Here is a 72,089-nt window from a genome sequence, read left to right on the forward strand (position 1 = left end):
ACATTTAAATACACTGTCTGCCCACATACTGTGGACAGGACATGGTATGAATGGAATGAAGCTGTGTGAGAGGAAGTTCAGGTTGGACATTAAGAAAAGGTTCTTCATCTTCAGTGAGAGAGTGATTGGTCACTGGAACAGGCTCCCCAAGGAAGTAGTCATGACACCAGGTCTGTCAGAATTCAAGGAACATCTGGATAATGCTCTCGGTCATATGGGTTTTAGGTGGTACTGTTACAGGAGCAGGGGCTGGACTCTATGATCCTTCTGAGTCTCTTCCAACTTGAGATATTCTATAATTCTAGGACTATCTCCTTCTTTTACCCTCAAATCCATTTTCCCTTGTCAACACAGTGCAAATCAGATGGTTGTTATCCTCCATCATGAAACCCAGTCACATGTATGGATCAGTGTATCACTTGCAAAGGGAAAGGATGGGACAGAGAAATACAAGTTATTACTGAATATTACTAACCTTACCTATGTGAAAAATATTTAATTAAAAACCCAGTGCTACGTGTATTTTGTTGCACAAATGTGCAATCCCATGCTTGTGGAGGGACAGAGGAGGTTGAAGAGCTATTCTCTTGCTATAGGACCCACTGCTTTTTTAGCATGTGCAGTGCAACATGTGTGTACAGTGATGGTGCCCTCTGCCTGCAAAACATACCTTGTCATTAATGACAGCCACAATAGCTGATCTAACTGTGCTTTGAGGCTGCAGTTCTGTCCTGCAGCCCATGGCATGGGCTGGGGGAGCAGCTTTCTCTCATTCTACTTGTTGATGATGGCAGCATTTGTAGTAAGCTTTATCTCAAAGTATCCATAACAGATTTACTTTCAGTACAAATACTTGGTTTTGCCATAATGAACTACAGTGTGAAGTGGAAGAAAGAATGAAATGATACAGGTTATTGTTATAGCATGGATTAGTATTTTTCCTTCTCATTCCTTGTGTCTTACCAGCTAGACTCTGCTCCTGTGTCACAAATTGTCATCCTGTGTTTGGTAAACACTTTAAACAATGCTGTGGTTTATGATGTTATTTGTAGGATAGCACAGGAGGGTGGCTTGCCATGCTGCCTGTTGTCCTGTCTGGGTTCCCCACGATTTTCTGCAGCAGCTTCAGAGGACATTTTCATCTTTTGACAAGCTAACTTCTCAAATAATTGTACAACCATGATCTCCCTGATAACAAACTTTGTAACACGGACGCATTAGAAAACCCTCACACTTTTTTGTTTCATGTTTGGACCTACATAAATCCAAACAATAGTATCATTTTCTATTGTGTCTACCTTGAAGTAGGACTGAGCATTGCTACCACGCTTTCACCTCCAGCCAGCGGGGGAACAGCCTGCTCTGGAACAGCAGTGCCAGCACTGCGCGGGGGGTATCCAGGGTCAGGTAGCAGCAGAAACGGAGTTAGGAAAAACAAGTAAACGGAAGATCAAACCTACGAGCACGTCCTTTCTGCGGAATGCAGAGATGAGCTGGGATCAGTTTGAACCGTCCTGGAGATGGCAGCGTTGAGCAATTTATTTTTTAGGCTTGGCTTGCAACACTTGTTTCCTACTTAAGCGGTAAGTTATGCGTACGGTACATTTCAGCCCTGTAAACAGCAGATCCCGTTGAATATTCAGTTTAATTTAGCATATAATGGTTCTGGGAAATACGGTTAACTGCCTGACACTACACGGGAGCAACTCCTCTGGGGCACTTCCCTCGGCCTCCCCGCCGCACGCCATGGGGGAGCGCCCAGTCTCCCCCCCCCACCCACCGCCAGCGCTTTATTCGGGGAGTGAGCGCGCTGGCAGGGTAGGGGACGCGCTGCTTCGGGCCACGTACTAGCCGGAAGCGGCTCCCACGGAGCGGAACGGGCCCCAGCCGGGCGGAGAAGGCGGGCGCCTACGCCCGCACTGCCGCCGCCCGGCCAGGCCCCGTCTCTCGCCGTAGGCCCCGGGCGGGGTTGGGGGGGAGGGCGATCGCGGCTCCCCTCACAGCGGCCCGCGACCGCGCGGCTGCCTCGCCCTGAGGTGGGGCGGTGACGGTGGCTCCGCAGTCAGGCCTGCCCCGCCGTGCGGGGTGGGCGCCGAGGGCTGCCGGAAAGAAGGCAGGAGGAGGCTTTCCGCCTCGCCGGGCCCGCCGCGGCCAAAGCCGCCACACTGCAGAGGCCGCCGGCCGCGGTTATAAATAACGTGCCGCTGAATGGCGTCTACGCCTCCTTACTACGCGCCGCGTCCCAGCCTGGCCGGGCGCCGCCGCCGCTGTGACGGACGGGAGGCAGCACCAATGGGGGCGCGGCCCCCGGCGGGCGGTGCAGCGGGGCCGGGCCTGGCGGTGGCGGCCCTCGCGGCCGCGCTGAATGAGGGCAGGGAGGGAGGGCGGGGAAGGCCGGGGCGGGCCGCGGGGCCGCGGCGCTGGGCTGGCCCGGAGCCTGGCGGCGGCGGCGGCGGCGGCGGCTCCGGGGATGGTCCACGCACTGGCGCCGTCACGTGTTGTTCTCCTTGGAGTGAGCCTGAGCCGCGGCGGCGGCGGGCGGAGGGGGGCGGACTGGCGAGCGCGGCCCCCGCCGCCTGCTTTGGAGCGGGGCGCCGGGAAACTCCGTGAAGAAGCCGGTGGAGAGGGAGTCGCCGCGGCGGTGCCCGTTCCCCCGCCGGCCTGGGGCACGGGAGGGGGCCGCGCCGCCGGGCGCTGAGGCGCTGCAGACTGGAATGAAGAGGAGGAGGAAGAGAGGATGTTCCTTCGGCACTCGGGCTGCCTCCCCTCCCGCCGCTGCCGGGCTGCGCCGTGTGTGGAAATGGCACTTTCTCTGCCTAACGAGATGGGACTGAATGGGGTCGCCAGCCTCCTCCGCACGCCCGAGCGGGAGAAGCCGCAGCAACCTCAGCGCTGATATTTGGGGAAGAGCGGGGTTGCGTTGTGGGCGGCCTTTTTTTTTTTTTTTTGTCTTTTTTTTTTATTCTCTTGGTTTTCGCTTTTTTGGAGGAGAGGGGAGAGGGGGAAGCAACGTGTATTTTTGGGTGCAAACCCCGGACTTTGCAAAACAGTCTCCGCCCCCAAGAGGATATTTAATCTGCAACAGAAATCGCTACTCGCGGAGGCAAACTTGAGCGGGGGAAGGGGCGCAGGGAGCGGAGGAAGGACCCCCGCCCGTTCCCGGCCCCAGCGGAGCACGACCCCCGCAGGGGAAGATGCGTTTCTCTTTCCCGGCGGCTGCTGTTGGGACGAGACTTTCGTCTGGACTGATCGGGACTGGACTTTTTAAGGACGCGCTTACCCATCTAAGGGCGATCTGGGCATAAACAGCAACGCAAACTCTGATTTGGTGCTGGAAGCTGCCTCTGCCACTGAACAGCTGCTCTCACCCTGCCTCTGTCCCTCCCCCGTCCCATTCTCAGAAGAGGATCCTGAGCTATTTTGCTGCCTTTTTTGTTGTTGTTGTTGGTTTTGTTGCATGAATTTTATTTTATTTTAGGTGGTTGCCTTTTCCAGCTGCCTTGGCTGTTCTGGGGTCTTGCAGACTGCTTAGCTGCAGTAGCAGCTCCACTGCCTCTCACCATGGCTAGCCCCACAGATAACAACGAGGGCTTCTTCTCAGATGTCAGAAAGGTGGGTTACTTGCGCAAACCCAAGAGCATGCATAAACGCTTTTTTGTGCTGAGGGCAGCCAGTGAGTCTGGACCCGCACGGCTGGAGTATTACGAGAATGAGAAGAAATGGAGACATAAGTCAGGGGCCCCCAAGCGCTCCATCCCATTAGAAAGCTGCTTCAATATCAACAAACGGGCTGACTCCAAGAACAAGCACCTGGTGGCCCTCTACACCAAGGACGAGCACTTTGCCATTGCAGCTGACAGCGAGCCTGAACAGGAAAGCTGGTACCAAGCACTGCTGCAGTTGCACAACAGGGCCAAGGGACACCACCACCTCCATCACCATCACCACCACCACCACAGCGATGTCACCTTTGGAGGCAGCAGTGCAGGGCTGGGGGAAGCAGGTGAGGACAGCTATGGTGAGGTAGCCCCTGGCCCAGCTTTTAAGGAAGTTTGGCAAGTAATTCTGAAGCCTAAGGGCCTAGGCCAGACAAAGAACCTGATTGGCATCTACCGCCTGTGCCTGACTAACAAGACTATCAGCTTTGTGAAACTGAATTCAGATGCCGCTGCTGTGGTGCTGCAGCTGCTCAATATCCGCCGCTGTGGTCACTCTGAGAACTTCTTCTTCATCGAGGTGGGGCGCTCGGCTGTCACTGGGCCCGGTGAGTTCTGGATGCAGGTGGATGACTCGGTGGTGGCACAGAACATGCATGAAACCATCCTGGAGGCCATGCGAGCCATGAGTGAGGAATTTAGGCCACGCAGCAAGAGCCAGTCCTCCTCAAACTGTTCCAACCCCATCTCTGTGCCTCTTCGCAGTAGGCACCACGTCAACAACCCTCCACCTAGCCAAGTGGGACTCAGTCGCCGGTCCAGAACTGAGAGCGTCACGGCCACCTCTCCCGCTGGTGGTGGAGGTACGGGTGGCAAACCCAGCTCTTTCCGGGTTCGAGCATCAAGTGATGGGGAAGGCACGATGTCAAGGCCTGCCTCTGTGGATGGTAGCCCGGTTAGTCCCAGTGCCAACCGTACCCATTCACACAGACACCGCGGCAACTCCAGGCTCCATCCTCCACTCAACCACAGCAGGTCCATCCCAATGCCTTCTTCACGCTGCTCTCCTTCAGCCACCAGTCCAGTCAGCCTGTCATCCAGCAGCACTAGTGGCCATGGCTCCACCTCAGACTGCCTGTTTCCACGAAGGTCTAGTGCTTCGGTTTCCGGCTCCCCTAGTGATGGTGGATTTATTTCTTCTGATGAGTATGGTTCCAGCCCGTGTGACTTCCGCAGCTCTTTTCGCAGTGTGACCCCAGATTCACTGGGACACACCCCACCAGCTCGGGGTGACGAAGAGCTCAACTACATCTGCATGGGGGGGAAGGCCACCTCCTCCTGCTGCAGCCTTGCAGCCCCCAATGGCCACTTCATCCCCCGCACATGCCACCCGCAGCAGCAGCCCCGCTACCCTAGCACGCCATGCTGTCCTCGAGGTGGCAGCGAGGAGGTTGCTGACTTGGAGAAGGCATTCAGGAAGCGCACTCATTCTGCAGGCACGTCACCCACCATCTCCCATCAGAAGACACCCTCACAGTCTTCTGTTGCCTCCATTGAGGAGTACACAGAGATGCTGCCTTCTTACCCCTGTGGTAGCAGCCGGCTGCCCTCCTACCGTCACTCAGCCTTTGTACCCACTCATTCCTACCCAGAGGAGTGTCTGGAGATGCACCACCTGGATAGCAGCCATCATCGGACCAACTCTGCCCCGCACACGGATGATGGGTACATGCCCATGTCACCCGGTGTAGCCCCTGTGCCCAGCGGCGGGGGGCCCCCCAAGGGCGGAGACTACATGCCCATGAGTCCTAAGAGTGTATCGGCGCCACAGCAGATCATCAACCCCGGCAGGGGGGGCCGCCACCCTCCAGCCACGGTGGACTCCAATGGCTACATGATGATGTCCCCCAGCGGCAGCTACTCCCCTGAGAGCGGCTCTGCGGGCTATGGCAAGATCTGGGCGAATGGCGCCGGCCACCACCCAAAACTCTCAGTGGAGAGCAACGAAGGGAAGCTCCCCTGTGGTGGCAGCGACTATATCAACATGTCCCCAGCCAGCGGCTCCACCACTAGCACCCCGCCTGACTGCTACTTCGGGGGCGTGGGGCAGCCGGGTGTCGAGGAGGTCGCCGCCACAGCCCACCACAAGCCCATCTACTCCTACTTCTCGCTGCCGCGCTCCTTCAAGCACGTGCACCGGCGGGGCGGCAGCGGGCCGGCGGTGGCGGGCGAGGAGGGCAGCCCTCAGCCCCGCATCGCTCTCGGCTCCGGCCGCCTCCTCTACGCCGCCGAGGACTCATCCTCCTCCACCAGCAGCGACAGCCTGGGTGGCGGTGGCGGTGGCACAGAGGGCGGCCCCCCGCTGCAAGCGCAGTCCCCGCGCAAGGTGGACACGGCCGTGCAGACCAAGGGCCGCCTGGCGCGACCCACGCGACTGTCGCTGGGCGGCCCGAAGGCCAGCACCCTGCCGCGGGCCCGGGAGCAGCCCCCGCTCCTCCTGCCCCCGGAGCCCAAGAGCCCCGGCGAGTACGTCAACATCGAGTTCATCGCCGGCGACAAGCCGGCCTTCCCCTCAGCCGTCCTGGGGCTGGGCTTGCCGCCGCCGCCGGGCAGCGAGGAGTACATGAACATGGAGCTGGGGCCGCCGCGGGCCCCCTACACGCCCGGCTTCGCTGCCGCACGGGCAGCAGCCGCGGCCCGGCCCGGCCGAGGAGCGGCCCCCGGCGGCCGGGACTATGTAATAATGCAGCTGGGGGGCGCCGCCGGGGGCTCCTGCTCGGACTGCGCTGACAGCCCTTCCCCTTGCTCGCCCGCCCGCCTGCTCAGCTACGCCGACGTGCGGGCGGGTCGCTCCGCCGCCGAGAAGCCCCCGCCGGCGGCGGCTTCGACTGCATCCCCGGAGCTGCCGCGGCCACCGGCCGAGCTGTCGGCGGCACCGCCGCGTTCCTCCTCCCTGCTTGGGGGCCCTGGCGCGGGCAGCGCCTTCACCCGCGTCAGCCTCAGCCCTGGCCGCAACCAGAGCGCCAAGGTGATCCGCGCCGACCCACAGGGCGGCCGGCGGCGGCACAGCTCTGAGACCTTCTCCTCCACGCCGAGCGCTGCCCGCGGAGCGGCGGGCGGCGGGCTCGGGGCGCCCTTCCCCTGCGGCGGCGCGGGGGGCTCCGAGGAGGTGAAGCGGCACAGCTCGGCCTCCTTCGAGAACGTATGGCTGCGGCCCGCAGCGGGGGAGGCGGCCGGAGCCCCCGCGGGCCGCCGGGAGCCGGGGGCAGCGCCCGCTCAAGAGAACGGGCTCAACTACATCGACCTGGACTTGGTGAAGGACTTCAGCCACCGCCGGCACCACCTCCACCACCCCGCCGAGGGCGCCGCTCTGCCGGGCGGGAAGCAGCCGCCGCCGCCGAAGCCCCCGGGTCAACCTCGCGGGAGCGGCCACTCCAGCGACGACTTGAGCGCGTACGCCAGCATCAGCTTCCAGAAGCGAGAAGAGAAGTAGGAGCTGGGCGCCAGCCGGGGAAGGTGAGCCGGGGGGAGCCGCGGCTCTGCTCCGGGAGTTGAACAGAGAGGGCCGAGGTGGGGCGGCCGCGCGTTGTGGTTTTTTCACGTGGGGAAAGCCGGCTGGCGGCGGGCACTGTCCTCCCATGGGGAGGCCAGGGGAGCGGCCCGAGTGGCAGGGCCGTGACACGTCAGGTTGGTTTCGTGGTGTGTTTTGGCCTTAATATCTGCGGTATGTGTTAGTAGCAAGAGCATCCTGGAGCACAGCATCCCTGCAAATGGCCCTCACCTGCCCTGCGTGGGCTGGGGTGGGTTGCTTCTTGGATGCACCTGTTCAGGTGGGGATGAGATACTGTGCTTACTGTGTTGCTGCATTTCTTTACTTTTCAGAATTGGGTGTGCTTCAGACGTGTGTGTAGAGGGAAGAGAAAGAACTGAGTTAGCTATAGCATAGGGCTGGAAACAGGAAACTCGCATTGTAATCCTGGTTTGGTCAGTAATCACTGCTGTGGCCAACCATGCCAGTTTTTGCTTTCCCATGTGCAAAACATGGCTGATGGCATCTACTTCACAGGGCTGTGATGAGTGTTAATTCAGTTTTGTTTGGAAGGTGCTTTGAACTTGAAAATGGACTTCAAAGCCTGGGGAGCATTATATGTATCGCTTGTGTTTCAGCTGATACTGAGTGTGGCTGTCCGGTGCTCACAACAGTGTTACAAACTCCGTAAGGAGCAGGTTGTACGAACTGTGTCTGTGGCACTTGCTTATGTTTTCTGTTTTTACTTATAGCTTTTAATTTGGGAAAACAAACTTCAGTCAAGCTGTTACACGTTGATTACAGGCATGTAAGATGAGTAGGAGCATGTTACAAGTAATGTGATGTTTCTGCTATGTGGGAACTTCATTCAGTGCATAACAAATGCATCTTGTTTAGAGCGCACAAAGTATAGTGCACCTCTGTGAGTTCTTTCCTGAAAGGTGAAGACTGTTTCGGTGCAGACAAGCACTGGTAGACAGCTACACAGTTAATCTTGCTGCAATACTTGACTTCAGTAGTTTTCTACATACTTGAGCAGCAGCAATCACAGTTGTGGAAGCAGTTGTTATGAATATACGCAAGAACATGAGGGGATGAATCTCATGCCACTGTTTACATCCTAAGTGTAATAAACTTACTGTGTTGCTTGTTAGCTCTGCTCAAGGGAACACTGAGGGCTGGTCATGGTACAATGCCTGGGATTGTATGTTCACAAATTTTATATGTATTCCATCGTTATAACCTGAACAAAGCCAAAACAGTCTCTGAGCATTGCTACTTGGCCCTTGCTGCTGTTGCCTGTTAGAACAATGCAATATTAGGTGTTAGTCTTAACGTGACCTATGAATGCCAGGTTAATTTCAAAGTTCAAGGTAAGATTTAAGATCAGTGCAGATCTTGGTGGTCTGGTTGAAATGGTATATGGTAGGAAATGATTATTTCTGTGAATACTGACAGGGGTGTGCTGGCTGTCACAGCACATTGTGACCAGCCTCATGCTGCCACACCCTTCTCCTGCTCCGGGATGTGCTTGCAAGAGCCTGTCTAGACTGTCTTTCAGACGCCTCTCGCTATCCTGGGAATCGCTATCTGCCTAGGGTAGCATTGGTGTTACGAACTCTTCAGGAGGGAATTTTTGCCAGAGGATACAGCATGTTGTGCTGTAAGTCGCACTGCTTGGAGCATCAGCTTTTTCCCCCTCTGTTGTGTGCTAAGATTGGGGGAGCAAGTGTGAGAGAAAAGTCTTCTGTCCGCACGTAGATAAATAATAAATGTGTGCAAGAGTATGAGAATGCAGGCCTGGGGGAGAGCAGTGTCATAACTGTTTACTTACACAAGCTTTTTCCAAGTGTAAACAACTTCAGTTGATCCTGTGTGTCATCTTTAACATGAAAGCTGTGGCAGTGTTTTCCATCATGGTGGTAGGTAGATACCGGCTGTGATTATCCTGTTCAGTGGAGCATCAGGATGTAGAAGACCTGATGCAAGAACCTGCTGAAAAATATGCAGAAGTTTTTTAGAGCGGTGTTGTGAAAAGTAGTGTCTAATAGAGTAATTGCTGTTTGAAGTTGGTTCTTATTTCCCCAAATTAGGATTGGACTGAGCAAGCACAGCTTCTGGGATGCAGGGGAAGAGTCAGGCTATAATTATATGGGAACTCTGTAGCCATGGTTGTTCCCTTTCCCTTCCCACTATAAAGCTGTGTTAGTTGCTTGTAGCTTTCTCAGACATTAACCCTCTAGGCTCTTATTTCCTATGCTAGGTTTCTTGCTATCAGATGAAACTTTCCTTGCAAAATTCAACCCAACTATCTCATCTGTTGTTGAGTGTGTTAAGGAGAAAAATAACCCCAACAATATTTTGTCTGTGTTAACCCACTATTACAGCTGTTTTTTTACATGCCCTCGTACCATTTTCTTTGCTTTGGAGATGGAACTTAGGTTTGGCAGGGGAATTAGCCCACGTGGGTTATACCTTATGCTGTTCTTGAGAAAATCTGCCTGGAGGTGAGTGATTTACAGGCCTGCAAACAGTCTATTTGCGCATGCTGAAAAAGTTGTTGAGCACCTTAAGCTAAACTGTGCTCCTGAAAAATCTATGTGCAGTTGCTCCTGGAGCGCCTCCTTCTTGACTTTAGCTGACCTTGGTGTCTGCAGAGTTGTTTTGTCAATTCTCACTCCTCTCTCCAGCTGCAGTTGTGCAGGTTTTTTCCTCCTTTTGTTAAATATGTTATCCCAGAGGTGACACCAACGTCACTGATGGCTTGGCCTTGGCCAGCAGTGGATCCATCCTGGAGCTGGCTAACATTGGCTCTATTGGACACAGGGGAAGCTTCTAGCAACTTTTCACTGAAACCACCTCTGTAGTCCCCCTGCTACCAAAACCTTGCCACACAAATCCAATACAGTATGAGCAGATGTTGTGGATATACTGTGGATCCTGCTTTTGGGATTGCTGTGAAAAGAGAGGGCTCCTAGAATGCACAGGGGGTTTGAAGATGAACCACTGATAGCTTGTGTTCTAAGTATATAGTAAAAAAATATTCCAAAAAGGAAACCATTAGACATTGGCTCTGGAGAAACAGGAAGGCTGTAGTAGAATAGTAGCATGAATCCAGGTATGTGGCTTTGATCTCCAGAGCTTCAAAGCAAAGTCATTATTCCCCTGCCTCATTTCCATTTTGTTCATGAGTCTGAGAACTCATGAAAGTGAGTGTTAATAACACCAAATAGAGTATGCTTAGCATGAGCAAGTGGTAACTTGGCTCTTTTGCAGCTTTAATGATTCTATTTTACCCAGTGCATGGGTGGTTTGGTTTTTTTTGGTGATGTAAGAAAACGGAATATAGTACAATGGGAATATAGTACAATGGGAATAAATTGCAGCGGCATCTATATGATTGTTATGCCTTTTTTCTGGGTGCAGTTAAAGAAAAACACTACTGAGGGGAAGAGCTAAACATTTGTTTGGGTCTCATGAAAATATGCTTAATGGTAAACAGGAAGCTACTCATTTAATCCTTGTATAATATGCCGTTTTTTTTGTTGTTGTTGTATTTCTTTAATACTTTTTAATAGTTGGTTTTGTTTCCTCAAGTTAAAAACTTAAGGTGAAACAACAGAAACACAGAAAATACCAAAACAAGACATGTACAATTAAATTACACTTTTTGGGGGAGGGTGTTTCCAAAACTGAAAGAAGTTTCTTCAGTTTTGTGTCAGCACCAAAGTAAATACCAGTAAGTTATGAATGTTTTCCATGTTTTATGAGTATTAGTGTAGACAAAACAGTGCATTTCTTAGTGTACGCACACACCAGCTTTTCGCTATACCTATTTGCCAAAATTGAGCCTGTCTCCACATAGCTGTGTATGTGCAACTCTTCTGTTTAACAAGATGACCAGGTTATAGTTAATGTTTTTTGAGGGTTTGTTGGATTTTTTTGTAATTTAGACAGTAGATCAGTTCCTTTAAACTAGCTATATTACACTGTAGTATTGATTATCCCCCCCCATCCCCCCCCTTGATTTTAGTAACAAGTTTCTTGGGACTTTTTTGTTTTCCTGGCTTAAAAATTGGAACTGTATGATTTATAAACCAAATCAATTGATTATGAAGTACTATCTGGACTTCTTTAGCACACAGGTTTCATGTTTAGTCAGTGTTTAAACTGGTTTCTGAATGTGGTTTAAATTTGAAATTGAAGCAGGACATTGCAGGGGAAGGCTGTCTCTCATTTTTAACTAGCAACTGTGGAGGGATCACATGTTTCCTTAGATGACACTCGCAAATAGAGAATTACAACTCTTAAATAAAATGCAGCAAGCAGCTGTGCCATGGGAATGCTATTTAACCAATATCTTCAGTCTGTTGTGTTGTTTCAAGAGTGCTTTACAGTAGCTGAAATTTTGATGTTCCTTAGGACTATACAGTTTTCATGACTTTATAAATGCATGAGTGCAAGTACTGAAAGTAAAGTGTACTTGAATATTCTTTTGAACAAGTTGCAGCAACTGTATAATAGGTTGTTTGTGAAGAAAGTGGGTGTTTTCTTCCAGTTTATTGAAGCTCTGAAAGTGGGTTTGTTCAGTGCTAATTTTTGTATAAATAAAGTCACAAGTGAACATAAGCTTAAAAAAAATATTTTGGTGTCCAGTGTTACGGAAGAGAAATAGATACTCTTTTCCAAAGCTATTTTGATACTAGATTTAACCTCTGTGCCAGGTTTCAATGAAAACTAATTGACAGAATTACAAAGTACAGTACTCTTAAGAGAGGGGGGAAAAAGAGGGGGAAATGCTGTTCACAGGACACATGCTGTGGCTGGTAGAGAGACTGTGGGATACTGACATAAGATAATGGGGAATTAGAGGTACAGGCTGGGGAATAGTTGTAGAAACTGGTATTGGAGAGAGATGGAAATGAGCAATGGGAATTACTTAGGGGACACAGAGAAACTGTGGCATGATGATGTGGGTGGAGAGAACTGCAAGGTATTCGTGATCTGGAGGGAATTGGGAGGATGTTATATGAAAGTTTGAGCATGAGTACAGAGAAATGTGGAGAGCCTGGATATGTACACAGAGTGTTCTAGAAGCGCTCATTTTGCATGGACTTGAATTTTCCTGAAGGTGTTTTTACTTCTCTATTTTCCTTTTGATCTTTATTACTAGGATAGGTGCTGTGTTACAAACTGTGTGTGTTCCTTACTTGTGATTAGACTATTTTTTTTAATTTTTTTTACTATTATTTGGATATTCTGCTGACCTTAACAGGGTGATGTGCATAGTAAGGAAAGCCGATTTTGCCTCTGGCTCTTCTTCCCTGAGTTCTTTGTCTTGTAGCATCACTGTCACAACTACAGCAGTAAACCACAGGTAGAAGTCTGAATTAAGTACAAGATAAATAAGGATGAGTGAATTTTACCATTAAAGCCCATTGATTTCATCAAATACATACAATGAAAGGAGAACTATAGTCACACTTGTGGTTTGGGTTTTTGTTTTTTTTTTTTTCAACTGCAGTATTGGTTCTTTATACGCTGTTACTTGGACAGTTATAAATTTGATTAAAACCAGGTTCATTAGTTTCATTACTTGTCTTATGGGTTAGTAGATTCCCTTAAAATTGTTTAATTTAAGGAGTATCTTGTAAAAGGAAATTTCAAACGGCAAAATTATTTTGGCTTCTTGCAGAAGTTCTTATGCTTTTAATTTTGTGATAGGAGCTGCAACACATATATTAATGTTAACAACACATATATTAATATTAACAAATACATCTGAATTCCTAATGCTAATTCCTAATGCTAAAAGCTGGCTTTTGGTCATCTGTACATAATCTGCTATATTAGAATACTTATTCATAAAAGTGAATAGCATTATTCTATTTTTACATCTTTTTTGTTTTTTGATAAATGGTGATCATGATGATTATTATTTGAGTAAATGAGAGAGGTAGTAAAGGAAAGATTTTGGTAATTTAAAAGATTCTCAAGTTTAACAACTTTATTCTTCGCTTACAGAAATGATGGAAAATACAACAAAACCCAAGGTGTGAACAGATAAAGGAGATTTAAATAAGCCTGGCACTCTTAACTAACTAAAGATGTCTCGATATATATCTCTCTGATCATGTTTGACATATCTAGGTCATGTTCTCTGAAGACTATTATTAGGGATTTAACCTTGGGTAATTGCAAAGTGTATTTTATTCTGAGTAGTTTTTCATCAGGTAGGTCAGACAGTGAAAGTTTGTGTGTGTTCAACTGCTTGTAATAATTTGGGAGTCTAGTTAGAAGATGGGGTGTCAGCCTCCTGCGCTGAAGGTGAAACATACCAGTCCCATGGTGTATCACAAGAGACTTGCCTGTGTATATTTTGTCAACTGTTGTAAATTCAGGTTTTTTGGAAGCTGGGGATGTGGAAGAAATAACCTGTTAAATTTTCAAATAAGATATGCTTCAGGAAGAATGGAATTATGTTGTACACTTTACAGCTAGTAGAGCTGTTGAAGTGTTACTTGTACTTTTGAACTGTCTGATGATACATGTTATAAAATACAGGAAGGTAGTAGTCTGGGAACATGTACAGCTTCAACTGACTGTGTTTCTTCTCCCCCCCCGCATTATGTAGGTTGATATTTGTATCCGGCTACGGCATGTAAGCATTCTACAAGCTTTCTTTGAAGTGCAGAATGTGTGTGAATAGGAAAAAATGTGAATAATCTATCAGCCTTGGTTCTTGTCCAGTTTCAGCAGTCTGGCTTTCATTTCTGTGCACAAATATTTGTTAAGATGTAACCATGAGGCAGGAACTTCACAAACTCGGCTTTGCCAGTCAATAAAATACATGACTAGTCTGCGCACAGGAGCTTTCTTTCAGTGGCACAGTTCCATGAATGAGTGAAAAGCTCAAATGTGGAGTGGAGGAAGCTAAACCATTGGATTGTATGGGTTCCTTCTCCTCTTATTTCACTGAACTGTAGACTTTAAAACCCCCTCAAAACCCAGTCCCAGTCCGCAAGCTCCCTTCATTCTCCTTGCAAGACACCAGCCGTCTAGTAACTAACATCCATCTTCAAACGCTGTGCCCAGAGTTGTGGAGAAGACATGTCTTGGTTGAGAGAGTAAAAGAACCTCAGGAAATGTAGATGGGAGGCAGAGGATTGAGTTTGTCGCTCCTTGTACAGCGTATATCAGCTGGGGTCTTGCTGTTTATCAGTTTGTAAGTGATAGCAGAGGGAGGTGGGTAGCTTGAAACCTCATAGCTGAAGCTGTGACTTGCTTGCTTCAGTTCTGACTTGAGATTCCTGAGCCCTGTGCTGTGTATGAAAGATGCAAAAAGACATGTAGAGTGACAGCTGATGTGTATCAGTGTGGGAATCTTTAGATTAAAACACTGGATGGTAATTCATCTTAAGCGTAGCTGTCTGCTTTTTTGAAGAGAAGATTGCTGTGTTAGAAAAGGAGATTTTAACCCCTCGGTAACAGGGAACAAGTGACAGGGGAGACCTCTTGGCTTCAAACTTGGAGCTCAGAACCCCCTTCGGGAGAACTGGCTACACAGGATTTGGAGAAGGCTGAGGTTCTGAATGACTTCTTTGCCTCGGTCTTCACTGGCAAAGGCTCTGACTGCACCACCCAGGTCTTAGAAGGTAGATGCAGGGACTGTGAGAATGAAGACCTTGGGCCCACTGTAGGAGAGGATCTTGTTCGAGACCATCTTAAAAATCTGAATGCGCACAAGTCCGTGGGACCTGATGGAATCCATCCGCGGGTCCTGAAGGAGCTGGCGAATGAAGTTGCTAAGCCACTGGCCATCATATTTGAAAAATCATGGCAGTCAGGTGAAGTTCCCGATGACTGGAAAAAGGGAAATATAACCCCCATTTTCAAGAAGGGGAAAATGGAAGACCCGGGGAATTACAGACCAGTCAGTCTCACCTCTGTGCCTGGCAAAATCTTGGAGCACATTCTCCTGGACAGCATGCTAAGGCACATGAAAAACAACAAGGTGCTTGGTGACAGCCAGCATGGCTTCACCAAGGGGAAATCCTGCCTGACCAATCTGGTGGCCTTCTATGATGGGGCTACGGAACTGATGGACAAGGGTAGAGCAGTTGATGTCATCTACCTGGAATTGTGCAAAGCGTTTGACACTGTCCCACACGACATCCTTCTCTCTGAATTGGAGAGATATCAATTTGATGGATGGACCACTCGGTGGATAAAGAACTGGCTGGATGGCCACACACAAAGAGTTGTGGTCAATGGCTCAATGTCCGGCTGGAGACCGGTAACGAGTGGTGTCCCTCAGGGATCGGTGTTGGGACCGGTCTTGTTTAACATCTTAATCGCTGACATGGATAGTGGGATTGAGTGCGCCCTCAGCAAGTTTGCCGATGACACCAAGCTGTGTGGTTCGGTTGGTATGCTGGAGGGAAGGGATGCCATCCAGAGGGACCTTGACACGCTTGTGAGGTGGGCTGATGCCAAACCTATGAAGTTCAGCCATGACAAGTGCAAGGTCCTGCACCTGGGTCGGAGCAATCCCAGGCACAGCTACAGATTGGGCAAAGAAGAGATTCAGAGCGGCCCTGCGGAGAAGGACTTTGGGGTGCTGGTCGATGAGAAAATGAATATGAGCCGGCTTCAGTGTGTGCTTGCAGCCCAGAAAGCCAACCGTATCCTGGGCTGCATCAAAAGGAACGTGACCAGCAGGTAGAAGGAGGTGATCCTGCCCCTCTGCTCTTGTGAGACCTCACCTGGAGTATTGTGTGCAGTTCTGGTGTCCTCAACATAAAAAGGACATGGAACTGTTGGAACAAGTCCAGAGGAGGGCCACGAGGATGATCAGGGGACTGGAGCACCTCCCGTATGAAGACAGGCTGAGGAAGTTGGGGCTGTTCAACCTGGAGAAGAGAAGGCTGCGTGGAGACCTCATAGCAGCCTTCCAGTACCTGAAGGGGGCCTATAGGGATGCTGGGGAGGGACTCTTCGTCAGGGACTGTAGTGACAGGACAAGGGGTAATGGGTTAAAACTTAAACAGGGGATGTTTAGATTGGATATAAGGAGGAAATTCTTTCCTGTTAGGGTGGTGAGGCACTGGAATGGGTTGCCCAGGGAGGTTGTGAGTGCTCCATCCCTGGCGGTGTTCAAGGCCAGGTTGGATGAAGCCTTGGGTGACATGGTTTAGTGTGAGGTGACCCTGCCCATGGCAGGGGGGTTGGAACTAGATGATCTTGAGGTCTTTTCCAACCCTAACTATTCTATGATTCTATGATTCTGTGCCTTGCACCAGGGGAGTGCTTGTGGGCAAGCTGAAGTAACTTTGCTGAAATAGTTGAAAATTGCTAGAGCAAGAAGACTGTGGTCTTCAGTAACTTTCCAGTTTAGTCTGATGATTTCTATGCAATTGGTAAATAATTGGTACAGTGTTTGGGGGTCACTGTTTAGCAGTGATGCATGTGGTCTTTAAGAGCCTGATACTAAACAACAGGAAAAAAAGAACTCTTCTAGAGGAGATAGAGGTGCAATGTAATGTGTTTTGCTGCGTCTGTGCCTATCATGTCATAGGGCTGGTAGTCTGCTGCCTTTCCTGGCATGGTTCAGTGCACTTTTTCATGGTACTTGCTCTTTAATGGTGATACCCAGAGAAATAAAGGTTGGGCACTTGTGCTGAAATGGTGGCTGTTCCATTTCTGACTCTTGCAGGCACTGTAGGTAGATGATGGAGACATTGTCTGAATGGTCTCTGAAAGATGGGATTCATTTTCATTTCCTCAGAAAACTTTGTGCTGTCATAATTGCTAATTCCTCTCCTATAATGCCTGATCACAAATAATTAATTACTTGTTACTTCAAAATAACAAAATGTAGCATATATGGAGCAGAATGTTATGGAATAACAAGGAAATAAACTGACAATTTGTTCAGTCAGTTGTGGCTAAGAAAATGTTCTCTTACTTTTTTTTCTGCTATAGGATATAGCCAATGAGGATTTTCCTTTCATAGTACTGTTGTGTCGCATGGAAGTGACCAACGGCAGGTAGCCCAGCTGCACGGTCCTTGAAAGAGGTAGTAGGACAGCTGGGCTTGCCCAGAGGGTTTGAAACAGCATGTAGATGTCAGTAAGGTATTGCTTATTTTGGTGGGAATGAAGATCTGTGTCATAGCTGCATGAAGGAAAAAAAGAGCAATACATACATTTTTGCAGTGATGGTAAATTCACTGCAACCTTTTTCATCTGTTGAAAATGAAAGTGACTAACTGAAATCCTTAGGAGGTCTAAAATATATTTTGGACATGTAGGAACTGCTTTAAGTGAAAAAAATTGCCTCTGACCTGCTACATTTACCCTATTTGTTGCTTGCAGAGCACAGGCACAGTATACCATCCCTTCATGCTTTGCTGAGTTATGGTACTTTTAGCACTTGGTCCACTTCTGGTTTTCTGTATTGCAGAACACAGTTGATTTTTTTTATTATTTTATTTTTTTTAACTAGTGGCAACTAAACTGCAAAATACTATCCTGTGCCTTTTGAAAAACAAAGGGAAATGCACAAATAGCAAATTGCTTGATCACATACATAAAATGAAATACTGGTAAGGAAACCTGAAACCCATTACAGAGAAAACTTGCTGTTTGTCTATGACTGTATGTCGTTCAGGTATCTCATAAAGCAGGCTCGCTGTCACATCCAGGGTGTGTTCCTGTAAGACGTTTGGGCAGATTTAAGCAGCTTTGCTTTACTCTCATCTGTGTGCTCCTGCTATTTCTCTGTGCTGGTTCCATACAAGTGAATGACAGCTATAGTTAGGCTGACGTATTATTTGGCGACTGTTTATATTTCCCCCTTTTGCGCATAATGGCATTCAGATTTCTGAGAAACAGCAAAATAAAACACATAAAGAGAAATTTAGTTTGTTTAGGAAGCTGTAGGATGAAAACTCTAAATATTTCTCTCTCTGAAAGTTAATATTTGTTATAGTGTTAGTATTGTGGAAATAATCTTGTATTTTGTTGGCTGTATCATCGTCTGGTGAACATGATGCAGAATGTTCTTGAATTCCTTGGATTTCCTGATATGGGTGGATAGCCATGTGTGATTTTTTACAACTGCTGTGCACACTCCTTCCTCCATGGCTGCTTCTTGGGAACAGTTAAGTTAAAGAAGTAGTATCTTCTGCCATCAGTGCACTGCATGTGAACATAGCAGTTCAAACAGGTAAATTGTGAAAATGCATTCTAAAATGGATTAACGTAGCTGATAATTTATATGCAAGACAGTTCGGAATACTTTAAACAATTTGAGGGTTCTGAAAAATGAAACAAAACTCTTAAATACACTTAATTCTTTTCTGTGTGAAACTTCTTTCCCTTGCAAGCTCTGATACAAGGGAAAAGCCCTTCTGAAGGTGTGCAGGCATGTAGCTAGGGCATGTTTTTTCAGGCCTTTGAACTAGGTTAGGAATGTGTCTCAGGATGGAGGAATGAATAGTTACTTGGTGCTTTTAGCCTCCAGGCTTGAAACTCGCAAGAGGAATGTTATTGTGTCTTCAAAGCCTGTTTCACACAAGCCTTTGTTGAGCTGGAACTTGGAGAGTCTTTGTATTATCATGCACACAACAAAAACAGCCAGCCACCCAATTTGATCTAACTGGGCGGTTGTGCTGAGATGTTTCTTCAGTAGGAAGGCTCTGGAAAATGGGGTGCATATTTTTAATTAGGAAATACCTTTTAAAGCAAAGGAATTGCCTACATGGACATTTACCAGCTTGATAAAACTCTAATTACACTGATGCAATTGCCCATATGCACATACCCTCTTTTCCCCTCCTTTCTATGTAATGCTTTCCCAGGAAGACAGCAAATATTTACATTTCTTTTAAATTCTGTTTTGACCCTGAGGTGGTGGTAGCACATCCCTAGAGAAGGCAAACTGAGGTTGAGAAAAGTGGGGTGGCTCAGGTTGAAGTATTTGAGTAATGCTTTCTCAAAAATAAGTGTGTGCTGAGGACTAAAAATGCTGTAATATACTAATATCACCTAAATTAAGACAGACCTTTCAATCAATGTGTCTGTCAAGTGCTTAGAGAAAATAAAACCATTGATCTAGTGAATATGATTGGTGAAGTATCCAGAATCTGTTTGAAGTGCTAAAAACTTGCTTTTGAGAACAGCAGCTGCTTCAGTAGATATCCAGAGAAATTTATTTTCATTTTAGTGTATGACTAATTACATGAGTAGTTTATTCAAAGTTGGGTGAGAGAAGCTGAAAAGATCAGAAAACCGATTTCCTTTCTACAGTTTTTTAGTGAAAAACCCCCCATGAACTTTACTAAATCTGAAATGCTGAAGCTTATAGTAGGCAAACCCACTAATATTTCACCTGTTAAATAGAGGAGAGTTTTTTTTTAAATACAGGAAATGATCTTTAAATGCAAAGTTTATTTTGTTAAGCAACTTACTTGTTCAAGGTATTTTGTTAGTTTTTAGTTAACTGATAACTAAATACAGAGTATACAATTTCACAGTTTCATCCTGACTTTCATTCAAACACGGCTTGAAAAGTCGTAAATATAAAATTTAACCAGCTAGCAAATAACAACCCGTATTGGTCATTAATTTTATGTCAAGAATCTGCATAAATATACAGTAATGGTATTGTCTAATTAGGGACTATACCAAATGCTAAACTGAAAGGTTATATTGCAGATCAGTGTGATTTAGTGGTTATTGCTCTTTGAGAATGACCATTAAGAACATAAAAAGATAAGTTTCCTCATTTGCTAATCTAAATTTGATTATTTTAATCACTGTAATTTGAATTAATCCACCATGAAGACAAGTGTCAGTATATACATGATAATTAAATGTATTTGAACTAATATGATCATGCAGAAATAAAGTGTAGGCACAGAAAAGACCTGGTTACAGGACTTCATCCGATCCAGAGAAGGAGGAGCAGGCAATACATGAAATGATAGGAGGCAGGGAGGGTGAGAGGAGAGGATAAAACCACTAGTACAGAGAAATAGTGGTTAAATGTATTGAAGGAAAAGAGTGACAGGCAGGCTGTGTAAATTGGTGAGCTGGTTAGTGGGTCTCCTGCAAAAGAAGTTTCACAAGGTTATAGAAGGTAAAGGTGCGTAGGAAGGGGGTACATGGGCTGAGTGAGCAGAAGGAGAAATTGGAATAGTGCTAGGAAGCTCAGATTTCAGTTGATGTAATTGGGCTTTAATGGCTTGAATGATTCATAATCTCTTAGCTTGATAGGCTGGTATAAAATTTTAAACAGAGGTATGAATGAAGTTACACTGATAACATTATGGGATTGCAGTAGTGGAAAGCATTGATGTACCAGGAATTGTTAGAGGTGTAAGATGTTGCTAACATTTGTGTAGATGTATTTTGGAGGAAGGTTTGAATGATGATCCTTCTACATGAGTGTGCTATGAAGTATTTCTCATCTTGGTGGGGAAGGGAAGGAATCTTCAATTATGTAAATTGCTCTGCCTACTTGAAGTTGATGGGACAAGGGCAACATGGCTTAGTTTAGAATGTGTCCCTTTTTTTTCCTGTCTGTAAGCTGTTACTACACTGTTCTGTGTGAAGTAATAACAAGTCCCCATTAATTTTAATTACCTGTGGTAATGAGTTAGTTCTAAAGTGCTACAAAATGATCTGTAATTTAATGTCTAATTTATCTTCTACCTTGGGTGTTTCATCTTTTCCAAATACACTGCTCCTGAAGATTGGTGAGATGTTTGATCTGTCTTCATTCAAGCTTGTTTACTTCTATGGTTGTTAGAGTAGCTCATCAGCTTTTATTCCTTTATCAAATAACTCCTGTGATGTTAATTGTGGCTTATGGATTTGGGTCACATTTCAGCATTTGTATTTAGGTTGAAGGAACAGGTAAAAACAAAAGACTGTTAAGCAGGACTGCTATATGCTGAGAATAAACATGACTACAGAGCACTTCATGAAAGCCCTTGCATTACAGGGCTTCTATTGTTTCTAGAGCTTTGTGACCTGTTTTTAACCAATACGCTCTTATAGTGTCTTCTTACTGATCTTCACTGTAACTTTTTGAAGGTGTTTGTTTTTGTGAAGTCAGGAGTGATACAAATCTTGATTTTGTGGCTCTGGCTTTACCTCCATATCCTATAGTCAGAACTTTTACCATTGTTGTGACTTTTTTTGAGTCCTCAGGTTTGGTTTATGAAGACACATAGGACAGAATCATGGCCAGAAAGAGCTATGATAAGTATGGGTAATTGTTCCACTTTAGAAGCAAAATGCAGCGTACAGTTTTGACATCAGCTTAAAGTAATTGAAGGCCACCTTGTTGCTGCTGTCTTCTTGACCATGTAGTCCTTTGGAAAGTTGTATTTGCCATCACCTGTGGTTGCTCACAGTTGATGGTGCAGGGGAGCACTTGGAAATGTATTTAGGAGGGAATGCTGGACTATTTCTCTAGACATCAGCTTGCTCCTAGTTTGGTTAAGGCCAGCTGTGAAACCTCATCTGCTGTATTCCTTCAGGCAGCATTTAAGCTTCTTTTTTCTCCCAGTCTGGACCTGGGTTATTTAAAACTTAAAGTAGAACACCTTATGTGATTAGTGCCTTATACTCTTCTTGAAACCACAGCTGTCTTGGTCTACACTACTGCTGCTTCTGGTCTGGGTTCTCCTTTTGCCAACTGCAAAACCTGTGTTTGAAATCACCTGCCTGCATAGTTGCTGTGAAACTGTAGTTTCAGTGAGGTGTGACCCAGATCAACTGCGAGTTGGTCAGAACCAGCAGTACCAGCCGTCCCTCAGCCCCAGAAGCCTTTGCAGTTGTGCTGGGTTAGAATCAGAGAGGTTTTATCAAAATGGATTCACTGTTTCACTTGCCCTGGAAGTACTAATGTTAAGTGTGAATACAATATAAGTGTATTTATGCTGTTGAAAAACCCACACTTCTCCATTATGGCTTGCTTTGGTTCAGGTTGAAAAATAGTAAGGTATATCTGAAAAAAGACATATTTTACTGGCAAACCCGCACCTGCTGCTTTGATGTTCACAATCGTTTAGCTGTCTGTTAGTCATCGTCTCAAATAAACCTTTACCACCAAAACCAAAATCCACATTGACAAATTAGCCTTTCTAGTTTAGATAAGTTCAAACGTGTGGAAAACATTTTCAGGTGAAAATGCAAAGTACATGTAATGGCTTCAGACAGCTGTCTTTAAGACCTTCTGATATGGATACTCAAGATGTCATATGAGAAACGGGCAGGGTTCTCAACCTTCTGCCCCCAGTTCCTGTTCAAATTTAGTAGTTAAAGGAGGATTCAGTAAGTAACTGACTGATAGAAGGAAACATCAGTTTCCCTGAAACATTTCCTGCTGATCTCAGAGCAACTCAGATTAAGTCTGTGGGAGAAAATTTGTATTCTTTTATTTAAAAATCTTGTTCACATTGTCCTGTGTGGTGTGATCCAAAACTGAGCACATGTTGGCTGGCAGATGCATGACTGTAAAAGCAAAACGTAAGCTTTTAACTGTTTGTTGAACTTCTAACATGATCTACAGTAGGAAGTCACCTCTTAAAGACAGCTTTGCCTTTCTGCTGCTCCATGCAACATTTCCAGGTGAATTTGAGTACAGTTGGAGGGTTAAAATGCTCCAAGAGCTACTACAGGCATCTGTAGCTTGGCCTTTTTTTTCCTTTTTTTTTTTTTTGCCCCCTTAATTTTCTGTAGCTTTCTGTTTAAAGCTTTATTTATGAAGAAGTGTCACCCTGCTCTATTTGTGTTTCTCAAACAACCCTATCATGCATTTGGCAGGAGAAGGGAAAGGTTAAAGTTCCTCCTTACCTCCTCCCCCTCTCTCCAGTGAAATTTTTGATTGTTCTGTCTAATGAGTCATTTTCTCTACAGCTGAAGTTAATTTAGTGGCTCATCCAAACAATGAGGATTTTCTGAGCAGGAAGTGAGGGAACTTTAGCTCTTTATTGAGTTACTGTGTTCAGGTTATGTTCCTCTTCTTTACAGACTCATGGAAATCCACCGATCCAGATGGATGAGTAGTTTTCTTCCGCTTTAAGTATCTCTGGCAGTGCAAATATTTGGCATCTTTCAGTGGATGTGTTTGTCAATGCCAGGATTCCCCCAAGTTCATTCTGCTTCAGCAGCTGAAGGTCACACTTTTCAGTTGCTGTCTGGCAGTTTATTATTAGCAGTGGTATGGAAACCAGAAATAAGCTGGACCAAAACATTCAACATATTGTTTCAGATGTTCAGTGCAAGCTTAGTTCACCTACGCTGTGTGTTAGCATCTCCTTTCCAAGAGCTGTCCAGCCCAGCCATTTGGCATTTCAAGCAGCTTCACCTTCTGCTTGTGACACATCTCCCCAGGCTTTCTTCCTTCTGTCCATAGTTGCTTTAGGATCTGTTTGCAGTTTGCCATGCCTTGGAAAAATAAGCTTAGTTTTGCTTTCTCTGTACCACAGTTGAATTTTTAAGCCAGGTAGTTCTTTGTGCTATTATCCTGAAGGCAGCAGGAAGATATGACTTTGCTCATTCCTTTGCACACTCTTGGAGGCATTTTGTCATTTAAAAATTGGTAACAGAATGTCCATTGACTTCACTGGAGTGGAGTTTCCTCAGCAGTATAGACAGAGTAGCAGGAAGTAGGTAGGGTTTGCAGTGCTGTAATGCTGCTGTGTGTTCAGAAATGCTCTTTTCCAAGGGTTCTTTATGAGTATTTAAAAGCTGATAGTGAATGCCATTGAACTTTTGTTTTCTCTAGCTCTTTCTTTCCTGCGGAAGTGTATGTGAGCATTAGTTGTGTGCTTTGTGCTGTTCAAGCCAATCTGCTGAAGAGCATTGTTTTCCAGAGAAAAAGGGTAATCAAAGATTTGAAACAAAAATCACTTGTGAAATATTTCTGACATGTATGTCATAGGTTCGTAAAATCTGTTTTATACTTCCATTTGTTGAACATAGGGTGTTCTGATTTGGCTGAAAAATATCAAGTTATTGTGTGTCAGTGTCCTCACACACAAGGTTTTGATTAAGCAAGAAAAAAATGGCTGGTCTGTGTACAAACTTGCACAGAGAAACAAAAAGTGTGAATTAAGAAAGTTGGCACTTTCATACCAGGCATCGTAGTGACTGTTCTGGGTAAAATAAAATGATGGCATGAAATGATTTCTTTAGAACTTAGGGGGAGACTCAGAGACACTTCATAGCAGATCAGGGTTTTGGGGCTGGTTTTTTTTTGTTTGGTGTTGTGTTTGGGTGGGGCTTTTTTTACGACAGGCTATCATTTTAACCATGGTAAGTTCAGTGACTTTGTTTACTTATACCGACCGCAGGTATGAATGGTTATTCAGGGTTCAGTCATCAGCTCAAGTTCCATCTGACTAAACCAGATTTCCCCCCCCCCCCCCATCCCCCCGCCTCAGTAAGTACTTTACTGTTTTGATCACAGTTTATGGTATTATTTCTGTGTTGAATCAGGCTGCTGAGCTGAACATGCTGTCTGATACGGACCTCCTCTTTCCCAGGAAGAAAGGGTTACTGGAACGAGTGAGGTTCAGATGTGTCCCTGAACAGCCTACAGAGAAGGAAGAGTTTGTGCCCTGTCAGTTCAGAGCATGGATGGGGCTTGTACACGAGAACCTGCATGAGGCTTCAGGCATACTCGTACACCATCCTTTCACTGCTGCTTTCCATACTGTCATTTTGAAGAAGTATTCTTACTCCTGTTCCCATCCTGCCATCTCCTCTGTTCAAGCAGAAGCATTCCTGTAGCTGAGCAGGCAGCTACATGAGGGACCTAATCCAAGCTAAAAGTAACCTGGCTTGGAGAGGGGAGAAATCAATTTTTAATTCAGATCCAATTCATTGTGCTGCTATGCAGTCTCTTGTGCCTGGGCAGAGGAGAGGATCCTGTGTGTTGTAGGGCTGTGTAAAGCAAGTGGGAAAATTTAATGCAACAGCAGGACTGGCTTGTATTGGTTTCAAGTAGGCATGAAACTATGCTCATCTCCTTGCAACGTTTTCATTCAGTTTTCAGAGTGCTTATTTCACTGGTGCAAGATGAAAACTGCCTTGATTATACTGATAATGTGAAGCAGAAGAGGTTTTGTCATTTCCTGCATTAGGATCATAGAAACTTTCTAAGTGTAATAGCTGGAAGTGAGCCTTATGCACAAAGGTTCTTTTGTTTTGTCTTTTTATAAACCCATTTGATGTTTAGCAGCCAAACCTTGTCCTTTATGGTTACTCTAGTACATGTTTTAGAAGCTTCTGGGCTTCCTGTTTGGCTTTCAGTTTCTGCTCTAGAAGGATATGCATCTCCTTACAGTCCTGACTCAGATGTTCTGGGTCAGGTATACTGAAATGGCACTGGGCGCTTTTGGTTAGAAAGCTGAACTGCTTAGGAGTGGTAATTACTCCAGTGATTTTTGGGGTCTTTCAGCTGTGCAGAGAGACTTTCTTTTGTTGCAGTTTGTTGGTTTGTTTTTATTGTTTTGGGGTTTTTTTTTAAGAAAAACACCCTGGAATTCTTCCAGTTATTAATAGAAATGGGAGTGATTGTCCTGAATTATGTAGTGAGATAAGGGGTTTGTTGGTTTTGGTTTATTTTCTCTTGAATAGCTATCCTGAAAGGGTATCTGTCTTCTCTCTCTGTGCTTGCAGATCTGGTTCCTTGGGAAATGTGTCACACTAAACTCTCTTGTAACAGTTAGTTAGTAGAACAAATACAATGTTTGAGGCTTATTCTGGAAGCCTGTTATGATCAACAACAGATGAGCTGTTAGTTTATCTTACCCAGCATTTGACTTTTGACATGAAGGGAATAGATCAAGTAATTTACTTTGCTGTTAAGCACTAGAAGGGGGGATGGGAGTGGTGCACTTTTTTGTGCCATAGGTAGATTATAGGTTTTGTTTCTCACATCTACAAGCAATTATTTTGATTTGGGCTTTTTACCATTTTACATTTTATTCGAGAGTGAGGAACAGATGTGGGCTTAATTGTTTTTGTAACAAGGATTAAATGATTAAAACTCAAGGCCTTTCAAAGAAGATGAAATATATATTTTTTTTTCCTCATGTTTCAGGACTAGAAGGGAGGGGTAGAAGAGGGGAAAAATAACTTCAAAGAAAAATCTTGTTGATCTTTGCAGGAAACACCAAATAAAGAACAGGTCCCGAAGACCAAAATTAATTAATTAAATTTTTACTTAAAAAGTAGAAGCCTAGAAATTCATGTATGGGATACCTGATGGGTGACCTCTGCAGTGGGCTCACTGGGCTGAGTTTGGAAGCAGTAACAGCATCAGCAGAGGCCTCTGTAGCCCTTCTTAATGATGCATAGGTTACTGCTGTCTATGTCACTAGCAGCCACATGGACCACAAGAAGTGGGTAATAGTCAGTGGGATTTACTAGCCCAGGCAGCCTCTCAGCAACATCCCTGATCTGAGCCCCCCTCGAGACTGGGTTAGGCCTACAGATGAGTCCTCTGTGCCCTTCAAAGTAGGGTCACCTGCTACTGTCACCCAGGGCTTCTTCCTGGAGGCACTCATCCTCTCCACTGGTGCATCAGCAGCATGTTCATTTGGTGCTGTGTGTGTGTTTCCTCGTTAGCCCCCTGCAGAACCGTGAAGCCGTTCTGGGTAGGGACAGCGGAATTTGGGGGTAGCCCCTTGCTTCTAATTGTCTTCTTCCTCCTCTTTTTTTTTTTGTTTTTTTTGTTTGTTTGTTTTGGGTTTTTTTTGTTTTTTTTTTGTTTTGTTTTTTTTTTTTTTTTTTTTTGTTTTTTGTTTTTTGTTTTTTGTTTTTTGTTTTGTTACTAGCTCCCAGTTTCCTGCATTAACACCCCCCTTTCGTGTATGCGCTATGGTGGACGCTTGTGGCCTCTGCACAGTGTGGGCCTGAAGCAAGCAGCCCAGCTCCCTCTCAGCTGCCCTAACATCTTGCAGCCTATTGACAGCACCCCGCAGCTCAGGCCCTGCTCCACCAGGGCGCACCGAGCGCAGCCCTGCCCGTTGTGCACCCTCCCCTCACCAGACCAGTGCAGGCACCCTCTGCACCCCGAGCTCTGCGCTGCAGCCCCCCCTCTCACGGGCTCGGTCTGGGTGCCTACGCTGCCAGCGCCGGGGCAGCCCGAGCAGAGCTCGCAGAGCGGGCCCTGGCCATGCGGCGAGCGCTCCCCGTCCCGCTCGCTGCCCGCTTGCGCTGTTGGCGCCAGCGGCCGCTTTTACCGCTCTCCCCGGTTCGGGTTTTCCCCACTCGGGGCGGTGCCGCCCCTCCTGGCGCCGCCCCCTGTGAGTCCCTGCTCACGCGAGCTGAGCGGCCAGCTCCGGGGCAAGGCCTGGCGAGGGTTTGGGGCTCCCTCGGCGGCACCCGCTGAGGCTCCTGGACACGGGGTTTCCCCTCGCTCCGGCGTTGAAGGCTCCTCTCTGGAACCGCTCACCTTGGCAAAATCCTTTCTAAGGCTTTAGATGGTGGTCAGTTGAAAGAGAGGGAATGAATGAAAACACACATGCCCAACTCCAAGCACTCTCTTCTTTCTATGTTGTCTGTCCTGCCAAGAGCAGTTCGATGTAAAAAGCCTCTCTGTTTGGAAGGAAGTTCTCTGATGAGGATGTAGGAGAGATGTTGAATAGTTACGCAGTTGCAGCCGTATGTTAGTAAGAAACAGCCCAGTTGTGGCATTTGGTAACTTGTACATGTAGCTCATGACCTGTTGAGAAATATTGTGCTGTTATTCCCTGTGCTCTGATGTATCTACTTGCCTCTTTTTTCCTTCCATATAGGTCTGCTGGGACAGGCACTGTCATTTTACTTTGTTCAGCAGCCAGTAAAGTGAGGCCTTCAGCTGTGACTGAGGCTCCTGTATGCTGTTGCAGTGCAAACACTGGGAATAATCATTATCGCTGGTTATCACTACAGTTCCTGTACAGCTCTGGCTGGGTGTTGTCCAAATATGTAATATTCTGCGGCTGCCGAGATTAAAAGTCTTCGTAAACCCCAAATCAATAAGCCTCACCCTGTACACAAAACTCAAGTCATCAGGCTTTCTCCCCCTCCTCCATCCTGGTAGCTGTTTCTGCTAAAACTTGTCCAGAAGTGCTAGCAGTGGGTTGGTTTTTTCTTTAAGCCTGCATTGTAAAGTTGTGACCAGGAATCTGATGCGGATACCAGCTTCCTTTCCTCTGTGTGCTTTCATTGCCCTGTAATCTGTCTTGCTGTCTCTACTTGCTGATCGGTATTTAAGAATGACAGTGATCTTGAAAGGCACATCTTTCATTATTTAATAAGAATTGGGTCCTTTTTAACGTCAAGTGATATTTTGTTGCAAAGCAGATGACAGATGATATGTCTTCCTCACTCCCGACAATCATTGTACATTGTGTGTAGTGTGCTTTGTTTAGCTTGCGTCAGCTATACATGCCGCAGCTTCTCAGCGCAGCAGAGCTGAGACAGATGCGGTAACTCCCCATAAAACAACCTGGAACTGTAGAATGGGGAAGAGAGCTTCTAACTCTTCAATTTTATGACTGTAGTCATCTAAATTTAAATCTTCAGTGATTTCAGGGATGATGAAACCAGATAGCTTGGGAGGTTCCTGTTTTGGGGGCACCCAGGAGAGAGCACCGGCCAGACAGCTGGTACAGACAAGCAAGAGGCATCAAAATGCACAGCGCAATCACTTGAGCCGTGGAGGAGGGAGAACTAAATTTAACAGATACAAGTGCAAATAATGAGACTTCAAAGAGAGCACACCCTTTTCCTTCCACAGCTGTGCTCTGCCACACAGAAGAGAGACAGGGTAGTTTTCCAGTGGAAGTTGGCTTTGTGTCTTTGCCTTCGGGAAGAAGTTCAGAGAATTTCAGAAAGGAACTGATCTACCAGCATAACCCATTATCAGTTACCTAGAAGATACTCTTAAAGGGTTGACAGAATGGTGTAGTTTGATCTTGCTGAAAATTCTTTGATGAAACTGTTTTAAGTTTGCTCCTTTATACTGTGTCCATTAGCTTGTAGTCAAGCATAACCGATTCATAACAGATGTAGGATAACAGATAATCATCTTAGATGCACTAACCTGTCATCATCACGTGCCTCATCCCTCTTGATAACTTAATGCCTTATTAGTTGAAAGTCCCACTCCATGGAACCTCAAATTAGTAATTGGCTCAAATGGAATGGAACAGATGTAAGTGAAAACATGTGAACACTGCTAGCCAGCTGAGGGTACATCTTCCATTCTGACGTTCAGTCAGTGATTTGGGACTAGACTGGCTACTTCAGCTCCAGTGTTTCTGGGGCAGCCTTTCAGAGACTTTAAAATGACTGTGAACGTTTCTTTTCTGCTGTGGATAGAGGTATAAACCAAGAAGTATCAAAAGTTGCAAGTGCAGTTTTAAGGCAGTATCTTAATTTCATTTGTAAGCTCCTCAATTTTCTCTTACGAAGTACTGTATGTTTTTAAGGAAATTTAAATCAATTTTTTTATAATGGCAAATGCAGGTTCAGTTTCTCTAAAGATTTGCTCTAATGAACAGAGCACAGAATTGGAAAGAGAAGTGACCTGGAATGTTTGACACATAGCTTTTGCCTGTCTTAAACAGATTAGAAATGATGTTATTTATTGCCTCTGACTTATGAGGGGTGGATTGCTTTTTAGGGGAGGACTAGGTATACATGCCAAGGTAAATGCGATAGTAGTAGTCTTTTTATGCTTTGCTAAGTTAAACAAACTCAGGACGGGCAGGGTAAAGAACCAAATACCTGAGTTAGCCTGTGCTCCTGTTGCGAATGTGTGTACACTGGCAACTTACTTGCTTACAAGTTGTTGTTGCATATACAAGGTTTCAAAATGTTTTGAAAATAGGTTCTCCATACAAAAGCTGTAAGGAAAATAAAGCTTGAAGAACCAAAGTAGAAGCTGTGTGCAGGTTTCAAAGTAAGAGATTTGTCTCTCTGTTTATAAGGGAAAACCAGCAGATATAATGTGAAATTAGCAGTGGAATTTTAATGTTTTCATCAGTTTATGAAATTGTATCTAAGGTTTTCTGCTGTCTTGTGTGATTGAAGTGAACAGAACATCTGGTCTTGGACAAGGTTGGGAAGAATTTGTAGGATAAAAGGAATGGTTTCATTTCAAAGAACTAACTACTTGCACCTTTTATTCAAGAATGGAAACAGACTTATTCTGAGTGCAAAGCTTATTTAACTTGTAATGAAAGTGGAAGATAGAAATTTGTGTAGATAGGAATATTTCGATGTTTTTTGTTGCTTGGGGTTTTTTTTTGGTTTTTTTTTTTTTTTTTTTTTGCTAAGAGAACAGTATCCTTTAATGATATTAAGAATTGTTTTTACTTAGATATTCAGGTAAACACCATTCTCTGTTTAGAATCAGAATATAAGCACATTATGTGAAGAAACAGTGATGCAGCTGAATTGCTCTTTCCTGATACTCGCCAGAGGAATTTGGAGCTGCTGGTTCTATGGTCAAGTTTGAGAGGCTGCACGCGTAGCAGTGCATAGCACCATGCAGCTTAATGCTTCAAGCTGCTCTCCCTTAAGTAGGCACTGCAGCAGCATTAAAACCTACTTTGTAAAATTCCTCATTACGCAAATCTTTTTTTTCCTTCTTCCCCAAACTTAGTGATGCTTTCCATGTTTGATAGCCTTTAATTTATTCCTGGTCTGAAATCTCCCACTCCTTCCACAGCATGGTTTGCCTTTTTCATCTGCTTGGGAAACTGAAAGGCAGCTCTGACTTCCAGAAAAACCCTTTCTAATGTGGAGGAAGAGAAGCTGAAATGTAACTCCCACATAAGCTTTCAGGCAGGAAAGCATCGTAAAGAGATTTCTTCCTTGTTGCGTGGAAGTAGGTTACTAATGGAAGAGTCACTTCATACTTTTCTTTCCATTTAAGAGTGAAGTGGTTTTTGCTTTTGTTTCTGTCTCCTGGAGTGTTTTTTATCACCCAGCTATTTGGTGACAGATGTGTGGAGAATATGCCAGTAGTTTATTCAGCAGAGCAGCAGGTGCCTCATTGAGAAGAGCTGAGAAGAAGAGTGACATGGCTTTGCACAGCTTCTCTGCATGCTCACAGCTTCCATACTCTGCACTGGACAGTCTTGGTACTAAAGGGAGGGCTTGCTGTGCTCATCACTAATAGGTTCAAAAGCTTCTGTGTATTTAGTGTGACTTTGCCATACCCATTACTGGCTGACTGGTAGGAAAACAAAACTTCTATTCAAGAGACAGTGAACAATGTTTACAAGGTTTTTCAGTTCAGAACCAAAAGCAGGTTTTCTTCTTTCAGAGGTTTTCTCCTTTAATTCGTTATGTCTCACTTTACATTCATACGGGGAAAGCAGAGTTAAGATGATGGAAACTACTCTAGAAGAAAAATGTTAGACTGGGCTTCAGCACCCTTGATGAAAGTGTAGTGCTTTCAGTTGCAGAAGATAAGACCCCATTGGTACCAGGTACTTCAGAAGCTTGTTCTGGTCTGCTACAAGGTTTCTTAGCATTCAGAATTTCAGGAAAAGAAAGTCAATACCTATCCATCACCCAATCCCAAATGGAAGATTCTTAGAGAATAGAGGTTTCTGAGCAAAATAATCAGAAGTTCCCAACACACACGTTAGGGGGAAGATGGAGAAAGTAGATTTCAAACCTAAATCTGTTGGAATCAGAAATTCATTTGTGTTCAGGAATCTGGAAGTTAGTGGGGTTTGGGAAGGGTTAAGAGCATTTTTTTTCAGCAAGTGTGGTACGTGCTAATTGTTACATGCAATGCTTAAAGCATCTTTTTGATGCCTAGTCAACAGAATCTGATGAAACTAATGTTTAAAATTTTTGTCTGAAATTATTTGATGCTCAAGCCATAAAGCCGTCTTTGATTCCTTTGGCTAAGAAAGGAGGGAATGCAGTTTTAATAATTACTTTAAACTAACTTTTGGGGTGACTAAAGGTGTCGTGTTTGGTTTTGTTTTGTGTTCGGGTTTTTTCCCTTCCTTTTCTTTCCTTTCACAGAGCAAACTGCAGTCATCAACAAGTGGGAATTACCAGTATTCTTTCTTTCAGCTTTAGATCTGCTACTTTTACCACATGAAGTTTCTGTGATATGCTTTAGGGAACAGCCCTTGGCATGACAGATGATAATTCCTGTGGTGATATATCAGTGCTCAGGGTGCAGCTGAGCCAAAATACGTATTTTCTTAAGATCTAACATTAATCACAGTTCTTTAGGCTTTTGCTTACAGTTGCTGGTTATAAGCTGTTGTAGCCCTCTAATTTGTGTAAGTTTTTGTTTAATTTCTGTTGGTATTGTGGTGATTCAGCTTTGCTCAAATCCAGAACTCTTAGGCAGAAGAATCCTGCTTCAATCTTTAGTATGATTTTAATTAGAATATTTCTTCAATGATACTTGGATTTTTACATTAACTTCTTAAAAGGCAGTTTTGAAGATCTCCTTGACACTAATTTTTCATTGTAAGGTGAAAGTGAGGACTGGCAGCTGACAGATACAACATGATATTAGTAACCCTGCTGTCTGGCTGCCATGTTAGTGCATCACCAGAGCTGGTGTTACATCTAATTTCCTCCATAATAGTGGTCAAGTGGCTACATCAATGAACAGTCTACAGTTATGCAAACAATCCATTGCAGGTTTTGTACTGTTCTCCATCATCAGCGATGTGTGTGTGGTGTGGTTTTTGTTTTGGTTTTGGTTAAATTTTGTGCCTGATTTCTGCCTTGCTTGATAAATCTCCTGTTTCTGGTAATTTTCCCACTATGATAAAACTGGCTCTGGTGGGGTTGACTGATCTCAGTTGCCTTCGCTGTGGCTTCTAGACATCACTCAAAACAACAGCTTGATTTGTTAACTTGCACCAGCCTCGAAATAATTCTAGTTCTCCTGAAAACTGGCATTACTGTTACTTTTGGGTAGCTAGAAGCTGTGTCAGTGCTGAGGAATTCCAGAAGGCCATCACATAACTAAGTGGGCAAAAACGCAGTAGACGAATGTCAGCATAGGTAAACATAGGTTTTTAAATATAAGTTTTTCCAGTAAGGAAAAAATTACACTAAACCATGCTTGTGTGATGCTGAACTCAGAACTGAGGGTTGCAACTTGGAAAAGAGGCCTTGTGGTTGTCATTGACAGTTCTCCAGGATTATTGTCTGCAATGTGGAGCAGCAGCAGCCAAAACCAAAAAGCCAGAAAACCATGGGCAATTCATTTTGGCATCATCAGAAAAGGGTACCAAGGAGAAGAAATAAGTGCCATTTTGTTATTATTTAATACAGTGGTGTGCCTAACACATTTTGAATACTGGGCACAGGTTTTGTGTCCACATCTTAAGAGGGTACAGTTTAGGGAGGGTACAAGAAGGGCAACCCTCAGTCCAAGGGAATGGTATCACTGCCTTGTATGGAGTTATGTCACTTAAAAGGCTTGATTTAGAAGATGAGAGGCTGAGAGGGGTATTATGATCAAGGTTTACAAAACCATAAAGTTGGTGGGCAAGGTGAATGCGGAACTCTTGTTAACAGAAACCCTGCAGTACCAGAATTACAGGACACTTGGTGAAACTGGTTGGGAATTGGCTTAAGACACATTAAAGAAAGTATTTGTTTACATAGCAGGTAGTGAATTTATGCAGTTTGCAGCCAGAGGATGTTTTGAAAACAAGCTGTGTAGACAGGTTCAAAAAAGGGTCAGGAGAGTTCATGGTCAGCATGTAGAATGTGAAGGGACTGGAACACAGAACATGGTTTATGGATTCTCTCTAAATAGTACCTTTTTTGCCCTGTTAAGAGATGCATTCTTGACTAGATGAACCATCGGCCTGACCCAGCTGGGCATTTCTTATATACCTGAACTCTCACGCTTAGTGGGATCTTTTTATCAGTCGCTCAAACCATATTCTTATTCACAGCAGGGTTAGATGGGAGGCATGAAGCTTCTGTCTTTTGTTTGTTTGTTTGTTTTTTAATGTTCAGTAAGCTGCACCTCCAAGGGAGACTCTTGATATACTTGCTTAAGTTCGTTGGTACTGCAAACCGAGATGGTATTGCTTCACAGTAAGCTGGAAAAAATGTCATTCTTTCTAGCCAGGAAAAAAATACTGGGAAGTCCATCTGGGAATGTGATTCATGCGGGTCACACTCATAATTTTCCTTTCAGATTACAAGGAGAGAGAGGTTCAGGGTGGTGCTCAGCTACTAGTGATGTTATTTAGACTTAGCTGCCTTCAGTTTGTGGTGGTAAGCAGGTACATTGCTGTTTATGCAACAAGACTCCAAACACACTTCTTATCACTTCATCAGTGTCACATATTCCTTGGTATTCGGTTATGTCCCAGTGTGCTTTGAGAAATGCAAGTTCTTTGTCCCCTGCCTCATCTCAAAGTTACCAGCACTGCATATTGATGCAAAGTGGGTGTACCTTGCTGGTGAGTGAGAGTAAAACCCACAGCTAGAAGACACTGAATTATAGTCTGAAGAATGTAAGTAGTTCTTTTGTTAGAGTCCAGCATAACTTACTACGCTATTTTAAAGTAAAAGTCCTTTTATAAATCCTCACAAAGTTAACTTCAGGATAGCAGTGGCTTGTAGGGTGGTAACCACTGGGTAACTGGAAGACAGTGAGGGTAGTGCTATTAGTGGTTTTCTTTGTTATATTTTTAGAATTAATTTGGGTAGAAATCATCTAAAAGACAGATTAATAAAGAGAACTTGGAGGTTTTTCACAATGTTAAGACTGGAGAGGCTGCAAGGCTGAAAAATAGCAATTTGAATAGATGCTAAAAATAGCATAATAAGAAAAATAGAAAAAGCAGTGAGGGCATTCCTTTCAAAAGTGGTGGGGTTTTGTTTTAACTTCAGTTTCTTGTAACAGAGAAACAAATATCCCATTCTAAGTGTAATGTTCTACAATGTATTTTATTCTGCAGAAAAAATTAATGAAAAGAACTAGGTTATATTTAAATGTGGACACAGTCAAGCTTCATTTTAGTCTAGTGTCAAGCTGCTGTAGAATCTGTCACTAAGAAAGCTGTGCTAGCAATAGTTACTATTCATGTGGATATATTCATCTGAATTTTTCTTGCTGGGGCATAGCTGTCTTGGAAGAACATTGAGTATGAGCCCTCTGAGAGCTTGTCCTGCTTACTTCCTGCCTTCCCTGGCCTCCTCTTCTCTTTGCGCAATTTTGCAGTACAATTTGAGAGCTCAAAGACTAAATTAATTCTAAGCTATATGAAAACCTTTCCTTGAAAGAGACTATAAATCTCAGCAGTACACTTCTACTTCTTAGAGTGCAGAAAAAGAGCCTCTGTTTGGGGAAGAATGAGGCTGGGTTGATATATAGATTTTTTATTTTTTTTTTAATACTGAATGGAAGTATATAAAGTAAACTTGCTCAGTAAGTTCAGAACCAACCACACAAAAAGAAAAAAACCCCAACAAACCAGCTTTTCTTCTTTGGCCAAGAAAATACTTTCTTATTAAATTATAAAATATTTACGTCAAAAATGTCTATATTTACTGTACTCTGAACAGCCTTTAATATTTACTGTTTGAACCAGGTCTGTACCTTTCTTTTTTGTTAGGATTTGGGTTGATTTGGTTCCAGTCATGGCACACAACAGGGAAAATCAAATGTCTTGAGAAAGCTTCCTTTGCTTTTTGTCCCTTTTGAGGATGCGCCTGCCTGAGTGACCGTGGAAAAATTGACTTTCCCCACTTTCCTACCATATTATTGCTCTAGTGGTGGGGAAAGAGTATGATGATGATGTAGATGGTTTTGCCACTTCTTTTTGCTTCCTAGAAGTTATTTTCTGTAAAGAGTAAAGGAAGTGAGAGAGGAATTAAGTCTCCTCAAACATGTTTGTTTTTTTATGGAAGGCCACAGTATAAAACCCCTTAGATTGCCTTGTTGGTCAGTTGGCAGCCCCGCTACTCCTTGAAGCATTATATTGCTACAACTTGGTAAATGCAGCAGCAACATCCTGGTGACATCAGGCCAACCTCTGAGGGGAACTTGAAGCCCACCTCTGTAGTACAGGGAATCGTGGAGAGGCCTACCTAATCCCAGGTGCTACATGCAAGTCCTTAAGGGTAAGTGTCAGCATCTTTTGACCAAGGGGTGCTGAAAGTACGTGTCTGAGCATGCTGAGAGAGCTTTTAACAAATGCAGCATGAGAGGAGGTGCAAGGTGCTGAGATTCAATTTGTGGCCAAGTAAAGCTCTAAACTGCATGCCAGGGGTGGTGAATTCAGGGCTCTCAATAGCCATTCAGGTGGCCTTGCTGCTTAAAGTGTAGGTATTATTACTCTCCTGTGCATAGGTGCTTACAGATAGTATTACAGCCTGATCATTGCTGAAGGAAGAGTTAGACCTCTCAGCCCAGAAAACTGTAGCAACTTTATTCAGTTTCGCTGTTTCTATGGAAGCTGGGATTTTTCCCCCAACTGTACTTGTAGAGCAGAAACTGAAATCCAGTCCAACTTCCTAATATATATGTGTTCCTATTGGCAGCTGGATTTAAAGCTTCACTTGGTTATTTATCTTTGAGAGATTGGCAAAAGCAGTACAAAATACTCTTCTCTAATAATGAGGTAGCTGACTGTAACATAGCATGTTGGGAAGGCTTCTTGGGCAGCTGCATCCTACAAGCAGCTAGAGCAGCATAGGAGAGGTGATGAAAAATATGCAGCTCCAAACCAGTCAGAAAGAGGGGACAGATGGAACCACTGTCCCCAGCTGCTGCTGAAGGCTGCAGTACATTGCCACGAACAGAAAAGATGCAGCTTGGTGGTATTGAATGTTGAAGGAGCCTATTTCAAAGGGAGAAAACCATCTGATAAGCTGCCAAATAAGCTGTATTCTGAGTTCTGGCTGGTGCAGGGATGGCAGCCTGTATGTTGCACTTGAGGTTAGAATGGAGGAATTATTTTAATACAAAGTTGAAGTGCTGTAGGCTACAGGCCTCTGTCTGCAGGCTGGATCCCTGTCCTCTCCCTATTGCAGGTTACTTGTGCTGCAGAATGTCAAACATCATGGAATTCCTATGGCAGCCTCACTAATCCAGCTGCCACAGTTAGGAGTGACTGAAGCCTAGCCTGCGTACAGAGATTACTGATGCTGTACGCTAAAATCTTGCCACTGATATTTTGCATAGTCACATTGTCATCCCTGAAGTTCTGAGAGCAGGAAATTCCTCCTGTTCTTGCAGAAATATGTGGAGTATCCACGTAATCTCTTCAGCCTCTCTGTTCCTACTAATGACGGGGTGCTTCGTCTAGCGTTGTTGTCCTTTCCTGGGTGTTCTGCAATATCATATTCATTATAAGAAGGCTGAAATCTTGTATAGCTTCAAACATAACTTTAACACCTCCTTGGAAGTTATCTCAAACTGTGAGATTTGTGGCTTTTTATATTTAGTGCAAATTGTCTGCTATAATTGCCATTTAGACAAGTTGCAGAAGGGTAGCTGGCTCCCCATGAAATGCCCTTGTGTTTCATGTTACTTAAAAATACACATCTGCCTTTTTTTCATCTCAAAATCTGCTTTGCAAGGGAAGATTCATTGGCAGAAGTCTTTCATTTACTTCCTTTATTTCCTTAGTTTAGTAAGAATGAGATCAAGCTCCCCCTGCATCTTCTTACTTGGCTACACACTTGTCTTGACACTCCACACCCCCCCCACACACCCCCCCCGCCGATGGTGCTCAGCTTGGCTTCTAACTTTAGCTTCACATAAACAGCCAGGAGTGAAACCTAGAGGTATTGGTTTTCATCGAAGCCCTGCTGAAAGAGGCGCACACAGCTGTGCCGCAGAGTACACCTTTACGCTGTGCTGTGGTGGTGTGTTGACTTGATGTAGTCTTTTCCCCAGCATATCGTATCTTCTAATTGTAGAAGAAAGCAACGTAATTACATAGCTACTTGGCTTTGACTTTTTAAGAAAAATGAAAATATCTAAGTTGTTATGCTGTTTAACATTGATGCTTGTTCTCAATGCCTTGTTAGGGCCTTTGGGTGATATGGAAAGAAGAATTAAGTTGAATTCCATCAAAACAGTTTGTGAATGGTGTGAAAACAAAATACAGTGAAAGTCAGAAGTTTCCATTTTTTGTTTTTTTGCTTTTTTTCCAATAGATGTTTTTTATTAACTTGCTGTTCAGTTACACCACCTCCAGGTTTGTTATAGTCTTTCCAAAATTACAAAAATAGATACATCTAGAAGGATGGTTACCAACTGATGTTCAGGGACATGCAGAAGAGCCAGCAGGCTCTTAGATATGCTTTGAAATCTGAAGTAATTATAGCTGTCTCTCTGAAGTGTTGCATTCAGTTTATAAGCACACTTATGGAGGGATATTGGCAAATGAGCTTAGGAATATCATGGAACAGTTAATGGATGCAAGAGAGCACTGATAAGAAGCACTACTCAAGAAAGTTAAGGTACATGGGTGTCAGGTACTTAACTGTTGTGAATCTTACTTGATGCTGTGTTTCATAGTGACATGTACTCATGTTTATTCTTAGTATAACTGAGAGCTCTTACTTCATGCAAATGTTTGCATGTTTGTGATTAACTACAAAAATTGCAGCATAATGATCATATTAGTGACATGTATGATGCTCTTGCTGGTTCTTTATTGTATATGGTTACTATAAATATCTTGATGTACATGAAACAGAATAGCAGCTTTTCACTTAAAAAAATAAAATCTAAATTTCATGATTATGCACTGTATTGGAAAACCTTATACTATGGGTTTCTAGTATTGGTGTAATTCTTCCTTTGGAAGGGCTATCTGGCTTAGTTGCACTTTATTCATATGCTCTTTGTTGAGTTGTAGTTGTAGAAATAATTGTTAGTGCATACCAAAACATTTAGGAGGTGCAGCAAGGTTTGCTCCAGCTGCTGTGCAGTGGTTAGTGTGTCTGGATGTTTACTAGCTGCTGAAGTGTGCACACAAGCACATCCACACACTCACCCCTGTTTAACTCGCTAGCGTAGCCTAGGGCTTAGTGCTTGTCTTGTGGTTTGAAGACGAGAATTTGCATTTTCCAGAAGAAAGGTGTATCTGAAACAATGAGTAAAAAATGTGACGCAGAGGACTTGTTGGAGTTGTTGTCCTGGGCTCTGACTAGAACTTGTGTAGTAGTGGCCTTTCAAGATTATGAGTGTTTTTCAAAAAAGGATAATATAATTAAAAAGTAATCCATTCCAATATGTTTGACTTCCCACTACCCAACTGATAAGTTTAAAACTAAAGGAGCTACTGCACAAGGAGCTGCCTGTTGTAGTGTACAGTTAGTTTCCTGAGTTGGAAAGGGTCCAAATCTACAGAAGGTGAAGAGGGGCTGACAGGGCCTCTCTGCTGTAACTTAATCCAAAGAACAGATAAATTCTTTTCAAAGTCAAAGCAAATAATGAGTTCCCTCCTGGTATACCAGTGTTATACTGATTAATAAATGGTTGCTGTCTTAGAGGTTGTCGTCTTTATGGCCTGTAAAATGGAAGGGCTTGAATTTTATATGTGTATATATATATATATATTTTCTTCTTTTTTTTTTTCTTTAAGTGTGTAGACACAAGATTAATTTTTTGTATGTTAGTTTATGTTGGCATAGATGGGTACTAACACTTTTTTTGATCTTCCCAGAAAGAATCGCCACAATCAGCAGAAAATGGTTTAAAACTATAGGAAGGCCAAATCTTGCTTGTTAACATAGTTTGGTTTTAGTATTGTGTATACCAAGGCCTCTTTTGAGTTTGTCTTTTTTTCTGATAAAGGTTAAAATCATAGAAAATCTGTTATTTTCTCACAAGAGACCCGAGACAAGATACAGAAGCTATCTTTTTATGAAGTTAAAATAAAACTTATATTGAGTAATTAAAATCAACAAAACTATTAGAAACGTTGTTTGTAAGTGAGTTGCCAATTCAATCAGTTGCTAGCAGTAGATTATTTTGTGATAGCCAAGATACCATTTTGCAACTACAGGTAATTTTGGGATACATGGGAAAGAAAATCATTGATTCCTGTTAACTCCAGGTTGGTTTGCAAACAGTGCATTGATACAGTTTATTAAATGTTTGAAATACCAGCTGCAAGTTGTGTGTGGATTTATTTATGAGAGTCTGCAGACATGCAGAGAATTGCATCTGTGTGTTTGTAACCATGTCTGTTTTTCCCTTAAGGGGAAACCCAGCTTCTTTGCCTAACATAGCTTCTTTTGGATACTGCTGTAGTGCAGGTTACAGAATTATATGTGAACACTGCTTTGTGGCAGATGAAGCCAGAAGGTAAACTAGCTCAAAGTACTTAATATATTTTGAAGACTGCCCCTCACTGTTAAGTGATTTTGGTGCTTCCGTTTTCTCTCTCAGAAGGTTAGTCTGTAAGCTGCTGTAGGACAAGAGTGATAAGGATTTTGAAAGCTTCCGGATGATCTGTTTTGAGTGTGTTATTTTCTAATGATTGGTAAATCTGTGCACATAATTTTTACCTGTAGTTGTTACTGACATGGAAGATGGTACATAAGACATTTGAAGGAAATGCTAAAATAAACCTTGTTTTACGCTAACCTCTACCAGCAAAGTTAGAATGCTTGGATATGTTGTGTGTGTGTGTGTTTGCATATACTTACATGGGTCAGTCTGTGTGTGTGTGTACCTATGTATGTGTAGAGAGGGGGAGAGAGAGATAAAAACTGTTTTGTGGCAATGAAGGCAAAAAGTGGGCTAGCTTAAATAAAACCACACATGTTGAATGATTGCAGTATCGAGGTTGCCTGGGTGGTGGTGTGGGTAATCTGTGCAGCAGTGAAGCATGCTTTTCTCCCTGCGACCTTTTTAGTTGCAATAACCCTTTGAAACACCCTATCTACTCAGACTGAAGTTTAGTTTGCATAATATTGCAGGGAATGCAGTGTTTTAAAACTACTGTTGTTGTTGTGCCCTTCATTCATTCAAAACATGGTTTGGTTTGTATGGAGAATATTTTAAAGAGTGGATGCTTCAGAAATACAAACATTTGGAAAACGAAAATGCAGCTGTTTTCTATTACTATTTAATATATTTAATATTATGCTTATCTAGGCCTCTAAGTAATGGGTACTTGTTTACATGTTACAGAATATGGATTATAATTTTATACACATATTGTTTACAGTTGCATATTGCTTTCCTGAAGAAAGAAAAGCAATATTGGCTTATAGAAATACTTGCATTAAAGTCATTAAAGTCAAAATTAAAGTCATTAAAGTCAAGAGAAGCAGCTGGTATACAAAGATGGGAGCAGGAGGAGTCGATGCTTTATGGACTGCCCTTCCTATAGCACAGGTACCAGCTCTCTTTATGCTTAGATCTGTTTATTATTACTAATGACTTTTGCTTACTAAATGTAGGGTGTGTTGTAAATGAAGATTGCAGAATTGTTTTTCTGTAGCTGAATCTGATTTGTAAACCCTTAAGTGAAGGGTTTTAGACCTTCCAAAGTAAAATGTCAGTAGACATATGTGTTCTACCCTGGTTTAATCACTACATCTAAATTGCAGCTGTGGGATGTTTCCAAAACCCTGTTCTCCTTTTTTATGTTTCTGTGCATTTTTTGATCTCACTTTCAGTGAAGCATGGTTTTGTTCAGTGAAATGGCTTAATATTTTCTGTATTTCATCTACACCATATAATTGAAAGGGCCTGTTCAACAATTAAGATATACAGCTTTTAAATCTTAGACATGTCTGAATGTTTTATTACTTTTTGTTGTCATAAGAATGCTCTGTCTGAAAGGACAGTGCAAAAGAATTTGGTTCTTTACTCGTCTCTTGAATGTTTTAGCTGAGAAATAATATAGCAGCAGCAAGGAGGCATCTGAGCATAGAAAAGGAAATAAGAGTAATGGAGCATGTCTGGCTGTATTCTTAAGCCCATCTGGAAGACACTTGACAAACAAAAATAGTAGCAAAAGAGGGGGGTTTGTGGCTTTTTTTTTTCTAAAGCTCTGTGTTTATGGTTATGCAAAGATTGTGCTAACAAAAATCTGATTGTCTGAGATGAGCTAGCTTTAAAATAATCATACATTGCGCTCTACAAGGAAGTTTAGTATATTCTAGCTACGTCGCTTATTCTTTTGCAAATGCATATTACAAGAAGATTGTCACTTTAAAAATCACATGAATGTCTCTATTGTCTATAGTTTGCATGGTAAAATAGCAGAACATCTAATTTGTTTGTAATTTTGACAACTTTTAGTGTTCAGGGCTGAAATTGCCCATGCTTGTTACCAGTCCCTTCCAGTTGAAATTCATGGGAACACTTTAGCTGAAAGAATTTAACCATCTCAAAGAGATGAGAGAGAACATTACTTCTTTTTTATCTCTTGCAAACAATACTTTGGACAGCTCTGATGTTCTGCAGATTTTGAACTGACCTTGAAGTTTAGAAGGAAGTTATAGCTACATTTCAGTTGCTGTATTAGTTTGAAAGCCATGCTTTCTTATGTCAGTGCTCCAAGTACTCGGAAACACCAAGTTGCATTTGCAGTAGGACTTGCTACACCTTTCAGTTAGCATTTCTAAAAGCTGTGGCTCCCATTGCGTGTGCTTCCGTAGACCCTTGTGCATCTTTTGCTATCAACTAGGATTTTTAGCTAGAAGTGAATCACAGACAAAATGGAAAATTTGGAAGGTTGTTTTACCTTGCTGAACTACCAGGGTTCTGACTTACAGAAAGAAATGGTTCCTGTGCTTGTACTTCATCATATTGTCCCTGAAGAGCAACATGCCTACAGATGCTGAAGAAACTCTGGCTTCCAACTGTCATGATTTTTTTAATTAAAGTTAAACATTGCATTGTGTTATGCATAGCTGGTAACTAGAAATTATGTAAGTTTGAAAAGTTGAAAGGAATGTTTTTAAAGAGACATGAATATGCAATTATTGAAACTGGAAAAAATGTAATAGAAAACAATCATTACCAATATAGGATGTATTTACATGCAGAAAATAAGCATTCTTTGTTTTTCCCTTCTCCTCCTTCTAAGATGATTCTTGTTTCTAAGAGTCCTCAGAATTTGAACTGGGAATCATATATTGTGTCTGACAATATGAAGGTTTGGGGGTGGGTGTTTTTATTTTTACACTGAGGCAGGGAGCTGTCCTGATTTTGGAGGTTTTTAGGGTTTTTTTCAGTAATGCAATTGACATTTTGTTTTTCATCCTACTATAGCCAACTTTAGCTCCATTTTGTATACATGCATACTTACAGGCAGTGGTGTTAATACTCTTCCGTTTCGTACAATGCATGTGGTAAGTGGAAAACTCATTGCAGAAGAGTGTAAGCAATATACCTTCTGATCAAATTCTAAACTGCAAGATACATAAATTTTCAGTATAACAACATATTTGCAAAATTGTTTTCTTTTGCTCCTTATGTTATTTTAAATGATAAATGTACCTGCAAAAAAACCTTATTAATAGTATGAAAAATCTGCTGTTATTTGAAAACAGATGGAACAAATAATGTATACTGAGATATCTTTGGTTGCTGTGCTGCTTTTGTTTTGATTTTTTCCCAAAAGCTATGAAAATGGAAGTTTTATAACAATACCGGCTTTAAAGCTTTATCTTAATTAAAGCCTTAATTTAATTCAACTGGACCTAAAATTAGAGTATTTTTGGCTCTGACATGAAGATATAGACATAAAGTAGAAGTCAAGATACTTATTGCCATTCTTCATATGTTTTCTGTACTGTAGCAAGGACATTCAGAGTCCTTACCACTGGAGCTGCAAGGATTTTCCAAACATATACAAGAACTTAAAAAACAAATGCAATATTCTGTTGCATAAGGGAAGAATACAGGGAGAGATTCGTACAAATGCAGCTTCTGAAAGCAGAAGAGGTTTTAAAAGGGACTATGCTGTAAAACTTGCTTACAGTGGAGCATTGGCTTTGGAAGTAACTTGGTACTGATGATACTTTGGTATCATCAATGGGATAGCTGCTTGGTCGCAGTCTAACTGTAGTTTGGGTTTCTTTTATAACAAAGATCAGAATGATGAGAACATTATTGAAAGTTGCACTGTTAAATCCACTAATTTTTATTTTATTTATTTTATTATATTTTAATTTAATTTCCCTCTGCTTCTCAACCTGCCTTTCCCCATCTCAGGCATATGTTCGATCTGCACTTGCTTCCTGAAGTATAATGTAGGCGTCTGTTTTTTAAGTTATATCTGTAAGGCTGAATGGAACATTACCCTCCTTGTTTGACCTCCTACATGTGATACACAATCCATTAAATCTCATGTAATATTTAAGAATTTAATACATTCTTTGCATAGCAGTACTGACAAAACACTGCTCCAAGCAAAACTGCTTACTCAAACAGATGATCTGTGAGAAGTGGAAATAATGAAGCCCTGTTTCCTATAGATTTGTCTTACATATATCAACTGGCCCATTCGTGCCTGCAGTACACTCTGTGCCCCTTCCCTTTGCAATATCTGCCAGACAGTGGTGGGGCTGTTGAGATGGGTACAGGGGGCTGGTGGGTAGATGCTGACCAGCCTGCTCTCTGCTCTTTGTGGAACACATAGGTTAAAACTGTGCCTCCAAAAAGAAATCCTTTTTTCAGCCATTGATTTTTACAAAATGTACAGCATTTTGGTGTATCTGAAACTTTGTCTTTGCCAGAGTTCAGCTGAATTTTACATCCTGTACAGAAGGTCTGCTCTCTGTTCTACCAATTACATAAGCTACATTTCTTCAGGAAATCAGACCAAAGAAACCCAAACAAGAGAAGGTTTCTTAAGTATGGCACAAGTATTTTGTCTTCTTGGTGACTGTGTTACTTGTGCTGTCCATACCTTCCTTTCCTCTCCTGTCATTTCATTGTCTTTGAGTTTTGTGCTGACTGTATTTCTGCTTTGCAGCAGATGAACATCTTTGCCCCTTGACTGGCTTGTGCTTAGTTGCCAGTTGGGCAATCCACTATATCACAGACTTGTTTAGGTTGGAGAAGACCCTTAAGATCAGGTCCAGTTGTTAACCTAACACTGCCAACTCCACCACTAGACATTATCCCAAAGCACCACATCTACATGGCTTTTGAATACCTCCAGGTATGGTGACTTAACCGTCATCCTGGGCAGCCTGATCCAATGCTTGACAACCTCTTCTGTGAAGAATTTTTACATAATACCTGTTCTAAACCTTCCCTGATGCAATTTGAGGCTGTTTTCTCTTGTCTTATCACTTGCTACCTGAGAAAAGAGACTGACACCCTCCTCACTACAACGTCCTTTCAGGTAGTTGGAAAGAGCAGTAAGGTCTTCCCTGAGCCTCCTTCTCTTCAGGCTAAACAGCCCCAGTTCCCTCAGCCGCTCCTCATAAGACTTGTGCTCTAGACCCTTCACCAGCTTTGTTGCCCTTCTTCGGACACGCTCCAGCAACTCACTATTTCTCTTGTAATGAGGGACCCAGAACTGAACACAGTATTTGAGATGCAGCCTCACTAGTGCCTGTTACAGGGGGGACGATCAATTTCCTCCTCCTACTGATTTCTGATACCAGCCAGGATGCTGCTGTCTACTTTGGCCACCTGGGCACATGGCTGGCTGAACAGTTGCTCTGAAAGAAAAGTAAGTATTTATGTGCCTAGAATAGTTATTTTTAGGGTATTGTAGTCAATAGTTTTTCTGTTGCATGGCTGAACTAGACCATAGACTTCAGCAGTGGGATACATAATTGTTAGAAGACTTGACAGTGAAAGGAAGCACATGGTGATGTCCATCACAGTAATTTGTCTTGAGGACCTTTACTTCTGTATGCCAAAGTTAATCCTTTTTCCTAGTCCTGCTTGCTTCTCCTTCTAGCACATTTTAGGTTTTGAACTGCCAAAAGTATGCCTGGTTTTGGACATCAAGGAAACTGTGCTCCATCAGCAACACTAATTTAAGCAGTACTATAGTCAGTAAGACTAGCAGTTTCAATAAATACTTGTCAGATACTATCTTGCTGAAGCCATTCTAAAATTGTTATTGGTGCTTAACTAGTGTAATATTAAGCTGTTTTGTTTTAAAGAAAGAGACCTTGTTCTGTGTAATGTGTGTTTTGAGAAACATTTTGAATTAAGTTGATATTGGAGTATTATTAATGTAATTTATTTGGGGGAGAGATTTAAATGTAGCGCCAATTACTTTTGTAATCACTGAGACTATCAGCCATCCAAGAGAATTAAAAATTCCTCTCTTGGTAAGACAACTGGGTGGCCAATGGTACAACTTTGTGTTGTAGGTTAAGAGAACATTGAGAACCTTCCATTTTATGACATTATATAGTACAGTCGTGTGGTGTAATAAGGCTGAATTGTTACATATTTTTTCACAGTTAATGTGTAGTGGATATTTTCAATCACTGATTAACCAAAGCATCTTAATGAGATGTGGTATCATGTACAGATCCTTTTGTGTGCATGCTAACCCTTTAATCTGTATTACGGTATGCTTTTAGTTTTTAATTGACTTAACCTAATAGCTTCTAAAGGGTTATCCTTAATACTAGATTTGACAACTGATGGAAGATTTATGTGTCACAATAATACGATATCTATCATCTAGTGAGATTCTTACTGATACTGTCATGAACAAATTCCATTATATGGCAAAAATTTCCATGTGGCATGTTTTTTAAAAGAATTTTAGTAAGAAATATTGAATTAAAAAGTCGGACTGCAAATTCTGAGATGAGAAAAACTTTACTTTGACTTATGCTTGTGTAATTACGCAGTTTCATAATGCTAAATGGGTGTTAAAATTTTATCAGATAATAAATGTGACTGTTGATTAGTTTCTAATTTGAAATCATGGCAGTTGAATAAGTGAAGATTAGTCCATTTAAGCAGTTACTAACTCTAAAATACAATATTGGTAGTTGCTCCGGCTGTTAGGATTTCACTGAATGAAACTGTAAAGAAACAACAGTAGAAGGCTTGGTTTGTCTGATTGGTCTTTATAATTTGGATTTAACTCACAGGTGTATCCAAACAGGGCTCTACCTCCATGAGAAGTTGTCAGGTGCTGCTTCCTCTGTCCATATACTTCAAACTTGAGGTAGCTCCATTGACATTTCCTTTGTGCCCTTTCATCACCTTATATTTGCTATTTTCTTATTACTATGTTTTCTGGAAAGAAATTGGATGGCAATTGTTTTGAAAACCTAAGCTATATACGAACAAGTATTTCAGTGTTTAGATGGTACCATGAATTGTTTAGCCATGAACTGCCTCAGAGCTTGTTAAAATGCTCAGCATTGTTTTTGAAGTTAATCCCATTGCAGTCTAGAGTATCTTGATTGCTAAATCAGTGGGAGTAGAAAGGTAGAGCAGAGCTCTTGCCCTACCAGGAAAGGCTTATTTTCTTATGTTGGAATTTTGTTTCTTTATTCAATTACTGTATTCGCATGTGGAGTTTAGTTATTTTTATAAAGCTGTTTTAATATGGAATAATGCTTGGCAGTATATACAGTCGCGAAATATTATTCTTCAGCTTGTAAGCAGTCTTCAGAGAATGATTAATTTTTTTGTTTTTTCAATTCTTTTTAAAATTCTTTCTATTGTCATCAATATATAGCTTGCCCAGTGTTTTATTTATAGCACCTTGTCCAGATGCTGCCGGGCATCTGTCATCATGTGGGTACTATGAAGACACTCATCACCCTGTTGTCTGGCCCCTGGCACAGTCTGAACTCTTCTGTCAGGTAGCAGTTTTCATCTCACAGTCAAGACACTCAGATACAGGAAGATTAAGGCACAAACCCAATTCCCTACCTGTTATAGTGACTGTGTTTGAGACATCATGACTTCCTCCTCCTCACAAGAAAATTTCATGTAGAAAATAGATGGGGTACATGTTTTATCTGTTTTACACAAGCCCAAGGCAGAGTAACTTGAGTAAAACCATACAGCAAATCAAACCAAGAAGCAGAATTAGATTTCAGGTCTTTCTGCATCCATTTGTGTGCTTGTCCACCTGCCTGTAGGTTGTATACCCCAGACACAGCACTTAATTGTTGGAAAAGCTTTTGAGCATAGCTGATGCTTTGGATTTCAGTTACCTGTTTTAAGTGTCAAAGGATTCTGAACATCAGATTTGAAGTGCTGGGAAGAGCAAAATGCCATATGGCTCCACATAGAGAAGTTTTGCTATTTAGGGCAGAGAGGAGGTAAAAAGGTCAGGTCAAATGAGTGCATACTACTAGAAAGTAGAAATAAATTATGAATCTATGTGGATGCACATGATACTATCATACTGAAACAAATTTATGTCAGATGTTGTAGGCTTGTAAAATTTGTTATCTTCTGGTCTACAGAGGGGAAAACAATGGGTCAAAACAGTTAACGTAATCCGTTTCATGTCAGACTGATGGTGGTATCTTGGTGAAAAGCTAAATCTGTGGATAGTTGTTTTCTACTCCAGCTTTGAGGTGTAACCAACTTCACTGTTGCTTTTTGCCTTTTGCCAAAGGCCTTCTCCTTTTACTTTATTCAAGCACTACTTGTAATGTGTTTTCTACTGTCATTTCTGCTGTATGGTACTGGGTTTGTATTAAGGCATAGCAAACAGTGTCAAAGTAATGGATGCTTTGTTTCTACCTTGGCTTTCAAAACTCAATGTTAAAATTTGTTAGCTTTATGACATTTCATTTGTTCTTATCCCCTCCTCTGTTTTCTTGGCATGTTTTTCAGAATGTGTTTTCCAGCAGCTCTTTATTATCCGTTTTTGATATTTAATGCGCTGTTGTTGGGGATTGAGGAAGTGTTTCATCCAAAATCACTGCAGAACTTCCTTCCCATGCTGCTGCCAGAAGTGCTGCAGACTAGCTACTTAATTTGCACTGGCAAAAATTCAAAGGGAAGGTCAGCTGGCCAGGTTATTCCCCTGCGAGACTTCTGTATGTCTTCCTTTTAAATGCCATTTTTCTTCTGCCTGTTCTACTTTTTCCCCTTACTTGTCCATTGGGAGGAAAATGGCTCCAGCTAAGCCAAGTGGTGTGAATCATTGCTTTAAGGTGGAATTCTCACAATTTAGCATGTATCATGAGAGTAGTTTCAAGGTAGTTGAGGCTGTTTATGTAGAATTTTTAACATGTTGATGGGGAAAAGTAAATCTGGCAGAAAATGAGCATTACGAAGTCGGGTCAGAAAAACACAGATGAAAGTGGCAACATCTGGGTGCAGGAATGGGGAACCAGACCACAATGCCAGAAAGACATTTGAAATACAAATTCACAGAAGGATAATGAAAATGAAAATTCAGCAGCTGAGATTTATTCTCATTATGTGGTAGCAACACTGGGTGTTATGTATTGTTAAGCTCCACTGCTGATGTAATTTAGTTGATATAATATGAGCACAGCTTCATTGCACTCAAGTTTGGTCAAATTTAATTGTGTATGTTTAAATTGCTAACAAGCTGAGGGTGTGTGATTGCATCTAAAGGCACAGAGGTTCTCTGCTTCTCCATAGGGAGAGCAGTTGTAATGATTCCCAGTGCTGGTGATTTTTATTGAATTCCAAACTACAACAAAGGTAATTAAAAAAAAAAAGTGCAAAGAAAACTGCTTTGAGAAACAAATTGCAAAATGAAATTGTGTTTCTGGATTCCCCTTATTAATATGGTTGATAGAGGGTTACGTTTGATAAAGGTAAACGCTGAGCAATGTTTTCCTCTTTTAAGGATACAGGCATACAAAGTGCACTTCACTGTGGCTTTCTTGAACTGGGAATGGGTTATTGGGTCATCAAGGGAAGCTTGGATGTCCCAAATTCTTCAGGGTTAGACTCTAAAAGCTCAGCGAACTAAAGAGTAAGAATTCCAAAATCATGAATGACCCTTGTCATTGAATTTGTAAGTTTCTTTAATTCTTAAAAAAAACCCAGAAGAAATGTTGTCCTAAGAAGGCTGAAGCTATTAACTACATATTACACATCTAGGTTTAGATATCCCTTCCCATTACTGCAGTAGGAGAAAACCCTAGACCAGCAGTGGGTTTATCTGAGAGGCACCAAACACAAACAATGCTGCCAAGACTATTAGAGAAACATTATGAGAAGAGTTGAGATGAACTTGGACTATTGATCTTGTGAGATGCTGCGTTCCCTGCCTTCATCGTAACGTCATTTTCAGTCCTGAAACAAAGGGAATTTCTCTCGATGTAAGCTGGACTCAACCTTTAGTTCATATGCCAGGTGCTTGGGGCAGACAATGCTTGGCTTCCTGTCTGCATCAGCAGCCTTTCTTGCTGACCTCAGTGATGGGTTTAGTTTTGTCTTGAGTGGGCTTAAATCAGGTTGACATGCTGTGAAGTTGAAATCAAACATATGGATACTTTGCTGGGCAGAAGTTTATCGAAAGAATGTGTGTGGTATAGTTTGTGTTTTTCCATTGTACTGCAGGAAATGGGTTCTTAAATGCAAGAACCTGGTTCTGCTCATCATCTCATTTTAGAAGTCTCTTAGTTGTTTGTTTGTTTTTTTTTTCCTCCCCACCTTCTCTTTATGGGGAGAAATAAAGCTTCCTATGTGGTGGGGATGACTGGTTTTTTTCAGTTCTGTGCATGAAGGGAGTGATTTTGTCTGAACTCATAGCAGAAAGACCATACCATCTATTACTGGTCCTTAGGTTCTTCTGTCAGTGGATGATAACCTATATGAAGAAAAGGAGGATGGAAACACCAAATCTAGTTACTCGGCCAGATAGGGAAGGACTTGATGAAACCAAATTGTCAGTAATTCCCCACTTAATGACATTCACCAGAAAGCTGAAATAGGCATTTTGGGGTACAATGAAGAAAACCTTATATGGGCTTATTTAATGTAGATTATAGCCTGTCAAGTTAAATAGCAATGTTGTAATTACTTTGTTTAGTTCTATTTTGAATTCCTTTTGTTAGTGTTCAGGCTGCGATTAACATACTAGAGCAACCATTGTGTCTCTTTGCATTCCTTTACTCTTTCAACGGTCTATGTGAGATTGGAAAAACTGTACAATGTGCTTGCGTCTCTCTGAAAAGAAGCTATTTGAGCTGGTTTAAATTTTGGTTGGTGTTTTTGAGTCATCTGGATGGGATACTTCCCGTATCTGCGCACACGTCAGTAATGCCAAGAAAATTGTAAATGGGCGCTGTTTATGATCATCAGTATGAGCGCAAAAATGTGGATTAATTCAGGTTTTAAGTAGGTGTGCATCACTTCATTGTAATTAGGATGCAGATGTCACCAAGACAAGACCTGTAAATGAGCTTTTCAGACTACTTAATGTGTTTACTTTGTGTCAGATTTCTAAAGAGGCTTGGTGGTACCTGCCCAGACAAAGGGTGCCTGGGCTGCCTGCAGACCTCAACTTGTGAAATTCTGCACGTCTGCTGCTGTATTTTCATAATGGCTATCTTTTTATTTTGAGCTTTTGTTCCCGAGCTTTTTAGTTTTTACTGGGTGGGTGTGTTCATTATGCAGTAAATCACCATTTAATCTACACAAATAGGATACTCCATATGACGCTAAAGTAAACAACAAATGTGTTTACTTTTAAAACCTTTTATTTAAGGCTAGTAACTTTGACAGATGGTCTTCAATGAGTCTTTGTTGTTCACTGTTTCAAGTGAGATGCTGGTGGAGGTACAGTTTTGGAGCATATGTTTCGTTTAGCAAGGTTGATGGCAGAGTTGGGAAATGATCCTCTTTCAGTAGATCTGGAAAAATCAATGTTTTCTTCAGCTGGGAGTCATCTTTCCATTGACCTGGCTCTGTTACCTGTAGATTTGTTTCCTAAACAGATGTCCAGCTGACACTGGAGAGTATGACAGTGTAATAAGTAGGTCTGACATTTGGGAGCCATGTTTGGCATATTCATCAGTGACAAAATAGTTGGATTTATTTGCTAAAACGATCATGGAGCTTCAGCAGCAACTCTGCTGTGTTTCACTTGTTTTGAAATGAAATGACCCCTTGGAAGGGCATTTCTATTGGTGTTTTAGGGATGAGATGTGTTACTGACCCTTAATAGCAAATAGAAGTTTAAACTGGCTACTGGAAAGTCTTTTGCTGAAGATCACTTGAGTTTTCACTTTCATTTCTTTCGATGTATTTGTTCCTCCTTGTTTACTTTTCAAAGAAAATGGATTGTAAGGATTACACTTTAAATATACCTTAACGACACATCTATTTCATATATGAAAATTCTTTTAACTTCAGGACACTGCTCTCAGTGAGTTCAAATTTTCACCAACTCCCCAATAATGGAAACAAAATGAAGTATCGACTTATTTTTAGTTACTGCGTTTAAGAATGGGACTTCAGCTGAAACGGGCTCTACAGCTAGCTTTGTCATTATCCAGCTCGGACTAATAGATTTGAGAAGAAATCGTTGCCAGCTGGAACGTACGTGAGTGTTATCTGCATGTGTGTTGTAACAGATGTTGAGCAGAGACTGCTTGTCAAAGGTATCTTGTAGTAACTTTTAAAGATGCTTGTTTGTTTCAGTACATTTTTCTTGCACCACTAATTTTTTTCCATAAAGCCAACCACAAACTGCATTACTGGGGACTCCAGCTGAAACTTGTGGTGAATGGGAAATAGATTAAACACAGGTTTTCCCTTTTCTCTGGTTGCCAACAGTGATGTCAGTAGTTTTAATGATCCTTACCTCAGCGCACTGCAGTCCTAGCGCTCTCTATTAAACACTTGTCTTCTGCACTGTTTTTGTATGTTGTTAAGGAAATGCTGATGGCTGTTGATAAGAAACAATGAGGTATCCAGCCCTTGACTTCAATTCCAAATAAGGTACTTCCGCCTTGCAACATACTGCAGTGGTTCACTGGGGAGAGAGGGGATTCAGATTGTTGTGTCAGAAAGCTTAGAAATATTCTTCTAAGTCCAGAAAACTTCGTTTGTACAATGAAATTGAGCGTGGGGCTTTTGGCTGTAAGTTACGCACAAACAAGAATTCCCTGGATTGAAGGCCTTACAGGTTGATTGTATTTCCAGTGGCCTTGGAGGAGCAGCTTTGCTCTCAGAATGGCTGTTTTCTAGGCATCCTTGTGCATTCAGACAGAACCAGGCAGTGCTGTCCTGTAGCAGTAGCGCAGGTTGTCATTCTCAAACATTTTTTGTTTTGTGGAAAGAGATTTGTCAGGGGAATTGAGGATTTGAAAACAAATAGTTGCAGTCAGTAATTTCAGATGGTCTGTAGCAAAGTCTAAATTATTTTTCCATCACATAATTAGAAGAAAACAAAAACTACTAATACATTTTGATCAAGGAGTGAGAGGTAGATTTCCATGTTGTACTGCTGAAGATACTGGAGATGCTGTTATGATCTTGAAACTGCTCCATGCCCTTGTCCTGTCATACCTGCAGCTGAAGTTTATATGAAATGCAGCCTGCACCAATTGGTGTCCTGGATGTTTCTGGCTCATTATCCCAAGTCTCAAACTCTTGGATAGTTCCGCCTTGGATATTTCACTCTTTTTACACATGTGCAGGACTTCAATATCTGACTGTCCGGATTTCAGTAACTCTGGGTTTCCACAGTATTTTTTTCTTAATGAATTCCTCAAGAAGTGTTTTGTTTTTCAAATAGACTTGTTACTCTCTTTGTTTGCTCTCTTGACTTCTGAATCCAGGAATGAATGCCTGCTAGACGACTTCTTGGCCATATTGGTTGAACTGGTGAGAAACTGATTGGACGGGCCATTTCACTCAATACATAATATATTTAAGTTTAGTTGACCTGATTACTAGTGAAGAGGTGTAAAACTTGGCTCTGATAAGGAAAATTATAATTTATGTACTTAAAATCTCATAGCAGAATAATGTATAGTAATATAGAAAAGCTATTACTTGCTTTCCTTTAGCTTGCTCTGTACATGCCAGGCAGGTCAGGCTGTGGGGCCCTGCTGGTGGGCACCCAGCTGTTCCTCTGGCCATGCTGGACAGGAGCTGGGTGCGAAACACCCGCCTCAGATGTGCATCATGCAGATCACACACACTATGCGCCTCCATTTAAATGAAGCCATTTCTCCTTTGTTGCTCATCTTTATTAATAAAGTATGGCATTACTGGCTAATTTTAGGTCCAACATAGTTGAAAGCTGCAAAGCTATGTGAAGCTGTATATAGATATTTGGGTAGGAACATTCCAGTAGATTGCAGTGTGAGTGCAGAAGAAAGTTGAAAGTAAATAACAGATCTGTGAGATAATTCTCCAGGGAGTTTTCACAGCATACCACACATCATTTGCAGGGATAGGCTTTTCTTTCACTTGAAGGACCACACAAAGTAAATTCTGTTTCTTGGGCCATTAGAGAATATAGGATAGGAGGTCTTTTCAGTTTTTCTTACTCCAACGTGTCTATAGGAAGCCTTATTTGTACTGAGGAAAATGCACTGTTTACCTATCTTTTCAGGAGCGTAGTTAATAACAAATATAGAAATAAACACACTTTTATGTAAAATCTAAGTCTTCACCAGATTTTAGACAAAACTCCTGAAATGTAAATGATGGCAGTCCTCAACCTCAGTTAAAAAAAAAAAATATTATTCATTGTATTGGTGCATTGTTCAGTCCCCAGTGGGTATGGCTGTATGCGACTGTAGTGTGAAGAGAGGAGGACAGGGCAGTAGTCTGCGGTGGCTCGGGGATTGCATGCTGGCACAGCCAGTGGCTGGCTGGAGGTGTGTGTTGTGAAGGTGGGCAGTGGTCAGCTATTGCACACGGCCTTGGGTGCAGCGGGAGAAACCCAATGGTGCCTCTGTGTGTGAGCTCCACCCTGCATCCTCCAGCAGGGACACCACTCTGCTGGGCCCAAAGCATCTGCTGTGGGATTGTCAGCAGGACACCAGGTAGACGGGCACCAAGAGTGTGCCACCATCCGCTGTGTCACTGGTGATCAGAGCTGTTGTACTGGTGGCCTGCCTGTGTAAAATCAACTGAGAAGCAGAGTTGAGAGGCCTTGCTGACAGAGGCAGCTGGACTGTGTTCTAAATTAGGGAGGCTGGAGCTGAGAGATGAGGAGAACTGGTGGGACAGGGTCCAACTAGCTTCTGCCATTTATTCCCCAGTAAACCTGTGCTGTATATTATTCGGGTTGCAGGACTTTGTTATTCACCCTGTCCATTCTGAGAGAGAAGCAGAATGTAGATAAATGTATGGACATTAACAGGGTACAATTCTGAATACGGGGTGTTTTTTTATAGCTTGTATGTCAATAGGGAATGGGATCGCTCCATTCCTCGATCATCCTTCTCATGCAAGCTGTGGCATTTGCAGGTGGCCAGGAAACCCTACACAGTATCTAATGAATGTAGTGGATAGAAAAGCCAACAGCAGGTTGGGGGTTTGAGCTTTTCTTTCTCATGTCATAGAAGCTTGTCAGAGTTAATCAGTATGGACACTTAAATTGTTTCTGCTTAGGTGAATCTCTTACAAGTTCTAAATGTATTTCTGACTGCTTTGAATTTTATTGCCAACATCTGTTTTAAATGCTTTTGGGATTCAGATGCTTGAGTACAGCTCAACTGTGTCTGCCATAATTTTTCAAGGTGCTAACATTTTCAGTTTGGATGATAACTCTTTAAAGGAAAAAAAAAAAGTAAAGGAGGAAAGGGAGGGAAATAATTACAGAAAAGCTTTTAAAGTGCCCATGATGCTAATTTTCTTTCTCTTTCAATTTCAGAATGATGACCTATACAACCTCAGCAAATCCTTCTTTTAACTCATGGGTATCAAGACTATAAATGTTTCATGCTACCACAACTAGGACCTCACCTCCTCCTCCTCCTCTTCCTCTGTAAATGGGTACGATGCATCCAGTTCAGTTTGTTTACTTTACGCAAACCTCAGGAGTTAGTTGACTGAGCTGCACATCCTGTGTTGTGCCAAGCAGAAGCACTGTGACACCTGGACAATGAATCTCTCTTACTTCATCCTCTACCATAAGGACTTAGCTGGCCACAATGAACTGATGTGCCCACCACTACATCATGGTGAGAATGGGTATTTTACTAGCACATTTACACAACTTCATTTGCTGCTGAAAACCTGTATGACAAATCATCATTGTAAATTATTACATACAAAACTTAATGTTGGTTGAAGAGTATTAAATATTTAACATAGGTTTTGATTTATACATGTACTTTTTTAATTAAAATGTAACTTTTCCTACAGCACATCATTTTTGATGTGGAACTGAGGTATACTATATTCTGTTGTAAACAGAGTGGGAAACCTGCTTAAAACAAGGCTTCTAAGAATAGAGTGGGGTACTATTCTTGTTTTAAGATTGTAATTCAGAAAATAATATAATATGAGTCATTGGTCCCTGGGCCTTGATTGTACAGTCATATTTACTGATACCGTCAGTTGTAAGATAACCCTGATGTTGAGTTGAGTTCTTTCCAAAAGAAAAATAATTTTGTACTCCTTGTAAAATAATAGTCTGTATTAACTACAATGAAGACAAACATTACTGTATATGGTATTTACAAGTGTCAACTTGAATTCATCAATTGCACAGGTAAAAAAAAAAAGAATCAGAAAAAAGAAATCAAAGTCTTCCACTGTATATATTGTAAAGAAAAAAAAAATCAACCAATAGAAAACAAAATGAAAACAAAAAAGGGTGAACTTTTCAAATTGACTCTTTCCCTGGAATGAAAATGTGGGTGTTTGTAAATTCTGGAAATCTCTTTCTATATGTAATAAACTAGATACTGTTTTATCTGCTGTAGTGGTTTGGGGTTTTTTTTTTTTGTTTGTTTTCTTGGTAAACTGTCTCAAATATCTCAAATTGTCCCACCAGGTTTCTTTGATGTTTCCATTGTGTGTAATCAAGAATGACTGGATCACCATAGCTTGAGAATAAAGTGAAGTGTGATTAGGTGTAGGAGGGAGTATGCTTCCTTGAATTATTTCACTAAAGCTCTTGTTTCAGCTTTCTGGAGACTCTTCAGGATACAGCCCTCCTTCCACTGAGTTTGGTGGAAGAGTTCAGAGCAATTTATATCCCTGGAAGCCATAGCAAGACTTCAGCATAAAATTGAAAAAGATCGTTCCAGTTGATTGTCTGGAAATCTAACAGCAAGAAGAAGGATGAGGAAAGATTCTTCTGCAACTTTCCTCTGATCCACTCTGGTTCTGTGCACATAGAAATGTGCTAGCATTTGCAGAGCTTTTGGGACCTGGAAAAATACCAAGATCACGGATTTCCAAGTGAAGTGTTGTTGAAGTGATAATTGAACTTGAAGCTGTGTCAGGTCCCAGTTGGTCCTTCCTGCTTCTGTGAAGCAGCTCCACGGACCAGTGCACATTTGACAGAATTCTTGTAATCAGAAAAAGTCAGGCACTCAAAGCACCAGCTCTTCATGCGGGAATGCTCTTAAACCCTCAAGGAAAGAGTTTCTTCCCCTGAGATGTTTGTGATGTCTGGGGTTAGGCTGTGGTTAATGCAATGTCCTATGCTGACTGCGATATAGATGAAAGACCATTGCACAGCGATTTTTCACCTCTCCTTTTGCTAGAGGCTTACCATTCCCTTAGATCTCCTGGTATTATTGCACATACATAACCGCTTTGACCCTGTCAAGTAAAAATATTCACTTAAGAAAGGATGTGCAGCTTTAAAATACTTAAATCATTCCAGATCACTGGGAACAATTGCATGAGTGGTGATGCTGGCAGACTGGTGGGTGTTATTGCATGGTGAAGCTGCAGCCTGAGAAGGACCTGCAACTGCCACAGGCCTTTGGAAATCTCGGCCTTTGCTGACAGAACGGTCTCCTTCCTCCCAGAGAGGCTGATACCAGTCAGTAAAGGACAAGAAGCTTTGCTGCTTTGCCAGGTAGGAAGGGGCAAGTTGATCCACAGTAGCTTGCTTATTATTCCTGATGAATGTTGGTGTGTATTTTTCTATTCATATCTAAGAAGGCAGCACTTGCTTTAAAAAGAAAGCCACATGCATCAGGCCAGTATTTAAATTTGTAAGTTACACATTTTCATTTATCTTAAAATCCTTTTTTTTTTTTTCTTTCTTTCATGCTTTCTTTTTAATGGGGTTTTAGTTGCAATGAAAACTTGTGTATCTTCTGAAGTAAAAACATAAAAACAAGTCACCCCAACCCCTTTGCTTACAGCCTTTTCCAGCTTAATGAATTAACATGAATGTTCACTGTGTTGATTTGGTTACTAAATATTAGCCTGTGTTGATGTTGAAGTGCCTTGGATAGAACAGTATTTTATGGCCATTTGCTTTCCTTTGTTTCAGATAATTTGCATGCTCTGGCAATTACTGAAATAATAGGTTTGTAGGCACTGGAAGCTGCTGTTAAGTGTTAAAAGGCATTAGTGAGTACATTTAATCTTGGTAGAAGTATTTCACAGTGATCCATCTATGAGCAAATTTTGTTTGTAAAATATGAATTTTAAAAAATTGTAGGAATTGACGCTGGTTATTACAGAAGGGAATGGGGGTGGGGAGGATGGTGCTGTCTAGTGGGTTTACATTCATGTTAATAGTAATGTACAGCCAGAGGAACAGCTTGTTAATTATGTTAATGTGCATTGTTTTTATGTTAATCGTCATTTTTTTTCCTAGTAAAATTAAACATGCTTATTTAGCAAATGTTTTCAAAAGGTTTTTGAAGCAAAACGCATTCATAACCAAACCTGAGACTCTTGATTCTTTCCCTGCATAGATTTTTATTCTTATAAATTGCAAACTTTAATAAATAGACCATTATAAACCAAGCCCTTTTAAATTAAAGCTTAAATCACTCAAAAATATGGTACTATACTATCTTATCCTTCTATGAATTCTTTTGTTCTGTCTGCTGCAGAACAGATTATAATTTCTTTACATTTGAAAATGAGCAAATGGGATCAGTCCTGTATCAGCTAGTAAAACTCAGATGCTCAGGAGTTTATTTTGCTTTGATTTTTTTTTTTCAAGTGGAAGTTTCTGGTTATTATTTGAGTTCCTTTCTGCCTCTATTACTGAGACAGCTTCAGTTTTCAAAAACTCTGTACTGAATGCATTTATTAGTGCTATTGGTTGAAAATGAGTGGGGTTGGAAAAACCATTTGAAGCAGTCTCTAGGAGCACAAGCAACACTTATACACTTAGGTTTTTGCAAGGCTTGCTGTGTTCAAGCTCAATTTGATGCTGAGTTGGCATGTATGTTGTAGAACTCTAAATAAATTTTTGTCCTTCTAGTTTCGATATTAACCTCTTTAATTTAAATTAATTAACCTCTTTAATTTAAAATGCCATATGTCTCCTATAGTGTTAATTAGGGTTTTTTTCCCCAGCAGAAGTATAACTTCAGAAAGCAAAAAGGAAACTCAGGCCACATTTACAAGCATATTTGAGTGCTGTAGCCTTACTTTCTGTATGTTTAAGAACTAAGCATCTGTGTCCATCTTGCTACCAGCTGACCTTTAGCTGAAGCTATTATTCATGCCCTCCATTATACTCAAGGGGTGTGTAATGGGTATTATGTGCTTAAATGGGTCCTATCAAATTAGTGTGTGCCCTATTTTAGTTACATAACTGTATTCTGCAGAAACAGATTAATGCAGCAATATGAACAGCCTTCACATTTGTTTTTGAAATGATTAGCTGAAGCTAATACTTGGTAGCAGCTTAAGTACAGCATATCAACTGTTAATTGAATCAATCTGCATAGATGTTTGAGTGCTTTGTTCTGCAATTTAATTCACCTAAGATAGCTTAGTTTAAAGAAGCAATAATGAAAATAAGGAGGTTAAGGTGAATCTTTTGTCCATCTCATGTGTGACCTCCAACCCATCTTCTGATGCAACTGATGGGGGTTTTTTGGGGATTGGTTTGGGTTTTTTTTCAGCCTTCAAGACTTTAGGCTAGTTCACTAGTGTAAAGTGATGGTATTCACCCTTGTGCAGTTCACCTTGTATTTACTTGCTTATTAGTGATTTCATTGAGTTGTGACTGAAGATACCATAAATAAGTTGTGTGTGAACTTACCAGATGCCTGTGTGAAATTCTTCTCCATCCTGTATGATGGAGAAGGGAAAAGAGTAGAAGTGGGTAAAAATTCTGGGCTTTCAGTTCATAGGAAAGCTCTTTCTTTTGTTTTTGTTTTTGTTTTTGTTTTTTTTTTTTTTTTTTGTCTTTGTGCCTCAAAGGTGATAATTATTCTCAAAAATGATGAAACGAGGAATCTGAGATTCGGAAGACCAGGTCATACTCTCTTCTTTCTAAATGTGTGTTTTGGGAGAACATTTATATGTAAGAGGAAAAGTTGGAGGCAAATCAATGACTACTTGAGAAAACAGGCTTTTTTCTAACTTCTGTATTTAAATTCTTTCAGGTTGGACGTTATGTATTCTACCTTCGGACTAGCAGTAATGGGATAATCAAACATTAATGTATGCCTGCACTGGGCAGGCTCAGGTGTTGCAGAAAACGGCCCAAGAACTCTGCATCTGTACTGCAAGGCAGAGTAAAGCTGGTGCAAGGCCTCCTGGAGGGAGGGGAGGGGGGGAACTTGAATACCTGGTGCTTCATGAAGATCACTGGTAGCATGTTTTCTGTAAAAGGTACCATGCCATTCTGAACTCCTGATCTGAATCATTAGATGGTTTGAAAACTGGTCCTTTGCATTACCCAAGAGTCACAGAAAAGTAACTGCTGGGAAATGCGCCTGGTTAATTTATGGCTGCTGTACAACCTGTAGAAAGGCTCTGTTTGGTTGGTATGCCTCTGGCTGTGGATCCCCAGAAATCCCGTTTCTGCTCTGTTAGGATGCTTGGCAGTTATATTTGGAGATGGGCAGAAAGGGAAGAAAATAAAACCTGTATGTCTTCTGTAGATTAAACTAATTGAATACATAGCAGAGAAATCAAGTTATCTGTAGGCCGATAAACTGTGTTGAATCAGAACAACAGGAAGAGAAGTTAGTATGTGTCACAGCTTGAAAAAACATGATAATGACTTTTCAGCTACTCTTAGGCCCTGCTTCTATCTGTAAAGAGACCTGGCTGGAGAACTCACCTACTATGTTTATAGCAGGTAGAGTGTTGCAAGATAAGAAACATTAAAGCAACAATGCTTCTACAGAATTGATAAAATATTAAAAATACCAGGTAAAGTCTTCGATATTTTTGCCAGTCATTTCTTTTAAAGAAAAATTCTGCCTTGCAGCTCTGTTCCTCTCTGCATATCCAAAGGCTTGTGGCATTACAGTATATTGTATTCAGCAGTCACAATCTCTGCCTTTCTTTTATACTTACATATTTTCATTTCAAAACCAGTTTGGCTGTTTGATGTCATGATTGAACACACTACAGGTATGGAATCGGGGCTCAAAGTCCCTCCTGCTCTGCATAGCTGTGCTGTACAGGGGCTGGGGAGAACTTGCTGAGGGGTCATCTTGCTGCTCTAGGAAGCGGTAGCTCCTGTCTCCCATTCTCTATTTTTGTTTGTTTGATTTAATAACTAAATCCTAATTAGGCTGAATAAACTGTCAGTTACACCATTAATTATTTACTGTCAGCAAAATGTACTAAAGCTGAAATGTCAGGGGTTTTCTTCTCAGTTTACTGTGGGCAGTGGTACTGCGCTTTGAGTTTTCCTTGCTGCAGTGGTAATGCTCTGGTTTCCCACTTTTTTGAATGCTAACTGAAAGAAGAAATTATAATAATTTATCAATTCTGTGTTTCACCTTCAGCTGGTGGATTTAGAACAGCATTTTATTTTTCTTTAAAGTGTTGTTCGGAAATTTGGTTAAGAAAAAAACCCCAAATTTCTCACACATCCTGAGTGTCTCTGCAGTCAGCTGAGGTGGGTATGAGGCAAACACGAAATTGTGGCTTTTTTCCTCAGGCCGTATCTTCTGAAATCAGCAAAAGGTTGTTGGCTTTTGTTTTTAGAAGGCCGATGGAAATAAGGTGAGTGTCCAGTTCCTGTGGCCAGTCTCAATCTGAAACATGGATTGAGCCCATGAAGGGCCCAAAAGTGGCTATTTGTCCTTTAAATACGGATATAACTAATGTCAGACTAAAAAGGGTGCCCTTTAGCAACCTGTATGGTCTGTGGTGGTTTCAGTAGCTAGAATAGGAGTCTCTTCTCTTCAGAGCAGCCTGAAGGCCCTGTGCACTGAACCTGCATGTTTTGCCGCCTCCTCAGAGGAAGCCATTGCTGTCCTGCCGAGCCCGCCATTTTACCACAGCATCTGGCTTTCCTCAGCTACAAGAGAGTAATCCAGTTCATACCGTCAGCGCGCCTTTATCAGTAGCATGTTTTGCATTAATTTCAGCTTCTGCACAGTGTGCCTGTGACTGCCACAATGCAGCCTACTGGTGGAGTTCTTGCCAGCTTCCTTTAGTCATGCAGTCCGTCTCCATCATGCCACCTCAGCGGGATCCCACAGGAAAAGGTAAACTGACATTCTCTTTCCTGAGTCTGCTGCCAGGAAGCAGTTTGCCTGGGCTTCTTCCTTGCCAGGCTTTCTCTGTGCGAAGTGGCCTGGTAATCTGTTGGCTCATCGCCAGTGTCCCAGACGTGTGGCTATCCTGAGGGTTGTCATCTGAGGGGAGAGAGATAAGGAGAAGGGTCTGAACATGACACACGTATGTGACAGAACAAGAGGCCCCTGCCTGAGATGTTATTTTTGAACTTGGAGCTAAAAGTGAGACGTGAGCTGTTTGTTCGTACCTCCTCCAAAACATTGTATGAATGTGGATAAATAACTTAATACCACTGCCTTAGTTTTGTGTATGCAAAATGAAAATGATTTTTACCTTCTTCACCAAGTTGGTAGGACGATTAACTGAAGAATAAGAAGTATTTGGCTCCTGCAGTGTTGGGCAACACAGAAGTGCTTGTAAAGAAACTTTGTCATTGTAGAACAGTGCAGCCCTTCTTAGCTCTCCAGATTTCAGCTTCCACTTCAATGTTTCCTCTGTGCTTTTTGCTGTCATCTTGCTCAGATGGTAGCTGAGAAAACTTGGTTGCTGGAAGGTTTCGTTCTGTGTTTGGTCCAGCAGCGCCTTCGCTTATGAGTTTCATTAGAACTGCTGCACAGTCAAGAAGTTCTCACCAGAAGGTAAGCATTTTAAGCCAGGTCTGGAGTTCTTGAAAACTTTCCTTGTACTCTCTTAATGGAAGTCACATTTGACCGTGACTCAGGAGACCACTGCTGTTCAGGAAGAGTAGCGCAGTGCCTACTAAAGATACATTCAAGTGATCTTTACTGAACAAAGCCTATAAACTAAATACAGAAACTTAAAGCAAGAATATCCTCAATTTAAGAATGGCTCTATACACACGTGAGTACGTTCAGGTGTCTGTGTTTGGTTTTCTAGCAGTTGCATTGTGAGATCTAGGAGCTCTATGAAATTAAGATCTTCAAAGCTTCCTTGAAGATATGATGCTTTTCTTCACTAATGCCTTTGTGCCCTTTCAAAACAGAGCAGAAGCCTTTTAGTCAGTGAGCTGGTAGTCTTCCTCCTCTTAATAATTTTTCTCATGGACATTTCCAGCAGGTTTCTTCTTGTTGAGCTCCTCATCTCTTCACCTTTCTGGTGAGCTCCTCTTGCCTTTCTGAAACAACTTGTCTTTACTGTCCTCTTTTCTGTGAGCACTTTTAGCATCTCCATGTTATTTTGCTGCTGTATGCTGACTCTGGGGACAGTGCTAGCTTAGTGAAACTGTGCTAGCTAGTGTAAAACTGCGTAGTGTCTCTACACAACTGCTGCTACTGCACTACCACAACATGCCAGCAAAACTTTCCGGAGGCATCCTGTGAGTGGTATCACTGACTTGACTTGGACTTAAATGAACCAAGAATAGGGGAATGTGTGGAATGCTTAATTTGAAATTGCCACTGAAGCAGTAGATCCTGTAACTACGTCCTCTCCATTTTACTCTGAGCAGATGGACTTGTAGCATAAAATTTTTGAGGGAAATAAGAGTGGTTTTCCACATTATAGAATTATTTGGGTTTTAAAAGACTCTGGTCTCTTTGTGTGTTAGGCTGGAAATGATGGCCTGCTGGAATACTGGGTGGTTTTACCTAGCTGGAAAATTTTGTTCTGGACTAGAGATGTGGAAAGATTTCACTTGAAATACGACATCCAAAATAATAAATGAACTTCCCTTTTAAAAAAAAAAAATAATAATTTAATAAATACAATTTTGATCGTGATTACATAGGTAAGAACGCTGCTCAAAAGGTGAAGCTTCCAGGTGAGATATAGCAGCCTATTCAACTTACTCTGGCTTTAGAAAAAGAGAAGCAAGAAACTATAAGACAGCTCAAAGAACATGCTACTTTCTTCTTAATGGGAGCCCAAATGAGTCTCTTTCACACTGTATGTTACATACTTTGCTAGCTGGCAGTACAGTGAAATTGTTTCCTAATGAAACTTCCATCACTGTAAAATAATCGCATGTCCTTGCTAAGCAAATAACGTCATAACCATGATGTGGGTTTGTCAGTGTTGTTATTTAAGCAGGATACTTGACATATATAACAGTAACATAAATTGATGCTGAATAGATTAGATCTTGTAAGGAAAGCTGCAATCAACATCTCTAAGAATTTATTGGCTTTTTGGGGTGTTTGCTGGAGGTTTTTTTGCTGCTTATTACATTCATGTACGTGCAGAGTAAAAACCACTTTCAGGGGCTTGTCAGTGAAGTATCAGTGATTGATTGCATCACAATAGACATTCAGATAGGTGCACTGTAATAAATTCATGTTTGATCTTCATGTAGACACTTCAAGTATCGCTTTCCAGCAATCAGCAGCTCTTCCAGCTCCAGTGATCGCCAGAAGTTATTTTGGGAAATTACAGGAAGTACATGCTTAGTCTGAAAATACTTAAGGCCAATTCTTAAAAAGAGGAGTTAAGCCATGAATAACTTACAATTCACATAGATAACTGTCATTATGTAATAGCTATAATGAGAAGATAACAAGAAATGAAACTCAAAGGAAATCAATTACAAGTTCAATGTGCTCAAATTCTCCCTGTGTCATCCTTGCATATTTCGTTGCTTTCAGTATTTCTGCATACTCTTTTTAGAAGCAAACTTTACCCAGCAAACAAGAGTCAGGTTTCTCACGACTGTCATTTGCATTCCTTTTCTGTTGTCTTCTAAGGCTGACAAAGCTAAATTTAGATTTACTTTCTTTGATTTAACAGCCTTAGTGTTCTGGTCTAATTCCACCTCTAGTACACCTATTTGGTGCTATTGCAGTCTGTGATACCTAGTATACCTATCGTGGTGCTATTGCTATTGCGGTGTCTAAGTGTAACACTGCATGCATTTTCATTTATTATGAAGGAAAATAATTTAAAACCAAAATTGTGGAAACACTTAAGGCCATGCCTTCAGGAACGGGTTTTACCTCCTGTGCACCTTCACAGGAAATGAAAGGTCAGGAGAGTTAAAATGGGAGCGCTGATTTTGCTGCAGTAAAATACAATGCTTCTGTGTGATCATAATTTTAAATTACTTCTCCAACTTTGTCACTGCCAAAATTAATCAGGGTAATGTATGGCAGAGAGAACCGAAATACACAAACAAAATAAACTATCCTGACTTCCTAAGTCAGGGAAAAAGAATGTTCATTTCTGGGGGCGAGCTGAATGAACAGAAGATAATCCTCTACCGTGCAAAGTAATCCGTAAAATATAAGTGTGCTGTTTTGTGTTGTGTTTTGGTTAAATAGTGAGGCTTAAAATGGTACTGCTTAAAGGAAGAGGGAGTTCAGTGTCATAAGGATTCTTTCTTTCGGGTTGAGGGGGAAAAATAATGGTTCTCTGCCAATTGGTTTTTTTATATGATAATGGGAACCATACACAGGTTGGTGAGGGAGTATGCTCTGCACAGGCTTCCATAAGCCAACGTTGTGAGGTACCCAGCAAATGGAGACATTCCAGGCTACAGTTATTTATTTAGTTGATTCCCTGGTTTAGAGACAGTTTAAAGAGCAGAGAATAGAGATGACTCTTCCTCACACCAGTGAAATCTGAAGGAACTGAAAGTCAGGCAGTAAGCTCAAGCTTGGACATGTGGTTATGCAAGGAAGCTGTGGGTTAACAAACATAGCCAACAAAATCTGGAAAAAGCCTAACAAAATCCACAGTTATGATCTTTGCCCATGAAATGGCATGATCAAAGTGGAGCTTGGATGCTGAGCTTATCCCTGCTCACACCAGAGGGATGACCCTCTACTGACTGGTCTTACCTGGTCTCCCTCCAGCAGAAGTGACCTGAGGAGCAAGCTGTATCATGTCATCCTACGGCTCAACCAGTGGTCACTGCTATCTGTGGCCATGGTATTGGCCCTCCCAGGCGAGCATGCATGCTTGAAAGGGTGATGTGATGGGTCTGCTGCCCAGGCCCAGGAAGCAGCTGCACTCAACTCTGCTCTAGCAGGAAACCATCCAAGCGCTATTAATCACTCATCCCTGACCCATGGAGTTAGGGGCCACTGTTCAGGTGTACAGTGGTAATGAACCTCACTAAAGCACATGGGAAATGGGTTGCAAGCTGCTGCCTTGTCCGCAGTAGCAGGCAGAACATGTCATGACTAAGTAAATTCCTGCAGCCCACACAGTCAAAAGTGGTCTGTCCTCTTTCTGTTTCATAATTTATGGATATGTTGCTGGGAATAAACACAGGGCTTGTGTGCTCCAGGCAGTGTTTAAAGCTCTATCTTGTTCTTGTTTCACTGCATAACAAAATCCCCATCGCAGATGGTAGCCAGGCCAGAAACAAAGCTTATAATGAATTGATGTTAATTTTTATTATTTTTTTAACTCATGCACTTAGATACTTTTAAGCATTTCTTTGTTCGTACCGTCTTGCTTATAGTGTGTCCTTGTGTCCTCTGCACCTGTGTGGGAAGTCTGCCACTGCTCCTAGAGTGACATGACCTAGATTTTAAAACAAAAACTGAACCCATGAGGTTTTCAGCTGTAGTCTTACATTTTCGCTGGAACTGAACTTTCCCAAAAGTACATTGGCCTTGATCAAGGTCTGGAACTGGTGAGCCGAGAAGGGAATTCTTGCAACTCAACCCTGCCTTTCAGCTCCAGCTAGCATAATTATAGTTTAGCTACTGGCCAGTGGTACTGCTCTGCATAGCATCAAAGCATTCTTGTAAAACATTTTGAACTACTCCCAGTGACCACTTCTGTGGTCGATATATAGTAACTTCTGAGCACATATTCAACTGTGCCTTGTCCAAAGACTGACGCCATTTCTATATACAGACACCAGCAGAGAACCGTGTGAATTACCCGTGTACCAAAAAGCCCAGTTGTAAAGACCGGATAATTTGGCTGCCCGGGCATTGTGGCATCCATTGCATAACTGTACTTCAAATTCTGTCTGGAGTCCGTGGCAGCTTCCCAGGCAGGATTTATCATATCGGCTAATGCCTCTGGAATGTGCAGTATCAAAAGCTTAGCAAATCAATGCCTACAGAAATGTAATTTGACTTTAATCAATTTTATTGTTAGAGTGAAAGAGGAGAGCGTAGATAAAAGCTTTAAGAGTACAGAAAGGAAAAATTTAATTTGTAGGAAGCTAATTAATTTGTTTCTAAGATGCACTTTTTCAGTTCTTTAGTGGAGTGCAGCTTGTTTAAAGGAATTGACATGCTGCAAGAAGATGACAGTATCCACAGCAGTGTTTCTCTATGCAGAAGTTTGTGTAAATTAGTTGTATTTTTTCCTTCTTTCTCCAAGGATCTAAAATATGCTAAGGTTATTAAAAACAAACAGCAAGAAGGAAAAAGGCAATTAGGTGGAACCGTCAAAAACAAGGCAAGAGGAAATGGGGAAAGCATCAGAGTGACTGTGTCTAACAGTGTGTGTGTGAATGAATGAATGAATGTATGAGTGTAAAACCAACAAATGTTCCAACAGCACTGAGCTAACTAAAAGTCACGAACTGTCCTTGAAAACTCAGATCTATTTTTATCCCACAACAGCCTCAACATCTGTATTTAGTAGGCATTTATTCATTACCGAATTACATGTAGTTATGTTTTTTGGATGGGGCTCCAGTTATGGTTTGCTTTACGTTGTAGTTGTGATGCACGTGTTCTATGAGATGTATTTAAAGATTATATCTGTTGGAGGAAACGCTGACTTATTTGTGTTTTAGAGTATGTTAACTGTTCACCCAGGACTCAGTTTCAGTAACATACCTGTTTCAGAGAGGTGAGGCAGAGTTCCACACTTCCTGTTGAACCAAGGTAAGTTTGGAGTGGTTTTCCTGCAGGTGATATCCATCCTGGATCTCTGTCAGTGTAAAAGAGATCAGTAAAAGAGATTTGTAAAATGATTCTTGCTTCATCAGGCTGCTTAGTAAATTAGATAATCCTCTCCTTTTGCTGTTCGATTTGAGGGGTATCTGCTCTAGAAAAACAAATACAGATAAATCTGCCTACCTATTTAGATGAAATCTGAAGAATGTCTATGAAATTAAAAGGCCAAATATGTACATTTAACTGTAGTCATTGCATATTAATTCCTGTTCCTACTTACAATATGATGGGCAAAGAAAGAAATGAAATAATGAACTTTCCTATAGATATGTAGATTATCATAGCTGTCAGTCAGCCTGTTCTGATAATACTGTTAATCTGAGCATTAATTTTCAAATGTTCTCCTTTTCCTGGTTTCCTATCACCTTGCTGCCTGCTATTCTTAACTCCTGAGCAGTCAGGATTTAGGTTGGAGGAAGATGAAAAGTAGGTGTTTCATGTGTGTGTTTCTGATTGAGGACAGCTGGAGAGGTGCATTGAAACATTTGTGGGAAAAACTATGACTACGAATCAGAACTAGGCAGTATGTATTTTCTATTTATTGTTTTTAAAACAGGTGAGAATTGTATAAAGTAATTAGGAGTTACTAAATGTGACAGACATAGAAAGTATCTTTGATTCCTAGCTTTTAGAATTGGCCTTATTTCCACAAGTGCAAGGCAATGACAGATGCTGTCTTTCACACTGGGCTCTGAGGTTATGGCACATTTCTGAGATCCAAGCCATTTGCTGCTACTTCTGCGCTTCTGAAATTAACTTCTTCAGGTTATAAAAAGTGATAACCTGATATAGTGAGGACTATAAAAAGTGATATATATTATTCCCAGATATTGTAAGTTATTTACAAAAAACCTTGTATTTTCAGGAAAAATATTGAAATTCTTGTAAATTAAAGAGCAACAGACCTAAAAAAAAAGCCAGTTTGCATGAGCTTCCATGCGTCATTTGGGAATTTAAATCTGTCTTCTTTTATTATGATTTGCAGGGCTTTTTCCGGTTGGTTCTGTTGAAAGGAGGTAGTGCTGTGATAAAGAAACAGCTTTCTCCTCCTCCTGCTTAGTGTGAACTTGTGCCTTCAAGTTAATAATCCACATATTTAAAAGTGTGCATGCACATAAGTAACAATTTTTAGAAAGAGAGAAAGGCAAATGCTGTGAGAACCGCTTCAGTAACTTTATGAACTTAAGTGCTGACTGCTCTTAAGAGTTATGATCCTTCTGTTCTATGGTGAGCATTGCTGCAGGGTCATATTACTAGTCTTTGTGCTGTATATATTTCCTTGCCTTCATGCAGTAAAAAGAACCCCTGCTTTTATTGTAAGCATTTCCAATTTGTAACAGATCAGCAACACAGTGCTGTTTCTTTGGCAGGGTGAGGCCATCAAGACCTACCCTTTATGGGACTTTCCAGGTGATTTACAAGCTATGACTTTCCCTTCATATCACACGTGAAATTTCATCAAAATAATTTGGAATGTACTGGGACCAAATAAATGGCATAGGCTAAAGTATCTGTTTGCCAAGACAACCACACCAAAACTTGCCAAACCAAACATTGTTGTTAGAAACATGGCTTGACCATAATGCCTATCTCTGAACTGGAGTGGGAATGGTTTCATGGGAAAGTTTGCTCAACAATATATATGCTCATAGGCTGTACATTTGGAGAAGAGGCAGCATACTTAATTTAAAGAAGTTTAAGCTGCAGCCAGTGCTGTGGTTTGTGGTTGATCTTTATTACCTGCTATCTTTTCAGATTCTATTGTTTTTATTTTTTAAATATTATCTCAAGATAATTCTTGATTTTTTTTTCTAATTTTGGTGTTTTTTTTGTTGTTTTTTTTTTTTTAACTAGTTTCCCCCATTGTTCTTTTGGAGGATACATTAGAGAAAGCAATTTGTGTTTCCATCAGAGAGTCTTCTTCCGTTTTGCCTTTGAATTTTGTGACTGTAGGACACCTCACAGAACATGCAGCTGATTCTTGACCTTACAGTGTTTGGGTAGTTTAGCTTGAAGCATCATTACACCATTTGAAGTTAGGAAAAAATAAAGGTTATATCAAGAGATTATTGGGAACGAAGGGGGAAGAGGTGGACTGGATTATCAGCTTTGCATTCAGTACTGAAGTCAGATTCCCTAATTTAGTAGTGTCATCTAAGAACAGCTCATACCTTTTAAGTGCCTTAAAAGCTGAGGCTCTGAGAGGCAGTTTCCACACTTTTTGTAGTCTACCTAAAGTTTGTTAATAGAGTTATGTTGGTCATGGTGGGAATGACTGACCAGGGTAGATTTCTCAGCATCCAAACTTAAGCAGCCCTATTGAAGAAAACCAGGACAAGATGATAAAGCCGGCTGCTAATTTAGCTGAGAAGTTTCTTCCCTTTATATTTGTGAATGAAACGCCCAGGTGAGACAAATGCTGCGAAGAGGACAGTGGCAGCAGGAAAGCCATGTGAGCAGTATGTTGCCCACGGATGGGACTGAAGTAGTACTGAAGCAGAGCACCAGCTCAACAGGATAAAAGGGGATTAAGTAATCAGGGTAAGTTCCTTTTCCTGATAAACTCTGTGGAAAGTTTGCAGTTGTTCCCCCTAGTTCTTTAGCAGAGAGCTATGATTAAACAGCAATGCTGAGATCATTTCTCCCCTGTATGGAATTTATTCCAGTGGCTTCTGAAGAGGGAGAGGGGATGATGAAGCATTAGACTACTGTGCTTTCAGCTGCCCTTTCCTTTCCTTTTCCCTTAAGCTTTTCTATCAAGGATCATCCATATATATGCCATCTCGCCTCATGAATGTGTCTAGTGTTTCATTTCGTCCTTGGTTCAAATTCTCAAGTGGTTTGTGAGTTTAGGGCTTTTTTTTCCTTTTTCTTTTTTTCCCCAAGCACCAGTGCAGCTCATGTTTTGTTCTTCCCATAGTTTCCATCACACTTTGATGAATTTTGACTGTGCTTTCACCAGCATAATTGTCACTTGTCTCTGTATTACAGTTTCTCAGCTTGTCATTTAATAACTGAAATACTAGGACATATAAGAACATGGGAAATGACATATATCACCCAGTTGTCATGTTTGGAATTGTAGCAGCTCTGTTGCACATGATACAGTTGTAAATTAAAATTTTCCATTGACCTGCAGCTTAGGAGGGTATTCTCAGTACAGTATTTGCTTAGTCAGTTTTGCTGCTCTTGATATATTTATATCTGGGGGTTTTATATTCCTATTTCTTATTTCATCTTGCTGTTCCCAGTAAAAATCCATTTCTCTGGCATGCCCTTGCCTTTGGAAGGTGGTGTTTGCAACAGTTCTTGAGATTGGGTGAAAGGTTATGGTTGTAAACTGATTGGCAAAAAGTATCCGAAATCTTGTGTGTCTTTTTCTAAGCTGAAAGCTATGAAAGGTGACTTTTCTTAATACCAAAAGAGAAAGGAGAAAATTACATCTTTTCAAAATAGCTG

At 41.9% G+C, this 72,089-nt stretch overlaps 1 protein-coding gene across 1 annotated transcript; it reads left to right on the forward strand.

Annotated features, from left to right (window-relative positions):
* Positions 1–2,416: 2,416 nt before the first annotated feature.
* On the forward strand, positions 2,417–57,025 carry IRS1 (insulin receptor substrate 1). The gene is made up of 2 exons (XM_065674997.1): positions 2,417–7,172; positions 55,979–57,025. The coding sequence occupies exon 1, from the start codon at positions 3,562–3,564 to the stop codon at positions 7,147–7,149; it is 3,588 nt and encodes a 1,195-aa protein (XP_065531069.1). The 5' UTR covers positions 2,417–3,561; the 3' UTR covers positions 7,150–7,172; positions 55,979–57,025.
* The last annotated feature ends 15,064 nt before the right edge of the window (positions 57,026–72,089 follow it).

This window comes from Lathamus discolor, chromosome 3 (assembly GCF_037157495.1).
Source record: "Lathamus discolor isolate bLatDis1 chromosome 3, bLatDis1.hap1, whole genome shotgun sequence".
Taxonomy (NCBI): domain Eukaryota; kingdom Metazoa; phylum Chordata; class Aves; order Psittaciformes; family Psittacidae; genus Lathamus; species Lathamus discolor.

Excerpts from the sequence above, each read along its gene's own strand:
- IRS1 (XM_065674997.1), top strand. The coding sequence starts at position 3,562 with ATGGCTAGCCCCACAGATAACAACGAGGGCTTCTTCTCAGATGTCAGA.